We start from the raw sequence: 72089 nt of genomic DNA on the forward strand, positions 1-72089 counted from the left end.
TTGGTATTTAATCTGGACATCATTTAGAGTGGTAGGTGGCAGTTGTTTTACAGATGGGGAAATTGAATTTTATAGATCTGAAACTCACTAAGTTAGTAGTGAATTGAAAAACCACCACTTCCTGATGCAGCTTTCTTCTTAGTTTACCCCCTTAAGGCCAAGAATAAACTGGGCAAGATATACAACCATAATTACAAAAACCATTAAAGGGCTGACGTTGCAAAGAAACCTAAATGAGTTATTTGCAAGGAAAGTTGAAGCATTTGGCTGTATGCATCACTGGAACAACAGTGGGAGAGGGGAGAATCCATCATAAGTTGGGCGTAAGAAGAAACCAAGCTATTTGCCAAGAATTTTAATGACCTACAGGGGCTGGTATGATGGTGTCCTTAGTCACAGAACACGTCAGTAACATCTTCTAATTCTCTCATGGATCTTAGGAGAGCATGTTAAAGATGAGGACAGGCAGAAAAGCTGAGAAAAAATTCCACCTAGAATCATGGGGTTTTCCCTAAGTGAAAGGCAGGTTTATTCTCCAAATGCTATGTGGTGGATTCATGACAGCTGGGAGAGGGCAGGTGAGCTCAACAAATCCCCTGCTCAATGCACAGGGGTTCTTGACTGCAAGGACAGTCCTGCAAAGCATGGTATCATGACAGGAGACTTTTTGAAATCTAAGCCATACTGGCTTTTCACCAAATGCATTGACAGTGTTTCCTGAAGGCTAGGCGAGGAGCAAGAAAGATAGAGCCACTTCCTTCTAGATATTTCATGCTTATACTAAATCAATCCATTGCTGACGGCCTTCAAAAATTGAGGACAGCAAAGTAGGGTGAAGAGATTTCTCTTGAGGCACAAAATTTAAAAGAGAGGCTAGAAAATACAGGTCCCACCTCAGTGACCTGAAAGCTTGTGTTCAGGCTGCAAAGTAGAGATTTCTTTTGCTACAGTTGATCACTAGGATATGAAGCATAAAAAGATCTCCAGAGTATTCTTCATGCCACACTCCAAAAGCAATTGTTCTAATCCCACACCAAAATATTAAATATAATTGTAACCTAGATCTAATTAAAGCTTCAACAAATGCCAATTCCATAAAGATTAAATGGAAACATCTCCTTAGTGTAGTGACCTAGCAGAAGAAGGGTGTGCTGTTTTCTCAGTGTAAATATTAAAGTCCTATTTGCTTTTATACAGAGTGCATAGAATAGTAAATATGGGACAGGTAAAAAGGCAATAGCAATAAGTATTCAAGAAAAAATTTCAAGACCATAAAGTTAAGTGAAATAATTTTGTCTTAGTTACTTTTCTCATTTCTGAGACAAAATAACTGGCACCCACATTTAAAGGAGGAAAGGTCTTTTTGATTCATAGTTTGTAGAAGTTTCAGATCATCTTGGTCGACTCTAAGGCAGAGTGGCATGGCAGAGAGGCATCACAGAGGAGAAAGCTTGTGGTAGGCAGAAGATAGCAAGGCAGCCAAGCAGCAAACAGCAAGTGATAGCAGTAGCCCTCTTTTGTCCCTTGTATTCAATCTCGGCTACCTCCCTTGTGGTAGCACTTACACCCAGTGTGAGCTTTTCCATTGTCCACACTCAGAACTATGCCAAACCTAATTTAGTAATCACCTAACCTTGATCCCAGCATCACACACTATACCTCAGCATCACACACTCTAGATCCAACCGCCTTTGGGGGGGAGGGGAGAGATCTAGACACAAGCCATAATAAAATCAGGCACCCAAGCTTCAATATTATGCGATTCTCTTATATGAGAAACACAAAATATAAGTAAAGAGCAAAATAAGAGATAGATGACAGAGTAGGAGATAGATCCACTGAGCAGGGTATCAAGAGACAGATGGAAGGGGATGAAAAAGTAATTAGAATGTATCATGTATATATACCAACAGCCCATGAGGAATGTAATCTTTATGTACAACAAACATGGACCAAAAAAATAAAAATGGGAAAAAAAGAAAGTCAATAGAAACAGACTCTTATGTAGTCAAAATGTTGAAGTTATCAGACATTAAACTTTAAAATGACTGTGATAAATGTGTTAATGGATCTAGTGCAGAATTTATAAGTACATGGGGAATTTCACAAGGAAACAGAGTCTATAAAAATAACCGGTGCATATCGTGGAAATAAAAAGCAAGTAAAATATAAGAGATGAAGGGTCCATCCGGTGTTCCAGTTGCCCACAGCTGCATAATGAGGTGTCATAAACAGGGTTTCTAAAAAATAAGATGCTTTTCTCATTTCGGTATCTCGGCTGGACTCAACTGGGCAGTTGTGCTACCTGTGGTGTCTCCTGGTCAGAATACTTGCTTTGCTCACAGGTTTGGTGTGCAAAGTTGCACTACTTTTACTGGTACAATTTGCTAGAATTGGGGGCTGACTGGTCATCTTTCCCTGGACCTCCTGACATGACAGTCTCAGGATTACTGAGTTTTAGTATGTGTGTTTCATTTCCCGGAGGGACAAAGTAGAAGGTGCAAGTCTAAAGGCTCATAACCTTGGAACATAATTTCTGATGCATTCTATTCTATTCTATAAAGTAAATCACAGGTCTGGCCCAGATCCTGCCACTTTGTGTGTGAAATAGCTTTGGTACACAGGAGAGGGGGCTACTGAAGGGATTATCACACTTTTCCTTATGACCACAAAAATTCACTTCCCTCCTGTTACAATTTAGATTTAGAATGTTCCCAAAAGCTGTAGATTTTGTGTTCAGAGTGGGGCTTTTAGATTGTTATGGGGATACTATACTCTTCGTTGGGTCAATCAAGCAATAAATTCATAGCTGAAAGTTTTGTTAGGAGATGGGAACCTGTTACAGATCGTCACAGGCAGCACATTGAAGGGGTGACCTGGAAGGGTATATCCCTTGCTGACTCATCTTTTTCTCTTCTCTTCCTGGATGGAAAGACATGAACAGCTGTTTACTCATCACTAGAGAAGCCTTGGAGGTTTTATGTACTCTTTCTGTATATTTTATAAAATTTGATAAAAATATATATGGTGAACACATAAATTTTATTTATTTATTTATTTATTTTCCATTTTTTTTTATTTAAAGAAAGAAAAGAAAATTTAAAAAATAAAATAGAGAAAAAGAGAAAAAAGTAGAATAATACAGAATAAAAAATGAACATTATAAAACCACTAGTTGATATATTACATATTGTCATCTTAGCAATGGTTGTTAAAGTTACAAAATCAAAGCATAAAAAGTCACTAGACACTCAAACATTGACAGTGCAAACCCTTCTTTTCAGTGATCTAACAGCAATTTAGCAATATGATCATCTATCCTACACACTACGTATACCATTATATCCTTTAGAGCACCTTCCTTCCCTTTCACTTTTGCAATATCTATTATACTTTTTTGGGTCCTACTATTCTGTCAGTTCTTCTTTTTTTTAATATTTTTTATTCTAAAGAGATTAAGACAAAAGAAGACATAAAAAAGCAGATCAGAACAGAACAATTTAAGCAACAAGTATTTCACAAGACAACCCGATATAATAGTAGCTATCATAATGTCTCTTTCTTTGAAATAATTGAGTATACCTTCATATACAATAGTATCAAACATAACAAAATAGTATAAAACCATTCAGGAGAATGAAAGCATTACAGGACATTCAGAACCAAAGAAAAGAAAATGAATAATGCTTACTATATTATCTCATTTTCCATAGAAAATTTGTTTATACTATCACACATATTAAAATTCAATAAGATATAACATGATAGAACCAATAGTTCTTATTATTTTGTATACTAGAGAGACAATGTCATGTTTATTAATGTGAGTCTTGTTTATTTCACTAATGAGATATTCTCAAGTTGCCTCCATTATCTATAAAGACCTCAAGATCATCCTTTTTGATAGCTGAATAGTATTCTATTGCATAAAAATAATGCATTATTTTCATCCACTCTGCGATTGATGTGCATTTTGGTTGTTTCCAAGATTTATCTATCACGAACTGTGCAGCTATGAACATGGGTGCACTTATATCACTGTGACATGATATTTTCAACTTTTCTGGGAAAATACCCAGGAGAAGAATAGCTGGATTGAATGGAACTTCAAATCCTAGTTTTTTGGGGAATCTCTATACTGATTTGCACAGTGGTTGCACAGTCTGCACTCCCATCAACAGTGGAAAAATTAAAAAAAATTATTAAGTAAAAGACGCACTGACATCAATCTCCTCAAATACCCCCTCCCCTTGTTTCAAGAACTGTTATCTCATCATTCTTGGCATTTCTGAAGCAGTTCTGCAGGCTCTCTTTCATGAGTATCTTTAGTCACGCTGTCATGGCTGCTTCCATGTTCTGAACTGATTCAAAATATTATCCTTTCATAGTCATTTTGACTGTGGGGAGGAGCCAGAATCACCATAGTGCCAGATTTGCTGAATAATGTTTGCTGAGGACACACTATACTCTTTTTATTTGACAGAAATTGCCATAAATAGTTAATCAGAAAAGCATGATCAAAAAATGAATCATTTGAATCTTAAGGTTTTAAAAACTTATTATAGTAAATGACACGATATCATCAACCCCTCTCCAAATTCTTCCCCTGGCTTTGAGCCAACTTATCCCGTAATTCTTGGTAATATACCTATAATTGTAGTAAATTCTTACTAAGTTAAACATTAACTGTATCTTTTAGTTTTAACTTGTGGTGATTTTGAAGTTACTTTTAAAATGTTATGAATTTTTAAAAATGAATTTTAGGGGCCATTCACTCCATTTTGCATATGTAAATCTCTTTGAGACAGGTGTTTACTTTGAGTGCTTCCAGTTGTGGTACTTAAAACTTTTTCTTGTGTTTTCCTCAGAAAATTTGAGGGATTGTCATAAATATTTGTAAAGTCTTAACAAGAGATCTTAGAGCAACAACCTACTTGGTCTTTATCTTGAAGCCATAATGTGCTGGCAGTATCCTGGACTGAATCTTCACCCTTAGGCTATTGTTTCTGAAAGGATCTTTAACCAACTAAAGAAAATTTAAAGGGCGTAGCTGTTTATGGATCTCTTTCATTGAAATGGCTGAGAAGCACAAATATCCGGTACCTCTGAGCACCCCTACTACACAACCTGGGTACTTTAAATACTATTCACAACTCAGAGGAAACAGGGATGCTTAGATAAATGTTGATTTAAAGTTTATTGGAATAAGTAATACAAGATGACTTGAATGTTATGCCAGAAAACGGGAAAACTGAGAATAATGGGTCACATTGTCAAGAAGGCGGAGCCCTTTCACAATGCTAGTGAGAAGGTAAAAGTTTCAATTGCTGTGAAAAAGTTTAGTATGTCCTCAAAACATTAAACACAGAATTACTGTATGATCCAGCAGTTCTACTCCTAGATACATATACAGAAGGATCAAACATAGAAACCAAAACAGATACGTGTATACCATGCTCAAGGCAGTTTTAGGCAACAGGTAGAAATAACCAGTGTCCACGGACAGCAAAGAAAAAGGCAAAGTGTGGTATATGTAAATAGGAAATACTGTTTTGTCATAAGAACAAAAGTTATGGGGTATACACATTTAAATTTTAAAACTTATTACAGTGAAAAACATATTGCCATCAATCCTCCCTCAAAACGCTCTCCTTCACTTTGAACAAATATATCTCATAATTCTTGGCACTTTTTGAATCAGTTCTTGAAGTTCTTCTTTTAAAATTAGCTTCTTTATTAGTATGTTCTTGTGATGTATAATAACTAAATTTATCATAGGGAACTGGTACATACGTATATCACATCTAGATCTTTTCTCCTTCAGTTCCCCTAATCTCCGTATCTTTTTCCCATCTCCAGAGTCTTTCTGTTTCCTAACACCTACTTTTTACTTTGCTCTTTATTTTGCAAGTGTCTTTAGTTGCATTGCTATTGCTCCACTGATGGCCTGAATCGATTAAAAATGTTTACTTCTCAGGCCTGAAGTTGCTTGACTACATCTCCAGTGAAAAAGGAGGAAGAGGACACACCGTAATGCTTTTATGAGTTTGCTTTTCTGTTGGAAAGCACTTATGAGCAGCATTCACAATATTTTTGATCACACAGTGGAAAGACACTAGTGAAAGTGAATTTCTACAACTGCCTCAGAAGCGGCAGGAATGATTGGCAAGGGTGTTCCAAGGGTGGGGACATTATTATTATGTAATTTATACTGTAATACAAAACTTTAATTTCAATAATCACCATAAGTTTGATTACCCTTGTAGACTGGATATGCTACAATAGAGTAAACCTTGATAATATGAGCTAAGTAAATTTCAGCTACAAAGGTTTAATATAATATGATATTTATGTGAACTAGCTAAAAGAGACACATTCATAGCACATTAAGCACCTCAGGAGTTACCACAAGTTGGAGGAAGGGATGAGGAAATATAGTACCATTTAGTGAGTAGGGGATGCCATTTGCCCTATTTCCAAAAAATTTGGAAATAGTTAAAAGTGATGGACGTGTAATATTATGAATGTATTCGATCCCTTTGAATTGTGCACTTAAAGTGACAAAAATGGCAAAATTTACCTTCCATATGTGTTACCCGGATAAAAAAATATTAAAAAGTGATGACTGGGTCATGTCAAAGAACAATGAAGCCAACCTGAAGGGACTCTTACTTGCTTATCTCAAGATAAATTGATTAGTAAGGAACAAATTGATTATTAAAAAGATATAGTACGTTTCCATCCCATATATATATATATATAAATGGCAGAAAACACACTTAACTGATACATATCACATTATAAAAGAAAACATTAGTCACTACTGGGCATCTCTGTGGTTGACTTATAACTCTGACATTATGGGCTACGTGTGGATATCCCCCCAAAGTCTCATGTTCTCAGAGGTGTGGGGTTTGTGGAAGGTGAGTGAATTATGGAGCACTACAACTGGCTTGGTGTTGGGAGGTGGAGTATGAGCAGAAGAGGCAGCAGCTCACTAGGAGTGTCATTTGAAAGAGCAAATCTCCCTCTCCAGCTTCTTTCACTCTCCGCTTCCTGACTCCCTGAGGTGGGCTGCTTTCCTCCTCCAGAGGCTTCCACCTCACCACTTCTGTCTGAAGCTGTCTGACCATGGAAAGACTGAAACTTACCAAATGTGAGCTGAAATAAACTTTTCCTCTTTAAGTTGTGTTTTGTCCTAGTAATAGCAGAGTAACTAAAACATCTAAATGTTTGTAAATAATGAGAAAGAATTCAACAATGATCTTATCTTTCCTATAGGAATGCTATTCATGGAAATAAAGGGTTGATAATTGGTCCTTTTTTACATAATTTCAATTCATAGCTGATCTGGAGTTAGAAGATTTATTTAACAACCCCTGATGAGATAATGGATCATAAGCTGATTCACAATCTATCAGATGAATGCTTGCTGAAAACAGTTATAACAAAAGGACCTTTTTGATACTATTGATCCCACCGATCAATCTTAGCATCATTAAAAAATATGACACAAATATCGTGTTTCTCATAGTATTATGCAATAAGATGCAGATAGTGCTGTTTAAAAATAATTTCCACTTAATATTAATCTAATCAAACCTTCAGTTTTAACCAAAAATAATGTAGGGTCCTGATTTAGATCTTGAATAGACAGACAATTATAATTTGACACTTTGAAGACAATCAAAGAAATTTGAATATGTTCTCAGTATTTGATGGTAATAAACATGTACTAATTTTTGTTGGGTTTATAATGGCATAGTAATTATATATGAATAGATAAATAGTTAATGTAGTATTTTTATTAATTAGAATTAGGTGATTTTTTGGGATGTAGAACATCATAATATATTGATTTTGCTTTAAATATTCAAGGGAAAAAATAAAGAACCACAAATCTGGTAAGATAGTTGAAACCAGATTGGTAGAATGTTGATGGTTACTGAAAGAGAATGGTGAATTCATCAGGGCTCATTGTATTATTCACTCTGCCTTTGTGCATGTTTAAATAAATAAAAGTTCAAAACACTGTATTTGCTTTCTCAAATAAAAAAACACATGTCCCAAATAAAGAACAGGGCTATATTCCTGCTTTTCCTTGTTTTTATGACATACTAAAGGTGATTCAGGCATCAGCACAAGCCACAGTAAGAAGGAGCAGTGACACATAGAGACTCCACTTGGAGCACAGAAATATTTTGAGATTGAGTTGAATTAGAAGACATGGTTTGCATGAAAACAGTTGGATCAGATCAGGGAGGGACTTCATGTTCCCTTTGTGCTTCTGGCCTGTCTGTCCCTTCTTTGTGCCAACGGCTCTGCCTGTCATGAGCTTGAGGCTGATTCTTCATTCAGCGAGTTAATTTTAAATGAAATGAAAACCTAAGTCATAATGTTTGGTTCACTACTCAGACACCAGGCACTGTCTGCCTCATTAATGATTAACATGGCAGCTGGTAATGTCTTGCAGCTGGTTGACTGGTTTAATGATGCCAAAATCTGGCCACATTCCCCTCCTTCTTTGGACGGCGCAGGAATCAGTTTTCCTCACAGTGCCTTGAGTCTGCTGTTTGGTGGATAAGGACATATATTATCAAGAAAAAACAATAATCCTTCTTGTCCTGGGGCCAACTCAAGTGCAAAGACTATAATTACTTTGCTGGTCCCAACTCAAAGTGTGCCAGACCCGGAATGCATTTATCTGATGTCGGAAGCAGTAGAATGCTAGATACCCTGAGACAAGACTAAATTTTAGAGTGAAGATCCACCATTAAATGAGACTGGTCCCAATAAAAGATCTAGGAGGTTCTAGATGGCTAAGAAAAGAATTAAGAATCTGCGTATGCTTGAGATGCACACAAAGCCCACAGTTGAAGGATCACATGAACAGCAGGAGGCTACACCTCCATGCACACTCAGGAATACAAACCTAACCTCCTTACATTCCTGTAAAGTTAAAGATCTGAACACAAAAGTATGATTGGAGAAGGGTCTCATTTTTGTGCGTGTGTTTTTTGACTATGGTAAATCATAGTGGAAAGGATTGGCAGAATAGAGGAAAGATGAACAGGTGAACTTTGAACTTAATGACCTGAATTGAAATCTTAACCTGTTTTATATTCTCAAAGTGATTTTTAATTTTTTAGAAATTAAATGTTTTCACATAGAGAGAATTAAAAGGATCAAATAACTAATGACTGTAAAAATAGTAAAAATTTTTATTAGGAAAATCTCAAATATCAGCCTTACCTTTTCTTTGTCTGCTATAAAATATTTATGCATACCTTCATCTTTTACTTATGTGGGAAAACATCTCCATGACATAGGTATTGTTATTTTGATATTACAAGAGAAAACCTAGGCTCAAGATCTGCTCTGGCCATTGGCAAGAAGTTTCAGAGTTGAGACTAGGCCAGTTCTTTGGACTCTTGCATGTGTCTTATGAATCTTTCACTGCCTCACTTCTTCCTGGGCCACAGGTCACTGATTTTTGAGCCTCTCTTGCCCTTAGCTTACTGTTTTCTGGCATCTGTAGCCGTTTTCAGTACTCTCCTGGACAGCTTTGCAGAGCAGCTCACAATTTGCAGCAGCGCAGCATGGCTTGCTTGTCGAAGATACCAAGTAAGTAAAACAGAGCTCTAAAGTGGGGTCAGCTCTGTCCCGGCTGCCCAATGTCCCTGATGCCCCAATTAAGATGATGCTGTTGATATTTGAGACTGTGAAGTCTGATTTTAAGTGCTTATATATTTCATTTGCTTTTACTTGATGCATGCTGTGGCCATGCTGCTTGTGACCCTAGTTACTCATTTTTCAGCACCACAGACAGCAAGGACACCAGCAGAGTAGATTGTGGGACATCACGCCGCCCCCATGCAGCCCCAACTCTGTGCACACGGAGTGTAGATGCGTGCTCAGGCACATATGCGAGCCTCGATGCCCTCCCTCCCTCCTATTGGAATGCAGCCTCCCTTGGTGCCAGAACAACATGGAAGAAGTGTTCCGTTTCTACCCTTCTAAAACCTTGTCAGGATAAGAAAAGCAGAAGCTGTGACTTTTCAATGCCATCTGGTAAATTAGATTGAGCATCGGCACTGTGGTGCGTGTCTACTGTGGGGAAACAGACCACTCCAGGACTGGATAGCTGATGCCCCCAAGGGGCTCTCAGGGAAAAAGAAGGGAGGTGTTCCTGAGGTCTGTCTTGCTGAGAAATGCCTGGAATCAGCGAATCTTCCTCTAACCATCACTGTCCCCTTTCGGATGCACTCATTCTGTCTGAAACATTCACTAGTTCAGTATTGGAGACCACCTGCCCAGTCCTGGAAAAGCCCTAAATCAGTTAGTGAGGAGTTTAATAATCTCTGTGTGTGTGTGTGTGTGTGTGTGTGTGTGTGTGTGTGTGTGTGTGACAGAGAGAGAGAGAGAAAGAGAGAGACAGAGAGAGAGAGAGAGAGAGAGAGAGAGAGAGCGAGAGAGAGAGCATAACATCTGCCTCCTCTTTATTCAACCTCAGATATCTTCCTTTGTTTTCACAGTGACACTCCATGAGAGCAGCTAATGGTGATCATGCTGGTTAACTAAGTCAAAATAGGATGAAAAGAGCCTCCCTATTGCTCCCTCCCGCAGGACTGCAGCTCCCTTCTACAGTGGGCAGATGAAAGGATGAGATGAGCAAGACGCAGGCTAAGAGGAGGTGGCAACCACTGCTAGTGTATGTCACTGGGGAGGAAGGAGAGAGGAAACTGTGTCAGGCCAGGTCTCTCTGTCTTCTCTGGGCCTTGGCACCTTTGGGTGACTCTGTAAACTTTCACTCAATTGTGCTTTGCATCCTTCCTCTGGCTCTATTATGGCCCCAGACAAGAGCCTGGGCTTATGATGCCCTGTCACTTAGCCTGATGACTAAGCTGAGCCACAGGGCCCAATGCATCCCTGCCAGGAGAGAGGCTTTGCAATGTGTGAGCTTGGTCAGGTAGACTTGGGCACTTCCCAGAATTCCCTCCCCTGTGTATTTTCTCTTAGGGTAAACCATAGGTAAGTTTGTTGTAGGAGCTTTGGATAGCCAACAGGAAGCAGCATCCATTTAGTCCATATACATTGGTCCCGATCTGATGATTCACATTGTCAGTACAGAGCTGCAACCGGGCCAAGAGGTGCTCTGTTTTCTACTGATCCTTCCATTTTGTCTGTTAGGTCATTTCTCTCTCTCTCTCTCTCTCTCTCTCTCCCTCTCTCTGTAGCAACAAGAACCAAGAGACATTTAGACTGCAGTTATGGGTTGTGGATTCTTCCTTATTCTCACCTTCTTCCATCTCCCTGAGTGCTTGTCCTGTGGCCTTCAAGTTCCCTTGTCAGCTATACAGAGGCTTTTTAGCTAGATGTTACAATTGGATAAAATCAAGTACATGTCCATCTGTATGTCTGTCCAGATGTATGTCCATGCACCCATCCATCTGCCTGCCTGCCTGTCTGTGTGTATCTCTTCATCAAAATCTCCTGCTGTGTGACTCTGCTCTCCTTAACTGATACACACTGTGACAGGAGCCCCATGAATCCCATAAGGCTAAATCTTCTTAACGTTGCTGCCTGTAGAGCATTAGTGACAGATCTCTCTCAGAAATGTCTGTTCTGGGACACTGTCTCCTCTTTACTTATTCCACACACACACAAAGTCAGGTTTGCTATTTATTAGCATTGTGAAGTCCTCTCCCAGCTACTTATCAAGTGTCTCCCCTACGGTACACATTTCCTTCCTTTTCATCCTGCTCCTCCTTGAGCTCATATCTTTGGGGAATTTGAGCCTGACTGACCCTGAATCATCTTAAGCCTAATAGGCCAACTTCTCTATGGGAGTCAGGTGGTTGCAAGTCAGTACAGCAGCCCCTCCAGTGCTAGACAGAAAAAAGAGGGAGAATAGTTTGCTTTCTCTTATTGCAGTGTGGGAACATCACAGACCTGTCGCTCAGTTCAAGATCAGAGAAAGTTCTAAACAAGAAGCCAGCTTGGTTCAACGGTTGCACTCTGCAACCCTGCTGACTGCTGGGAGATATCTGGGAGATGAAGGTCAACACTCCCTTTTCCTATTCTGGGGAGCAGAAACTAGGTGCCTCTATTTCCTTCACCAAAGGTAGAATGTGGAAACGTTAGTACTTCTGGTTAATTTGCCTTAAGTTCCTGCCAGAGATGTATAGTATGCTTTGCCTTTTAAGGTTTGATGGGTGGCTGGATGCCTTCTGGTAATTTCTCAGCACAAAATGATGACATTTTGAATGCAATTCAATTATTATTTTTTCCTAATTCTTAGTTATTATTTTGCACTAGCTCATTAATTCCTTTGCCTAGAATTGGTAGCAAAAACAGAAAGGGTGAAATACCACCAAGGGGACTATTCTTTCAGTGTTCATTGCAGGTGTCTCTGTTAGGTTTCTCCTAAGAGCCACATCCAGGTGTATCAAATTAGTTAAGAGGGCCATGGGTTCATTTGCATTTGATCTGCATATAGTTTCTGAACACTTGGATAAACAGCGCTGGTGATTTTCAGGCAATTCCTATTTTAAATTTTATTGATCTCTATCAGAATTCACATAATCACTTACATGGAAGAAATTTTCATGAGAGTGGGTGTGACAGAGAGAGAAGTACATGAAAAAGGTGCCATGTAGTTACTCTCTAAGGTCTGATAAAGTAAAAGACTTGGGGAAGAAAGCAATGCTGTAAATATTAGGTGCCTATGTGTGAGGCTTTCCGCATCTAAAAGAGTATGAAAGCAATGTTGATGTTGCGGCTGCTGGTAACAATAATAATTATTTGGGTGTGACACGTTGGGAAGAACCTATGTGACCTCCCAGGCCCAAAATACACTCAGGATTCATCCATGTGACTTTGATAAATATCAAACTTGGTTCAATTCACTATTTTACAGTGTATGTAGGAAAAGGAGTTGAAGTCTGTCAGTGCAAAGTTTTGCTGAAAAAAAATTCTACATTCAAGGAATTCTTCTTACAGCCGTTAGGGAAAATCCAGTCATTCCACACCCTCTCTGGAAAATGAAAGCAAAACAGAAACACTCCACTCACCTGGGCTCCCTCTTCCCAGTCCTTTCTCCTTGCTGCCATCAGATTCAGAGCTGTTAGGAGATTTATTTTCCTTGCCAACAGCTTGCAGCCTTAAAAAACACAAGCTCATTCCTTCCTTTGGCTGAGTTAAAAGAACATCTCCATCTGATTTCCTGAGGGACGTGATACAGTTTTAACTTTTTGTCCTCTTCTCCCTGTCTCTGACTCTGTCTTTTCTTTACATCTGTCTCCCTTTCCCATTTCAGTCTCCCTTCCCCACTCCTTCTTCTGCATTCTGTGCAAAATGACACAAAACTCAATGCAAGCAGAAAGCCAATGACTGTGGCAGCAGTAGGAGACCTATACTGTGGGGAACACTTCCATGCAAGGTCAACAGGAGGTAACATATGTCATGCTAAGGAAGCTGGAGCCTGTAGGGACAGGCACAAAACTGTGATTATGCACTTCCTACAACCTTTACCACTGCAGCTGGATTGCATGCCAGGAGCATTAAGTGAGTTTTGTTAAGACTTTTAAGGAAACAGTGAGTGGTAGCAGCTACTGGGGTTGTAGCAGATTTGCTTGAGCAAAGCGAGACTGGACTGCCTGGCTTGGTAGGAAAGAGGAGAGGGCCAATTATCTGGATCTGCATGCAGTCCTGGGCACTAGAAGGACGTGGAAACTAGAATGCCAGGGTGCAGTGGGATTAATTGACCAGTCTTTTGGTACTAGAGTGAAACAGCTTTACAGCAGACCCCAGAAATCTACAAAACAACTGTTTTTGCATTTTTTCCGTTTGACTTGTGTTTATTGTTCTTCCACCTAGGAGCTCAAAGAGCTTTCTGCTCATCACACAGTATCTGACTGATCTTATGTTTTATCCTGCATCTCCAGCTGAGGATGGGTGTAGCAGGTGTCAGATTTTCTGGCGCAGCCTCTAAGAACACACAGTCAATCCCTGGGAGTTCATCTTATATCTAGGCAAATCTTTATATTTCCTCAGAGAGTAGAGAACTTTATTTATATTGATGGACAAACCAAGCAACAAGCAAAAGGCGGATATTCAACTTGTCTCTAGCACAAGCCCTTCCGAGGCTCTGATTAGCAATAAATAGCAATAAATTCTTCTGATTATATATTTTTGAATATCAAGTTTTATTTTTTCTATAATTAGGATCTTGTCTCTTTGAACGTTGAGTATGCCTCTCTGTTTCCTTGGGATGCTCACAGTATTTTGTTTGTTTGTTTGTTTGTTTTTGGATACTGGGGATTGAACTCATGACCTCGCGCTTCCCAGGCAGCCGCTTGCACCAGTGAGCTAAATCCCCAGCCCTGAGATGTTCACAACATTTTGGACCAGCTGGATATATTTAGTCTGCGCTTGGTGGATATCTTAGTGGAAGTTACCAGTATTCTGTGCTTCTTGTTTTTGATGACTTCTCCAGTTATAGGAATGGCTTCCAGGAATGTGTCTTCTACTCCCTGCCCTCTAGAGCAGTAGGTCTGGAAGTCATATCATATGAAGAAGTCCTGTGTTGCTTGGTACTGGTTATTACTCTCTGCTTAGTTAGTAGAAGCAAAGCAAAGAAACAAAGCAAAGCAAAACAAAACAAAACAAAACAAGGCTTGGTATGTACTGAGTGAGAAGTTAGTCTAAAAAAAATTCTTTTACGTCTTGTAACTTATCCATGAAGAAAACTTTGTAGAAGTTTTTTCAAGTTTGTCAACAATTCCAAAAGTTTACATCACATTGCTAATACAAATTGTGAAGCTAAAATGATCAGTAATAAAAAAACATCAGTTTTTGCTAGAGGAAAGACTAGATTATCTTTCTATTTTCTTTATAGAAACTGCTGTAAAATTGTTGCCATAGGAATGGTGATTGTGTGTTAAACATTGTAAGGAAAAGAAACAACATAGAGCTATGTTATACATTTTTAAAGGTATTATGTTATTTAAATTTTTTGAAATATGCGGTATTTGTCAATTCTAAACATGTATAATTAATTGAGACTTAACTTGATTCTAAGAAAATATTTTTATATCTAATTTTAAATTTATAGTTTTGTGCTCTTTTCTAAAAGACTAATTGTCTAATCATATAAGCACCAGGTTTCATAAATTCCTAATCTTCCCCAAGGTATTTGGGTTGTTTTAGGGCCTCCTGGTCCCTGGTGGCTCTATTATGTCCCAGGGCAAGACTTCACCTGACTGTAATTCTGGTGGTGCAAGAAGAACTAATGAATGAACTTTCTCCATCACTTATTTCAACGCTTCATGCCCAGAACTAAAACTCAGTGAGTATCTTATCATTCTAAGGCCTATCCACCCCATTCAACTTTAAAACAACATGAGATCCTTAGAATGATCTATAGTTAAAAATTGTTTATTACCTAATTGTTTGAATTCGAGCAAGTCAATGTATCTTCTTATGGCCCCAATTTCCTCATCTCTCTTCTGGGCATAATTACAATGGTCCAATCTCACTTACAGGGTTTTGGTGAGTAATCTCAGGATTAAAGAAGAGGTTAAAGTTCTCTGAAAAGTAGAGTACTTGGCAAATAGAAGGGATTATGTTTTATTTACAAAGTCAAAACAACCGTTTGCTAAATCTGAGAATTCAGGTGCTTGGACTAGAATTCTATGCAAGCTAGTATTTTCTACATTTGTCCTTCTGACAATCATAGCCTCTTTGTGATTTATAGGTCTGGTGAAAAAGCCAGGACACCTTGACTGTGGCATGAGTGATGGAGCAAGAAACCATGCTGCTTACATGTTGGAAATTCTTGGAGGATTTTGTGTGTAAGGAAGTCTTACTTCAATTCATATCCTCAGGGATTGTTTTTTTTGCGGCAGGTTCCTCCTTGTGCACTGAATCCTCTGATGTTTCTAATTGACTTGAAAGTATTTTGTCTCTCCTTAGAAATGTCACCTAGCCTTTCTCAAGTACACTGTCAGGCAACCAGAATCAATACATTACTTAGGTTAAGCATATTAGATAGTAAGTGATTGACAGCCAGAGTGAGAGTAGGCTGTAGCTTTAGTTCTGAGCTTAGGACCTGCTGAAATCCATTCACATTTATAAGAAGATATTAGTAACCTAGGAAGCAATGTCTCGAAAAGAGATATAGCCAGAGATTTACCACGGCTGGTCTTCAGGGTTAATCTGGTCATAGAGGTTGGAGTCCAAAGTAATTTCCAATTACATAGTTATTTGGCACCTGTTTTGTTTCAGGCACTGTGGGATTGCACATGATGGAATATGAAGACCAATCCCATCCTTGTAATTAGCCTACAGAATAATAGGATTTAGACACATACATAAGCTTCTCATGTCAGTTTGGTTAGTGACCACATATTAACAGTAGAAAAAATGCCCCTGAGATCTAAGGAGAGATATATAATATCCTATATATTTGGCCTTTAACTTTTAAAAATTTGAACACTGAGAAACTTGATTGGAAAGAAACCTAGATGGAGAAATTGCAAAGTTAACTCTTACCCAAACTCAGTCTCTGAATGACCCTGTCCTTCTCTTTAGCCAGCTGGCATTTATTTTCTATTACTGGCCTTGCTTAGATAGCAATATATATTCCCTAATTTCAAAGACAATATAATCTAATATTGTGGTCTTTATATGTGCAAACAGTACTACTCGCTCTCAGGGGTAGGATGTGTGGTGAAGATGGGATATTAAGTGATGTACATAGCCACTATTTCATTCAGTTCTTCTGAGGTCATTCAACAGTGCAACTATGCTAGGCATTGTGACTGTTGTCACAGACCACCAAGGCCTGACTTATATGGTGACTGAGTGGGTGCACAACCTTGGCTCCATTTGTTATGGCCCAGTCATCTAGCCCAAAGCCTCACACAGTACCTTACTATTACTGCCTTAGAAGATCGCAATAGAATGCATAAACACACATAAGAAGTTGTCTTACTTGTGGAAATAAAAAAAAATGGAACGGAATCACATAGGCTAGAGTAAGAAGACCTATCTTCTAATCTCACATCAGCCATGGTGAACTGTTTGTTTCTGCTAATCAATATAGGTCAGTCCTAGACTGTGCCCTCCTTAATTCTTCCTACCCATTCTCAGTCAGACTGGAGGTATGTGTGTGTGTGTGTGTGTGTGTGTGTGTGTGTGTGTGTGTGTGTTTCTGGGTTAAAGCCTAGACTCTTCCTGTTGAATTCAAGAACGTAATGGGGCAGGTTGCCTGGACAGGTTGCTCCACTTATTCCTAGTAACTAGCTTCATCTAGCTTCTTCCTGTATGACTTTTCCTTCCATTCTGATTTGTCTGTTCTCACCATGGCAGAGTGTCTGGCCTGCTCTGGTAGCTCTAGTAGCTCTCATGTTACTACTTGAATGAACCCTGTGCCCTACTAGGCTTCTGGTTTCCCTGATGCCTGGATTTTCTGTGAGTTTATGCTACACAGTTACTGTTCCCATGTGAATGATGGAACAGGTGATATCCAGAGATGGGAAATCCTGAATGTTACAGAGACAAAGTGACATTTGAATAAGACCTAGTTAAAGGAGCTAAAGAATGTTAAATCTTTAGCATGGTGCTTTCAAGTGGCACACATCCAATACATCCTATTGTTATCATTGATAGTAATAAATAATAATAGTTATTGCTGTTTATTATTATCATCATTTCACTGTTTAACACCTGTTATCCTGTACATGCAAGGGAAAGAGATCTAGAGCAATGCTCTTTGAATTTTAATGTCTTTATAAACTTTGCTAAGGTGACTTTTTTTCTTTGCCAGAAGCTCTGTACTTCTGAATTTTAAACAACCTTTCAAATGACGTTGACGTTCATGGTCTATGTACCGTATTTCGAACAACAAAGCCCTAGGGGACACAAAAAGGTAGAACACTAAGGCTATGGTCTTGAGGATGAAGATAAGGATTGGCAGTATTTGTTTCCTGAGCACTCGTGAAGTCAGTGACGTGTTATAGGACCAGTGTTGCTGGAGCCTTTGGGAGATCCCTAAGTTTACAATTTTGGTAAAATTGAAAACGCTGTTTTCAATACCTTTGAGTTCCTGCTTTCCCCTGTAGATTATAAACTTGTCAGAGATAATAGGTTACAAGCAGAAGTAATTTCTCTGTCTCTTATTGTTATCTGCATAACAATAGTGTGAAACCAATGTTGGGAGCTTATTTAGGACCAAACATTATTACACTTAATCCACATAACAGTTCTAAGTAGGTGCCTCTGTATATCAAGACACTTACTGTTACCTAACATACTTTATGCTTTGCTTGTTTGTTTATTGTCTCTCCCAAGTAGACTACAGGAACCAGGAAAATTTGTGCATTGCTTCCAAGCCCCCAGAATAGCTCTTTTTACATAGTACTTGCTCAATATATATTTGTCAAACACAGGAGTGGTTGGATAAGAAAATCAAGACAGGTTAAGTAATTTGTACAAGTTACATAGATGTAAATACTACAGCTAAAAATACGAATCCTGTGCACTTTGCTTTAAAACTTTTACTGTTCCACTGACCCTCATAAGTTGATTTCTTTATAACTTCCTTGGAATAAACTTAGGTTGTAAATCTTAATGTTTGCTCGCATCTTTGGCTGGTGAGTCCACAGAGCCTCTGGAACCCTATGGGCGCATAAGCATTACTTACAACCTCTGGGAGGTCATACTAGAGATGACTGATAAAGCCAGCCCCAGGCATTTCAGGTCATCTGTGCTCCCAGATAAGGAAGGACACACAGCATAGGGAGAGTTGTTTGCAGAGAATAAACATTGCATCACACACAGGTCAGTGGGCCCTCTCACAGTGATGATATATAGAAAGCCAGTATCTTCTTTTCTCTATCTAATAAAGATTTGTCATTTGACTGACCCACAGAGAATTCACTTATGCATTGTTCTGTTTGTCTTCAAAGAAAACCTTTCAAGGTGCATGTCTGAGTTGGAGAAACTGGTAGGGGTCAAGTGAGACTCCTAAGCCACTCAGTCTCAGAGGCAGGAAATGTCCTAGTTTCCCTACCAGAGACGGCAGTTGGTGCTGATGGTGGTACTTCTGTTGACCAAGTTGCACAACTTTAAAATATCATTAGAGCTTCAAGATGACAGCTTTGGCCCAAGAGTAGAAAACAAAATCAATAAGCTTCCTAAAGCTAAGGACTTCATTTAGAATTAGCCTCTTGATATCTCCTAACGTAAGATGGGTTGAATATACCTATCTAGCTGACTTCTACTGAACAGTCAGTCAAATCCTGGTATGGCACTAGGCCAAGGATGCAGAGGGTGAATATTATAGATGCCACCAAAGTAGGAATAATAAAAGTACAAGTGACTACACCTGCCATTTGACACCTTCCCCATTGCCTTTGGTTATAACCATACCCAGTAGGCATGAAGCTATAAAATGAGGTCATATGTAATGCGCTTGCTATGCTTTGAGGTAGTTGTTACTGGAAAGAAAAGGAGAAAGCAATGTTATTTTACACTAATAAACTGGAGCATCCTGCTTGGACAATTTAAAATATCTTATTCTGAGATGGAAGTCACAATTTATGAAAAGTCAACTTTGGAGGATTTCTAGATTTTTATCATACAGTCAAGACAGGATATCTTCTACTTACTTCATTGTATATCTGCAGTGGCCCCAAATGAAATGCTTAAATTTTAATTGGTTTGTCCAGTGAAAAAATAAAATCTATTTTTTCTGTTATGAATCTTAAAATAAAGGTCTTTCAAATTATTCTTATGAGAAATTTTTGCATTTAAATGGCTTTGCAGGTTTGAAAGAAAGGACTTTTAGATTAATGTGATCCACTGTAATGCAAATTTCCTGTGGCTTAAGGTATTACTGAAAGGGTTAATTTTCAGGATCTTTTTCCAAAGTATTTCACATATAGAAACAAGAGTAAGGAAAGAAACTAATTTTAAATTTAAGATGATGGGTAGCTCATACCTTACCTTCAGCTCATGTGTTCATTTTATAACAAAGGCTTGAGGAATTTTCTGCTGGAGGTACATACATCACAACAATCTCCAAACTCAAATGAGGGCTCAGCTCCATCAGGAATAATGAATGTCCAAGCTGTTTCAGACCATAATTTATTTCTGTTCCCAGAGTTCATCACATGATCCACCACCAGTGCTCATTTTTCTGAAAATAATTTCTCTAGATGTCCATGGGCTTCCAGTTCTCATCATCCAGAACAGTAAAGAATAGTCACAGCCCCTCCCATAATTTATCCCTGTGTCCACAAATCTCTCCAGGTCTCCACAAACAAAGCAGAATGCAAAACACAGAATACAGTTGTTCATCAGTGCATGGGCATGTCTCCAAGTGCATAATAGAAAATGTGAATAAAGGAGAAAATTGTGGGCTTGGGAATTTTAGTCGGTGGCTCTGATTTTACTCTTGCTTCATGCTAAACTAAATGGGGTTCTGGCTAGAGCTAGATCTCCCCTTGTTTCCAAATGATATCCCCATTGTTGCTTGTCTATTGTGGATTGCTTTTAAATTGATCTTTGATAGCCTGCATCAGTTGTCTTAGAAAATACCACAAGAGGAGGTAAAAAGAGCTAGTATCATGTTTTGGACCAGAAGTAGGAAGGAAAACATACTTTGAGAGAAGAGCACGTTCAACAGTTACCTCTATGTTTATTTTCTTCAGTCAGTAGTGTTTGTGTTCAACACAAAAATGATAGGAAAGAGCAAAAGGCCAGGCAGTTGGATACAGTGACTTGCATCAAGGTGATTACCTATTTCCTTGCGATTACTCTCAGATAAATACCATGCTAGGAAAAGCCAGACAGGGCAAATCATAGTGAAAAACTCACCATGAGAATCATCAAACTCAATAAAACAAGTCCCGTGGAAGAAACCAGTCTAATGCTACTCCTATGTTTTGGGGATGTAAATCAAATGCAGCTGCAGAAGACCAGACAAACACCTACACTAGTCACTTGAGAATTTGTTCAGCGTTATCCAGTTTCTCATGGAATTCCTGCCTGTTCAACTTCTCTCACTTGAGACTAGTTATATGGCATACCTGAACACTGACCATTTACTTTTGAGTGCTTTCCCACCCTTACAACACAATTCTATATTTGGTCTCTTCCCTCTGCACCAGCAAGATAATGTAATTGTTATTTTCCTCAGGGATTCTGTCTTGGCTTTAAGCCCCAAATACTTCATTATCTTGTAATTATTTATGTACCTTTTCTCCCATATTTGATTATACTATAGTGACCTTTGCAAATCTGCTCAACACATTACTAGCCATACAGTGAGGCTTCATGCAACTGTATTGAATGACAGATTTATAATTAAGAAGAAAATATCATTTACAACTAACCTGTGGGAAAAATATATGGGTGCTATGTGGATATGTATACAATTACATTCAGTTAATATCAGAGCTATCTTTTATGAGTTGAATTGTATAGGCTATTATTATCATACATAGGAAATTTGGGTTTGTTCTTGATAATAAGTTTCATGATTTTAGGCAAAATTTTAAAAGTTATTTTCTTCATGTCATATTTTAGTTGAAATATTAGCAATACATTAAATTTGAATTTAATTAAACTTAATTAAGAACAATTCTCTCCCTTGAGACAAATGTTTTTCCACTGAGTTGCACTGGCTGTGTCCAATGTATTCGGAGTATTTTATTGTGTCCTCATTGGACCACTTGTTAAATTAAGTGCTTTGCTGACAAATCATAACTTATTAGAAAAGTATCACATTACATTTCCTTTAGTAAGGTACTCCTGTGAAATTCTAAATGGAAAATGATCAGATTGGTCATATCTTTACTTATGAGGGTCAATAAGTACAGAACTGTATTATTGGAATAATTATTGTGCATAACCAAAGGAGGCAGAGATATTTGTCTTGCCCCTGATTGTCTGCTGGCTTCGCCCAGTGAGGTCATTTTTGCGTGATGCCCTGTCCTTGGTTATGTAGAGGTGTGGCAAGGTCCTGGACTCAGGAAGAACTCAAATCTTTTTTTCAGTAAAGCACAGCGGACTTTTTCATCAATTCTGCCTCTTCAGTGTTTCAAGGCATCTTTCTTCTTCCTCATTTTACTTCAGATACCCTGGAAGAAATGTGAAAAAAAAGCCTCCATCTTTCCTCTTTTGACAGAGTGATTCTGTTGCTTAGTTCTCTGAAATTAAAGGGTTATAAATGTACTTCAAAGCATCAGATACTGTGTGTTTTTATGATGAGTGGGAAATTAATTTCTCATCTGCAAGTGTTGGATTATCCATTGTCCCTCAGGCTAGGTTTCGGAAAGAATCTGTAATTCTCCCACACTGCTGTACTCCTAAATCATTTCTCTGTCTCCTTGTCTCTGTCTCTCTCCCAAATCTCCTCCTTCCCCACTTTCTCTTCTTTTTTCTCTGGTTTTGTGGTTAGTCTTGAAGAAAATGCTTTCTTGGTGGTATACTAGAGCTTATCGTATGGATTTCCAGTGGTCTTTGGAGGATGGGGGATCCTCAGATTTTATTCCATCTTTTCCCTGCTCTGTCTCATGTATATTAGTTCAGGGATTAGATTAGAGATGAGAATATAATATAAAATAAAGTCATATAATTATTATGAGAATATAATATAAAATTAGTTCAGGGATAAGAATAGTGTTCAGGGATGAATATATATATGTGTGTGTATATATATGATTTTTTAACAGGCTAAGGTTGGGAAAGGGTCTTAAGAATGGGAGGAGATACATTTTGCTAGCTTTGGTAAAATTACTTGTTATTGTTTCTGGGACTGGTCCTTTCTTACAGCTTTGGTGAGTAAGGACTTCATTACAGCCTCAGGAACTGCGGAGGAGGAGGAGGGAGAGGAGCAGGAGGAGGAGGCAGTGGTGGTACTGTACCAGGACAGAAGAGGCTATAAAACGATATCAGGTGTTTCCTCTTCCTGTTCCTTTTCCACAGAATATCCTAATACAGTGTAACACAGCAATTTTTAACTTTGGTAATACATCAGATCTCCCTCTTTTTGCCTGAAAAGAATAGAATAACTAATGCTGGCTTGATGCTTTGAGTTTTCAGAGTGCTTCTATGTATTCTATTTCATGTGATTTTCAAAACGATCCTGTAAAGTAGAAAAGGGTGGCAAAATTTATTATCATTCTCTATGTTCTTCCTTCATCCTGTTTTTGCTTTCTTCCTTATATGTTACATGCAACATCAAACTGAAGTGAACTTTTGGGCTACTTCTTTGCCATTCTACTCTGAAGATAGGAAAACTAATTGAACATGTAGTCTCATATGCATTTTTACAAACTAATATAGAGATCTATTTGTGTCTTTACCTAGTTCTTTCAATGCCACCTCCTGAACTTTAGGGCAATATGTTAACTGAGACTATTGACAGTCAAGATATAGGACATTCCTAGCAACAAAACGATTCAGTAGTTTGCTCTGTTTGTGTAATCTTGTCATTTTTGGCAGGTAATAGTAGAATGGATATGGATCCCCCCAATGTGCGAACTGGAGTACGTGTGAGACAAGAAGCCTAGTGGGAGGTGACAGTGATCAAATATATTATATGCATATACATGCATATAAATCTACCCAAATGAAATCAGTTAGCATATGATCAATAAAACAAAAGTGAAAAAAATCTCATTTGAAATTTGAATTTAACAAAAACTATAAAAACAGAACTTAATACATAAGTAAACATACAACGTAATTCTCTGAAGATTCACACAGGCTGTTGCATGTATTAATGGTTTGTTCCCTTTTATTACTGAGTGGCACTGCACGGGATGGGTATAGCACCACAGCTTAAGTATTCTGCCATTGAAGGACATCTGAGTTGTTTTGAGCTGTGGGTATTACAAATAAAGCTATCATAAACATTTATGTAGGTTTTCATATGAATGTATGTTTTCATTTCTCTGGGATCAATGCCCACAAGAACAATTTCTGGGTTGTATAACAGTAGCATGCTCAGTATTTTAAGAAAGTACCAAGCCATCTTCCAGACTGGCTGCATCATTTTATATTCCAAGTGACCCATTTCTCCACATCTTCACCAGCCTTTGGTGTTGATACTATTTTTCATGTTAGTTTCTGTTGAGAGATGTGTAATGAGCTCATGGTGGCTTTTGTATGCATTTCCGTCATGTTTAATGATATTGAACCTCTTTCCATGAGCTTATTTGCTATTTTTCTTCTTTCCTGAAACATCCCTTTATATCTGTGCTATTTAATTGCATTCTTTTTTCTTGTACTTTTGAGTTGAGAGTCCCTTGTATTTTAGATAGAATATGTTCTTTATATTGGACATGTGATTTTCATGTAGTTTTTTACATTATGTAGCATGTATTGTTATTCTCTTAGCAGAGACTTTTGGAGAGGTTGTTTTCAATTTTGAGGAAGTTCAATTTCTCAGCTTTGCCTTTTATATATTTACTGATATCAAGTCTAAGACCTCTTTCCTAGACCTAGATTTGGAAGATACTTGTATGTTGTTTTATAAAATTTATTTAAAAAATTTATAGTTTTACATTTCACATTTAATTTTACAACTTATTTTGTGTTTGTTTTTGTGTAAAGTGTGAGATTGTCATCAAAATTTTTTCATTGTCTTTGTTTACGTCAACTGGTGTCCAGTTGATCCAGCAGTATTGAAAAAACTGTTTTACCTCCATTGAATCACTTTTGCCCTTTTTGTCAAAAAAAATTGGAAGAATTTTGTAGGCACATATTTAGGTATTCTATGTTTCATTGGCCTCTTAGATTTTGCCTCAATACCACAGTTTTGATTAGTGTAGTTGTATATTTAATCTTAGAATCAGGTACAATGATTCTCCTACTTTATTCAAAATTGTTTTTACCTATTCTAGTTCCTTCACCTTCCATAAAAAGTTTTATAATGTATTTGTCTATAAAATGTTTTGCTGACATTTTGATTGGAATTTATTAAAATTGTGTTTGGGAAGAATTGGCATCTTTTTCATGTCTAATCTTTCAATTGAAGAACACAGTATATCTTTCTACATATTTAGACTTTTGACTTCTTTCATGAGTATTTTTCAGTTTCTAGGATACAAATCTAGCATGGTTTGTTAGTTTTTAAAATGACTGTAAATAGTAGTGTATTCTTAACTTTGATTTACATGTGTTTAATGCTAATGTATAGAAATATGATTTTTGTATGTTTTTATCTTCTGAGTTACTGAATCTACTTATCTCTAGGAGTAAAGAATTTTTCAAATACTCAGGAATTTTTATGTAGACAATCATATCATCTACAAATAGATAGAGACAGTTCTGATTCGTTTTCCACTCTGATTAGATTAAAGCTCAATTTTTAAAGTGAAAACTGTTCATAAATAATGCTGCATAGTTTTTGTTGCATCATATTATGAAACAGATGATGCCTGAGACCTCATATTTAGTAATGTTAAGGTTGATAAGTGGGGTCAGGAGGTCAGATGGATCCCTGCATTATAACAGTCCCCATTGATCTTTTATATAATGGACTGTGCATTTATTGACAATCCATTATCTCATTAGGGGTTGCCAAAAGGGGATTATCTAACTCCATTACCTCTGTAGCTATGAACTGGAATTCTACAAAGAAAGACCAATTTGTATTATGTATTTATTTTCTTGGATATAGTTCCTACAAAGAAAGACACAACAATTTGTTAATTCTTTTCCAGTGTTTACCAATCTTCAGAGTAATAAATTATGTACTAAGAGTGCCCAGTGGTGACCAATGTTTTTTTAGTATTGGTTGGAAGTCATGAGTTTTATATTTGATGTGTGAAACTAAATGTAGTTATTATTCTTGTTTAATGATCACTTTGTTCCAGTGTAATGCTGGTGGGATTTTCTTCAAATTTGTTTCACTGTTTTTCAACATGAGTCATTAATTAAAAAAAATCCTTGTTATAGTTATATATATGCATATATACATATATATGTATAATTTTTAACTAATTTAACTGTACAATTTGGTGGCATGCATTGTTTATACAATTTTGTGCAACTGTTACCACCATCTGTTTCCAAAGTTTATTCATTACTTCACACAGAAATTATGTACCCTTTAATTAATAATTCTCCTCCCCTTTACCCAATCTTTACTATATAAGGTAACTCGGTCTATGAACTTACCTACCCAACATGTCATTATGTGGTGTCATACAGTATTTGCCCTTTTATGTCTGACTTAGTTCACTTAGCATAATATTTTCAAAGTTCATCAGTGTGATAGCTGATACAACTTTATTCTTTTTTGGCTGAGTAATATTCCATCATACGTGTATATCATGTTTTGTTGACTTATCTGTTGATGGGCACAAGGGACACTTTTGCTATTATGAATAAAGTTGCTATGAACTTTGTCATTCAAATATCTGTGTCCCTGCTTAAGGTATTTTTGGATATATTCGTAGGAATGGAATTACTGAGTTATGTGATAATTCTGTATATATTTTAGGAACCACCAAACTGCTTCGTGTACTGGCCTCTCACTATTCCACATCCTCACAGGCAATGTTCAAGAGTTCCAATTTCTATGCCTTCTTGTGAACATTTGTTATTTTTAACTTTTCAAGAGTTAGGGTTATCCAGTAGATATAAAGTAATATTGTGATTTTAATTTGAATTTCCTTAATGACTAATAGTTTTGAACATCCTTTTATGTGTTTATTGACCTTTTAGTATGCATTTTTAAGAGAGATATTTGTTCAAATTCTTTGCCCATATTGAAATTGAGTTACACCGTCTTTTTGCTGTCGAATTGCAAGAGTTATTTATATGTTCTAGATATTGGACTCTTGTCAGACATGATTTGACAATACTTTCTTGAGTCTGTAAAAGTTTATTTTTAATAAACTTTATGAGAAGCAGAAGATTTATATGTATTGAAAACTACAGTACTCTGAAAATGGAAATTGAAGGAGACATTAGAAACTGGAAAGTATCTCTTGCTCATGGATTGGAGAACCAACATTGTAAAAATGGTCATGCTCTCAAAACTGTTATATAGATATAATGCAATCCAATCAAAATACCATTAGCATACCTCATAGAACTAGAGAAAACATTCATAAAATTCATTTGGAACCAGAAGAGAACTAGAACAGCAAAAACAATTCTGGACAACAAAGACAAGGCAGGAGGCATCACAATCTCTGACCTGAAGCTGTACTACAAACCACTGTGATAAAATCAGCACGGCATTGAAAAAAAATAGGTCTGAGGATAAGTGGAACAAATCAGAAGATGCCAAAAAAGCCTCCAAAATACTCAGCCACCTTATCCTCAACAGAAGTGTCAAATATTTTCACTGAAAGGAAGATAGTCTATTTAATAAACGGTGCTGGAAAAACTGACTTTCCACATGCCTAAGACTACGATTAAACCCATGCCTATCACCATGCACTAAAGTCAAAATGGATCAAAGATCTAAATATTAAAACAGGAACACTAGATCCACTGGAAGGCAAATTGGGTAAAAATCTTGAAGGCACAGGTATAGTCAGAGACTTCATGAGCAAAACCCATGCTAGCACAGGAAATACAACAAAGAATCAACAAATGGGATCTCACCTTCTTAAAATGGGATCTCACCTTCTTAAAATGGGATCTCACCCTCTTAAAAGGCTTTTGCACAACAGAAACAATTATAAAGTGAAAAGACAACCTGAAGAGTGGAAAAAAGTTATAGCCAGTTGTCCCTCAGATGCAAGACTTAGAACTAGAACATACAAAGAATTGAAAAAAGTCAGACCCCCAAATTCAAAAACCCAATCCAAAAATAGACATCTGAGATGAATATGCACTTCTCAGATGAAAAAACACAAATGACAAACAAATATATGAAAAAATGTTTATGTCAGTGATCACTCAACAGATACAAATTAAAACAACACTGAGCTACCATGTTCATTTCAGAAAGCATGGCCATCATCAAGAAAGCAACCAATAACAGATGGTGGGAATACAGGGGAAAAGGAACTTTGTTTTACTTTTAGTTGAGTGTAGATAGTTGCCACCATTGTGGAAATCAGTGTGAAGAGTCCTTGAAAAGCTAGGATTAGAGGTCATATTTGACCTAGGTATTTGCCTTCTGAGTGTCTTCCCAGAAGAATTAAAAGCATCATACCACAGCGATATATGTGTATCCATGTTTATAGCAGTACAATTTTCAATAGCTAAACCTTGGAAACAACCTAAGTGCCTATCAAGTGAAGAATGGACAAAAAAAGTTTTTTAAAAAAATGTAATGAATAGCAGAAAAAAGAATAGAAATAATACAGAATTTCAAAACAAGTAAAAATTAATACTAGTTAATATATTGCATATTGTTATCTTAGAAGTAGTTGTTCAGGTTGCAAGATCTGGGCATATCTAAAGGATACAACAGCAAGTGTGTTTAGGGGTGTTAAATAGCTGACCATATTAATGTTTTTGGTTGGATCATTGAACAGAACTGTTTGCAGTCTCACTGTTTGAATGTCCACTTTGTATGCCTTGATACTGTGATTTGAGCAACTATCTCTAAGATGATAATACGTAATCTATTAACTGGTGATTTCTTACTGTTTTTTTTTTTTTGTAGTTCTATATTGCTTGTACCCTTACACCGCTTTGTTTTGTTTTGTTTTTTCTCTTTTTCCTTTTAAATAAAATTTAAAAAAAAGATCTAGGCATAAAAAATGATAAATAATCAAAAAATGAAATGTATTTTGGAATCATTGACAAATCCAAATTCATGAAAATTTACCCCTCTTTTATCCTTTAAGAGTTTTATGATGTTATCTCTGATATTTAGTTTATTTATCTGTTTAAGTTTTTGCAGATGTTAAAGAATAATAAAAGGAAAATTTGAGAAGATAAAAAATTTTACATATGGTATGAGATAGAATGTCAAGACTTTTCCCCTTACATATGGAAATGAAATTGTCCCACCACCATTTGTTGAAGAGATTTCTTTTCCTTACTGTATTGTTCATATGTTTTTGCCAAAATAAATTGACTATAGATACTTTTATTTCTAGATTCTCAGTTCCATTGCTTTATATATCTATAATATCTATAATAATTTTGCACTGTTTTGGTCACTGAAGGTGTAATAAATTTTAAAACTAGAAGTCTAAGTACTTATAACATTTTTTGTTCCCTAGAATTCCACAAAAATCTGAGGAGAGGATTTTTCATTTCTGTTAAAAAACTATTGAAAATTTGGTAAAGTTTGCATTAAGTAATAATAAAGCTCTTACTATACGAGCATGAGATGTTTTTCTATGACTTTTGATTGTTGTTAAAAATTTTCAGCAATGTTTTTCAGTTTTCAGTGTACAAGTATTTCACTGCTTTGGTTAATTTATTCCTAAGTAGTTTATTTCTTGGCTATTACTGTTATACGGTTCATTTTTAAATTTCCTTTTATGATTACTTAGGCTGCTATACAGAAATAATGGATTTTTCTTTGTTGATCTTGAAATAAGAATGGAGAGTGTGTTTCTCAGTTTTTTATAATAGCATGCTCATGTATCCTGGAAACTTTATATGCTTTCATAAATGTTCATGAATAAATTATATTAATAAATTTAATTATGGGCATTTTATGCTGTCTTATACTCTGAAATTTTGTTCAATTTGTTTATTCGTTCTAGTAGTTTTCATTTAGATTATTATGTATTTTCTACAAGTGTGATTATGCATTATATGGAAATTATGGCCTTCTCTCTTCCTTTCTAGTTTGGATGCCTTTTACTTCTTACCTAATTTTTCTGGCAAAGCTTTTAGGACAGTGTTGATTTAGAGTGGTAAGTGCAGTGTTATCCCTGATCCTATTCCTGATGTTGAAGGTAAAGCTTTATCTTTTCTTAGTAAGTTTGCTAGCTTCATACCTTCTAAGTATTTTCTTATATTGAAGAAATTTATTTATATTACTAGTTTTGTGTGTGTGCTGCTTTGATCTGCCATATGCCTCCCACCATGATTTTCTGTCACACCGCAGATCCAGAAACAATGGTGCCAAGTGATATGGACTAAAAGCTTTGAAACCATGAGCCAAAACAAATATTTTCTTCATTATTATCTCAGAATTTTTGGCCTAGTGATGAAAAGCTAGCACAGCACTGATTAATTTTTTTTTTTTTATTTTGACCCAACTTTGCATTCCTAGGATAAATAGGTCTTATTATCTTAGTTATAGCGTGCTATTAGCCTCTTGGATCTGCATTTTTACATCTTTTGCATAATTCATGAAGTTTTAAGCCATTCTTTATCTTGATATTTTCCAGTGCTATCCTCTTTGTCTGTAACTTCTGGGTGTCTAATCACACAGACACTAGACTTTTTGTTGTGGCCTATAGTTCTGAGTCTGAGTCTCAGCCTATAGTTCTGAGGCCTGAGTCTTTCTCTCCTATTTTTTAGGCTTTTTTTTTTTTTTTTTTTTTGGCTATTCAGATTATGTCATTGCTACTGTTTTGTCTTGCAGTTTATCAAGGCTTTCTTTTGCCTCATCTATTATGTTGCTGAAATTGTAAATTTAGCTGTGTTCTAAAATTCCCACGTGATGGGTTTATCTTTTGTGTACTATTTTTTGATGGAGTTTCATTTTCTTCCATTTATTTTAGGCATGATCATATTTGTCAGCTGAAACATTTTTATAATGACTGCTTCAAAATTTTTGTCGGTGTGGAGATACTGGCTCAGTGGTAGAGCACTTCTCTGGAATATATGAGGCCCTAGGTTGGATTCCTAGCACTGCAATAAAAATTGAACACGTAAGTATAATCTTTGATAGATATTTCTACTATCATTGTAATTTCACTGATGACATCTATTAATTATCCTTTTTTTTTCTATTCAGTTTGAGATCTCCCTTGAGAGGAGTGACATTTTTCGATCTTAAACTTGGACTTTTGAGTATTACGTTAGTGTTAAGGTTAGGAACTCTAGATCTTATTTAAATCTTGGTTTTAATTGATTCCCTATAATACTCTTATGGAAGAAGAGGAAGAGTTCTCTGATTCATTGCTGCCAGGTAGGGGTAGAAGTTCAGGTTTCCCCCTCAAAACTATTGCTCTCTGATGAGGAAGCTCGTTGTTAATTCTAGGAAGGGGTAAGTGTTTTGACATTTCTGATATCTCCCCAACTATGAAAAATAGAAGTTTCCAGTCACTGCTCCACAGATGATCACTACTGCCCCCATGATGGAAATACCTTTTATTTTTTTAACCTCTGGGCACTGATGCAAGCCTGACATAACACTAAACCTCCTCTGATACTCCAGCAGAAAAGGAAGGAGACTCTATATTGTGGGTTGTGGGTGAAAATCCAGGCTTCTTATAATATCTCCACTGACACTGTGGTGTGGAAGGAACTCTCAGGTAAGGGAGGAACTCACTACCAACCTCTGGGATTGTAAGTCCCTGCTCCTACTCAGCTCTCTTGATATCGCTGCTTTGAATGAAGGGCTAGGATGCTTTGCTGTTTGGTGGGCTTCTTTTTTGTGCAACTTTGTCTGCTCTTGTAGAATTTCCAAATTTCTGACTTCTTCAGATCCAACTTTAACTCATAAGGGTCAAAAAGAAAAGCTGGAGAACTCAACAGCATATCATTCCCTGGTCCTTAAGCTTGCTAGATAGTCTGCCTTCTTAAAGCTTTTGGTATTTTCTTTTGTTTATTTTTCATGTAATTTCCAGGGGTTTTAGTTGTATTTATTGGGAAGAAGTTAAAGTGCATCTATGCTATCTCCCTAGACCTCCCCATATAATTGCAACAAACCGGAAGTCTTCCGTGTACTTTAAAGCATGTCCCCATTTGCTTCTTTTCCAGGCTGGTAGCTCCTTACTAAATACCTGGCTCAGTGTTTTTAAAACTATAGACTGTGACCCATTAGTGAGTCATAAAATCAATTGAGTAGGTCATGACCAATATTTAAAAGTGCAATTAAATATATTATAGGAAAATAAAGTATATTATGTAAAGTTAAGAGTTGTTGTCTTGTATATGTGTGTGTATTGACTATTAAAATAAGATGTATTTCCTAATTGTGGGTTATAACTGACAGATGTTTAAAGTTACTATCAAAAATATAATACCACAACTCTTAAATTTATATAATATACTTTGTTTTTCCTGTTCATTTCCATTCAATGGAATTATGTTGAATGATTCATCTTTGTCCTTCTCACCATCCTTTGCCATCTAAGTGTGTGAATACTGAGTTTTAAAATAAAATGTATTTCCCAATTTTGGATGTTATGGTTTGTGTCTGAATGTCCTCCCAAAGACTCATGCAGTCATGGAGGAAGGCTTCTAGACTTTGTGACTGATTCATGGTCCATTGCTGAGCTTATGGGTGTGAGTGCTACACCCACCCTAGTGTGGGTAGCCTATATGCAATATAAGGGACAAAAAGAGTCGTTTCTCATGCTCTTACCTTTTTGTTCTGTTGCTTTTGCTACCATGAACTGTTGCTCCTCTGCCATGTGCCATTCTGCCTTGGAGCCAGCTAAGTACAGACTAAAGCCTTCACAAACTATGAGCTAAATAAACCTTTTCTTCCTTAATTTTAGGTGTCAGACATTTTGTCTCAGCAACAAGAAAAAAGTAACAAATACTGTGGCTACCGTTGAAACAGTTTTAAAGTTACTCACTTAGATGCCAAAGGATGGTGAGAGGGAGAAAGATGAATTATTCACCCTGTTTGCAGCGAGACTCACTGATGTCCCACTTCCTACTCTATTAGTGCTAATTGTGTTGAGTGACTGTGTATGTGATGCAGATTAGAATGAAGGCTCCTGTTTCCCACTGAAAAGTGCTTTGTAGCCTAGAAAGGGGGGCTGAATAGAGGAGGAGTGAGTATGGCTCTGTCATTTAACCTTGAAACCCCGAGCAGGAGAGATGCCTTCTAGCTCCTGAACTTGGCATCCTTATACTCCAGACATGTGTTTTTCAAGGTAAGGTGTCTCAGAAAGGATCAGAGAAATTCTATCCTCACCTCCATCCCAGAAAGTTTCATCTGAGTTCAAATCAAGTCTCTGCTTCATATTTCTAGCGCTGTGTTAGCACTGAATGAGAAAGGAGGGATGGAGAAAGACAGGAAATACAGCTCCAATATGGAATCCATTGTTTCTTCTTTGATGCAAAGGGCATAAATAAAAGAAAAATTTTTTTTCAACACAATAACAAATTGAGTTTCTTATATGAAAGAAACATTTAAACTTGTGTGTCTGCCTTATTTCACTTAACATTATGTTCTCAAGTTGCATTCTTTCACTTTAGAAAAAAAAAAGGTAAAGCTAGGGATATAGCTTAGTGGACAAGTGCCTGCCTGGCAAGCACAAGGGCGTGAGTTTGATCTCTGATATAAAAAACAAACAAACAAGCAAAAACCAAATTGAACCACAAGACTTAGCAGTATATTACTGACATAAGGACTGGAGTAAGGTGTTAAGAGTAATGATATAAATTAGGTAAATCTTAAATGACTGGAACATTTGGCATCTTCTTCAGATCACTTCATCTTAGGAGACTGCATGTAGCTCATGAGCTCATGTGAGCTCATGCCTCATGCATTGTGCATGCCCTGAATATTTTAATTATGTATCCTGGTTGCCTAATTTGGGCCAGGGACAATGCTAGGCACTGCTACTTAGGTATGTTATTGATTCTTCAGAATAATCCTGTATTGTTAGTCCTGTTTCACAGGTAAGAATGACGAGGCTCAGAGGAGATAAGGACTTTGTCCAAAATTATATTCTCAAGTGGCAGTTAGGATTTAGCCTACGGCAAACTGAAGCCTATACAGCTATTCCTCCCATTCTACTGTAATTGCTTCTGTGAACCAAGACCATGAGAGAATGAACATAGCCTCTGTGAGAATTAAGAGGCTCAACTATTATTTAAAGGTCTGTAGGTCCCACTGTCAATACGTAGTCCTGGGAAAAGGCTTTATGATATACAGGGTTCTTTCCGCAGTCTATTTAAAGAAAAATATACCTTCTTCCCTGAAGCAAATTTTATTGGTTAGAAAGAGATCACCATGAAATCTACCAAAGCATAAAATAAAAATGTGAAATATGACAGGAGGCACAAGCTGTTTCATCCAACACTGAATAGTGTATTTTTAGAAACAGCTGTAAATTAAATAAAGGAGCACACATCTGAAACTGCTTAAGCCTTTAACAAATATTTGGGACAGTGATGCTGTTATGGAAACTTATTGCTAGGGATGAAAGAACCAGTGGAGATAAATTCTGTGTTAATAAACGCTGTCATTTTACCAATGGAGTAGAAAGTACTTTCCATAAGAAGTTCATGATGCAGGGCACCTTTTCTTCAATATCTGGACTAGGTGTGCTGGTGTAAGCCCATTCATCAGGTTTCCACTATCATTTCTGTTGTCTTCCTCCAATGTTAAACTATTGAACAAAATCTAACAGACACTTCAGCAATCCATAGCCCAACATCAAAAATAGCGAAGTGATTTCTGAGCAGATTAATAGGGGTAGTGCAAGGTAGAAAATAGAGACGGAGCAATACAGACAGAAACTGACCATATATGGGCTCTAATGGCTACAAAAGGTTCTTTGGGGACAGTATTTTATAATGCAACACAATTGCCTGAATCAGCTATGTTGACTTTCTTAGCTGATTTAGGTGGAGAGTCTCTCTAGAAGTTTAAGTTTTTAAGAAAATCCATACTTTAACCTTATAGAGAAAAAAATGCTTTTTAAAAAGCACCATTCTCATGCCACCTGGATCATTACAGGGAAGAATTTAGAATCTAATTATCTGCAGGGGGTTTACATATGTTATCACAGAAACTGGGGGAGCGAGTCAAGAGAGACCTATGCACTTTTTATTTAACCTGCAATCAGTCTTGTGTTTCCAGCTTCTTAGATGCACAAACAATATCATTATAGAAGAAACTCAATTTGCACAGATATGTTTCTGAAAAACCAGATGTGCTGTGTGAAAACCAAATTGTTGTGGATCAAATTATGTTTTATCTCCTAAGGCAACTTGTTATTTAAGCATCTGTGAAGCCTGGGATGACTTAAAAGATTGGCATTTATAGGCCAACTTGTTACCACTGTTAAGTCAAGGTATCTGTTTTGTCAGGGTTGTATTAGGCTATGCTCTAAGGAAAAATAATAGATGTCAGTGACAAATACAGCACAGATTTATTTCCTGTACTCATCAGAGCCTGATGCAGGTTGGAGGCCTTTCTGTGCAGATGCCTTTCAGGAACCAGGGCCTCAGAGATTCACAGTTTCTTTCTTGCAGTTCTAACAGTTGAGAATCATGTGATCTCAGTTTGATGTGCAGAGGTAGAAAGGGTAGTAACATGAGTGCTCAGAAAACAGAATGGTTTGGTGAACATGGCCTGCCACTTCAGAATTTATCACTACATGGTTGCCACTGTGTATTTTGGAAGCACTGATGAGATTTTATGGAGTAGATAATTGAATTTCAGAGTTCTTGGTACATTATATATTCATTCAATAATTTTTGTATACAAATATAACTCTTTGTTCAAATAATGATAAAGGCAATCAATCACAAAACCATCAAATTTAGGAACTAAAGGGAGGGAATATGTGATACTGAAATACAAGTTCTTAAAAGAAGGACTAAATGGCCTCTCTGCTGACCCATTGGGCCAGTATTTCCTGCTCTCATTTTCTTTGTTTTAACTTCATAGTATCTGTGATGGTTCCTTTTAGGTGACACCTTGACTGGGCCTGCGAGTAATTAGATGCCTGGTAAACATTAGATCCTGGAATGTCTATGAGGGATTTCAGAAAAAGACTGGCATTAGAATCAGCAATCTGAGTTAAAGAAGATCTGCCCTACCCAGTGTGGAAATGAATCATCCACCTGGCTGAAGTCCTGTGTAGAACAAATAGGAAAGAAAATGGTAATTTTTCTCTCTTTCTGGAGCAAGGACAAGCCCTTTTGCCTTCAGACATTACAAACCCAAGCTTTCAGATTTTTACTAATAGCCTCCCCTAGGTTCTCAGCCCTTTGATTTCAGATTAGGCCACACCCTGGCTTCCTGATTCTTTGGCTTTTAGATGCCATGTTGTGGGTCTTCTCGGTTTCCATAATTGCTTGAACCAGTTCCAATAGTAAATTTCCTCTTCTATGTCAGTATGCAGTCATTTATCCTTTGTAAGCAGAATCTGTCTGGGGAATGTGTCCTTTAGCTGACTTTGTTGTTGTGGGAACATCTCAGGACATATATACGGATGTGTATCCACAACATCATTAGGTGGTATAATCTTATGGAAATCACCAATGTATGTCAAGCCTGTTGTTTATTGAAATATGGTTGAGTGATACACGGCTGCACACTGTACTGGTTCACTTTCTCTGAGATCCCTGACTAACAGTATAACCTACCACATAATTCCCCTGACTTTTGTCTTCTTGATTTTTGGGTTTAACCCTTATATTCTTGACTTGCTTTCAAACCTCAGCCAAGACCTGATCCCTGCTTTTATTTTCTTACCCTGGGCTCAGTAATTTGCTTATGTCATTCCCAGTATCTGACTGTTGTCCAAATTCTGTCCATGTTACTGCTCCCAGATGGCTTTTGCAAACGTCGTCCCTAAAGCTTGCTCAAAGACATCATTCTAGCAATTCTCCCCCTTTTCCTACATTATCCATCTTTCCTTGTCTACTGAAAATTTCTTAAATATAAAATAATTCATTTTTCTAGCATCCTAAAAGGAAGAAAGTAAACTTCTCAACCACAGTACTATTACCTCCTTCCTATTACTGTAAAATGAATTAATTCTTAATTTCTTCCTTTTTAGTCTTACCTGAATACTTACACCCCAATCAGGTTTTTATCCTTTCTATTCTGCTGAAAATGTAGTTATAAAAGTCATCTTTGATTTCTATGTTGCTTAATAATAATTATTCTCCGTCTTAATCTTCCTTTCAAATCTCAATAGCACTTGACACATGGCTGATCACCACTTCCTCTGTGAAGCTCTTTCTTCTTGGCTTTTAAGATAGCACACTTGCCTGGATTTCCTCCTACCTACCTAAGTGCTTTTTCTAAGTCTTTTTTCTACATGGTTTCTCCTTTTTTCCTGTTTTCTAAATATTTGAGTACCCCAGGGCTTAGCCTTGGAACTTCTTTATTTCTATATGAAGTTATTAGATAGGTAATCTAATCCATATTTAAGACTTCAAATATAATGCTGTGACAGAAATTTTCCAAAGTCTAAAACTAACTGGCAGCCTAATACCACAGTGGGGCAAGATGTGCTTACCCCAAAATTGGCATCATTTTGTGCCACCATCAGCAGAAGATGTCAAATTTGTGCAAGAATTGAGTCCTCAATAGGCTCTAGACTGCCACCTGGACTCCAACACATGGGACTTTCACCTTTCAAAATTCTCCAAATAGATTTCACTGAGGTTAAGCTGTGTTGGGGCTGCAAATATTTAATGGCTTTTTATTTGCACTTATTCTGGGTGGCCAGAAGCATTCCCCACCAAAACTGAAAAGGCTTCTGAAGTACAAAGGGGATTACAGAGAGAAATTATTCCTAGATATGGGGCACCCCTGACCACAGACAGTGATAATGAACTGTCATTTGTAGCAGAAATTAATCAGAAGTTAGCCAAGGAGCTAAAGATCAAATTGAATCTCTGCACTGCCTATAGCCTCTAGAGTTATGGCAAAGTTGAATGGATGAGCAAAATCTTAAAGTCAATATTGACTAAATATTATCAGGAAACTCAGGCACTGTCAGTAGACTTGCTGCCTATGGCAGTCCTGAAAGTTAGGACATCACTGGGGCCCACTGCCTACACCCAGTTTGAAGTCTTACTTGGAAGATCCCCACCTCTAATTAAGGACCTCTAAGGGGAATCTCTGCCAGTTGGGACATATTACTTTACAAGGACAACTTGTTAAAGGAAGCATCTTATCCCGATATATAAAAATATTTCAGAAAGGGTACCCAGTCCCACTGGCACACCTGCTGTTACCCACAGTCCAGGTGATAGGATTTGGGTTAAACACTGGAAAAAAGATCCTCTGTCCTCAATTTAGAAAGGCCCCTATTTAATTATTTTAACTACTCCAACCACAGTGAAAGTGGCAGAGATCCAGCCCTGTATATCCAGCCCATCACTCCAAAATCAAGTGAACCCATCCCTACAATCGTTGAAAGGCATTTCCTGATGAGTCCAGTCCCCTAAGGACCACCTGGAAGAGATAATACACTCAAAAACTTGCTCTTGCCACTCTGGAGGCTGGTGAGTCCACACACAGATGAAGACTGAATGGACATTGTACATCAGGGTACCTGTCTTAATTGATTTATGTTCTGTTACCCAGTTTGGTTATTAGTGCCCCTTCTCTGTGTTGGTGCTTGCTGCAGGATTCTGGGCTGTATTCCCAAAGGACTGGAATAACTTATAAAATCACCTTCATTCTCTTCTATGTTAGTGCAACTATTGGGCTGGTTACCATGAACTGGTTTTCTAAATTTTAACTTCAGTGTACTGTCATTCTGCCTAGTTCCTAGTTCCTTATCTCCTGTTAATTTCAATTTTTGCTTTCATTCTTTGGATCACAACTCTGACAGACTGGTAATCCCATCAAAAGGCTGCTTTTTTTCCCTTCTTTACACAAATATAATTCTTGAGCTACTTACTTTTAGCTGCCTGAACCAAAATTAAAAATGACTCCCCTATGGATAATACGTTTAAACTGAGGAAGAAGGATCTTCCCTATTAAAAATGGGCGGCGTGTGTGTGTGTGTGTATGTGTGTGTGTGTGTGTGTGTGACAGATATTTTGAAATTTTAAAACTAACTAGCAACCTGATATCATATTGGGACAAAATATGCTCATCCTGCCCACTTGTAGCTAGACTGCTAAACTTGTTAGCCTTGACTGGTTGTACCCAGCTGTTTTTGATAGATAGCCTGACCCAGGTAATGCTGATCATCTCCAGCTACAGTGTCTGTGTTTTCACATCTAAACATATATCCTGTTTTTTAAAAAATATGTTTCAAGGACTTTCTACCCAGTAGCAGACAATGACCAACCTAACCCAATGAAAGTTAACCATGCTCTGAAACTTTTGTATTTCTTGCTTGCAAACCTACATAAACTAAGTCAAAAAGCTGACTTGGGGCTGGTGATTTGGAACAGATTTCCACTGCCTGAGCAAAATAAACATGTGCTTTTCTACTTGGAGCAGAACACCTTTCTTTCAGTTCAGTACTGGGTTCTGCAACAATACTATCTCTGTGCTGAGATCATCCAAATTTATATAGCCAGCCTGAATATCTGCCCTGATTCAATCAAATGTATACTACTTTTTTGAGGTCTTCACTTGAATCTCTAATAGAAATTACAGATTCAACACCTCTAAAACTAAGCCTTGGATCTTTCTACAAACTGGCTTTTCATTTTTTCTCCATTGCAGTTAATATAACTTCATTTTAAAAAATTTTCTAGGATACAAAAGGAAAACAAAACTTAATAACTGGCTTCAATGCTTTTCTCTTACAGTAATCATCTGCTATATCAGAGAGTCCTGAAAAATTCTTTAGAAAATTAATCACTTTTCACTACTCTCATAAGATCTTACCTGTGTTATTACAGTAACTTCCTAACTGAAGTCTTGATTCCTCTTTAGCCACCCAGCCCCTTATCTATTCATATCAGAACTACCAGAAAACACTGTGAAAATACACCCTAGATAACATTGCTCTTCTGATATCACTGTTACTGGCTTTCATCTTCTCAGATTAGAATCCAAAGTTATCATGCTCACATACAAGGATCTATTTAACCTGGCTTTTGTTCCTGTCTGTGTCATCTTTGCTCTTCTCACTTTAGCCATGCTATGGTGTCCCAGTGCCTTTCCTGAACACACAATCTTCCTCTTCTGGGTGTTGACATAACTGTTTCCTCTGCTTTGCATGATACTTTCACAACTATTTTTTTGTCTGATTCACTTGTTTCCTTTAAACTTTTACTGTACTGCATCATCTAAGTGAAGCCTTCTCAAATCATCTGATGTATAATCGCAATCATATCCTCTGACATTTCTATTCCCAATCTGAGTTTTTTCTTTTTATCATGATCATTTTTATACTATGTCTAATTTATTATCTTTACCACCAGAATATAAGCTCTTGGGGGCTAAGATATACAGATGATTTGCCTACTGTTGTATCTCCTGTGGTTAAACCAATGTCTGAAATATAGCAAGAGCTCAAGAAATACTTGTTGAAAGAGTGAATCAGTTACAGAATTTTGCCTCCAAAGTTAACTTGAAATTCTATTTAGATTTTTCACACTTTCTCAGAGAAATAATACTATGCAATATGGGTAAGTTTTCTATCACTTGATAAATATTCATAAGGCTGTATGTCTGTAACTGGGTGGGGGTAGTTACACAATGTCCCTTATCTACCTGTTGCAATAAGATACCCTTGGAAATAACTGATCATGATAACATTGTGATGACTTTAAAACAGCAATTACAGAATCCAGTGAGAAATTCAGAAGAGGTGATAATTTGGAATTGGAATAGATTTTACAGAAGAAGTAATATTTGCACTGGGTCCATAAAATGAATGCAACACACACACACACACACACACACACACACACACACACACACAGAGGGAAAGGGGGGGAGAGAGAGAGAGAGAGGGAGAGAGAGAGACAGACAGAGAGAGACAGAGATAGAGAGAGATAGAGAGAGAGAGATAGAGAGAGAGAGAGAGAGAGAGAGAGAGAGAGAGAGAGAGAGAGAGAGAGGCAGGCAAAAGTAATACAAAATCAGATAAAAGAATGGTACATTCATGCAAAGGAAGACAAATTTTCTGTGGCTGGTATACTGATGAGAGAAGCAGGTTGGTCATAGTGGTGAAAAGTGCTGAGAACTACATTTAGGATCTGCGATTTTTTTGTAGTTGGTATGAAGAGTTTGAATGGAGTAGAGCCCTGGATCTACAAAGAAGACACAAGGAAGGCAGTCAGGATGTTTGTTTTAGGGTCTTGGTTCTACTTAGAAAAGTTTACTTAGTATTTCATGATTTTTTAAATTGGGGTTTTCAAATTTTCTCTAGTTTTTATGTATTTCTAAAATTGGCTACCTCAAAGTTTAGTGACTAAAGCCTTATACACTACTCATTCCCTGTAATAAATTATATTCTTTTTTTAAAATTTGTTTTGTCTTTTTTCGTTTTTATCAGTACCAGGGATTGAACTCACGACTGCCTGCTTGAAAGGCAGGCGCTTATGCCTGTGAGCTAAATCCCCAGCCCCTAATAAGTTATATTCTTAATCATTTTTTGTTTTCACAATGTCTGACTTCTGTGGGTCCAAATTAAATTCACTAAATTTTATCCAAGTTATGTTTGTGATTTGCATATACAAGTGAGATAAATACTGCCATGTTATCCCTCTTGATATGGCCACTTGATAAAGTCAGATCTGGTCTTTGGAAAGAGCCTTGTGAACTAGGTGACAGTAGAGCAGGTTTGCTTCTCAAGAAGGCAGGTACCACATTCTCTCTGGGAAGGAGAGGTATAGCAATAGGAAAGATGAAGGAACCAAGATTCAGAATTATCTTGAGCTTGAATCTTGAGTGCCAGGCCCATACCAGGAAGAAAAGCACCATATCTAGAAAAGCTAAATGTCTTCAGTTTAGTTCCCACATTTAATTATGTGACCTATGATAGAGAAAATCTGCACTGGCAGATCTAATAGAGGTTTACATAGTTCTGGGTACTTTTCTAAGTCACACATATTTTTTAAAAGGTGGAAACCATTGAGTCTTTTTATGGAAGGTAATGAGGCCACACCCTATGCACTGAGTGTGATAGAGGCCACTCATGAAGTGGGCTTCTCAAATATGAAGCCACTCTTTTGTGGCACTAAGGAAGGACTGGTGTCCCACACATTAAGGATGAAATTTTCTTATTGCATCACAGTTCTGAGTATCATCTTAATTTGGAGACCACATTTTAACTGGGCTCTAAGTAGAGACAAGCAGGCAGTCAGGATGTTGTAGGTCTTGATATTGTTTATACAGAGAATAACTAAATTGATTAAAGCTGTACAGCTTGAAACAAGGACTTAATAAAGAAATTTAATAGTTGTTTTCAAATATGATGGACCATTACATCTAGGAAGCAAATGATCTGGGCTCAAAATAAAAAAAGGAGTGGCTAACAAGAGGATGTCAAAAAAGAGAGAAGACATTTTTTGAGGACATGTAATCACTGTCACCAGGTATATTGAGGCCAAGTTGCGAGCATCATTGGGATGCCATAGACAAGTTCCTACAGTGGTTGGAAGATTTGACTAGTTGGTTTATAGGCTTACTTAAACTCTAATAGTGTATTATTCTAACATGTTTTCAGTACCAAGGATAGCTTACTAAATCTTTACACTCCATTTGGTGTTACAAATACTCTTTTAGATTATATTCTTTATCCAAGGTCACCTACCATCACCCTTTATATAAATCAATAGATGATATAGTTTTAGATATTCTCAGCAGATCCAACAATACATCAATTCTAAACATAGAATATACATTAGATTTGGTTCACAGACCATAGAGTTTTAGAGCTAAGATTGAGGCAATTTTTCAGGATTGTCTTGTCAAATTCTATATTTGTACAGGTGGCAAAATTGAGGCTAAGAGGTATTATGTCTGTCCTACTTTACCTAGCTTCTTATAAAAGGATACTGTCTTTATATTTTTGACTCAGCCCTGTTCATTCTACAGACAATAGGAACGTAAGCAGGACATCTGTTCATTCTACAGACAATGGGAACACGAGCAGGACATCTGGTAGCAATCTTTAACTCACACATAGAGAGACTGAGAATTTGGTGAGTAATGTTAAGTACAATTAATTAAATCCCAAATCTGAACCAAGTAATATTTTGAATGTTTTTCAAACAATATAAAACTTAATAGTGTGAGCATGACTGTTTTGCTTAGGAAGTTTTCTTGTAGTTCTGCTTTAAGGTTTTTATTTGAATACATGTTGATTTTTTCCAAAGGCTTTCTTTGAATTTACTGAGGCAATCATGTGGCTTTTTGCTTTTAAATTGTTGTGTGGTGACTACATTATCACACAAAGGAAAGCTAAGAACATGTTTGTTGTCCTAAAATAAACACAATTTGGTAAACATACTATGAAATATAGAATAGTTTAAAAGTAAGTGTTAGTTGGCCTCATCCTCCCTACTTGCTCCATGGACCGAGGGGTTTGTGGAATCATTGGTCACTATCTCTCTCCCACTCAAAAGGCCACAGCAGCCCACAGACAATTAGCAACAACCCTTCAACCACCTGAAGAACCTTGGTGGACTTGTGGGAGCCTCAGCAACCCCTCACCAACCTAGAGGACCTCAGTGGGCTTGTGGCAGTGTGGTGAATTTCCTCCTCAAATAGAGGACCTGGCAAACAAGAGTAACAGTGAACTCCACCCCAGGTGTAGGATCTTGGTCAGTCTGGCAAGAGTGTAGGTGAGTTCTTCTTCCATAGAGAACACCAAATGTGTTGAAGAGAGTGCTGACAATGCCTCCCCCAACTTGGAGGCAATCAAAAGGGCCTATGAGACATGCAGTGATACATCAGGTTCCCAGCTGAGGTGCACACTATGGCCAGGTAGATCTGGCAGCCTGGAACAGCCTGAAGCCCTGGTAACAATAGGATCTAAGGGTGGACTTACATCAATAATCCTATGCTAGTTAGCCTAGGAAGAATATAGGACTCACCCAACAGGCCCTGCAGGAGGAATTCAGGCAACTAGCCCCTCCCCTTCATTGTGGGACCCAGTAATTGGACAAACATCAACCTCACAGTAGGACCCTAAGACGTACCATGACAGACAGCTGAGACTAGTGGGACTGAAAATAGCAAAATATTAACCCAAGATGTGGAAATGACAAAACAAAAAAGCAAAATGCAATCTCAAATGTCCCAGAACAAATCAGGAGATATCAAAATAGTGGACATTAGAAGTCATATAACTGAAATTTCTGAAAAAGTGGCAAGTGAAATCAACAATCAAATCCATGAGGCTATAGAGGAAATCAGATTAGAAGTAACCTCTTACATAAGTAAAGAAATGGACGCCTTAATAAAGGAGTTTCTCAGCATATCTAGAGAAGATACAGATACAAAAAAGTACAGGAGCATGGGAAGATGATGGGAATCTTTTTTTTTAAAAAAAATTTATTTAAGGATAAAAAGAAAAAGACAGAAAAAGGGTACAAGTTATACAGAATTTCAGAAAAAAATATATAGTAGGAAATCACTAGTTAATAGATTACATATTGTTATCTTAGAAATAGTTGTTCAAGTTAGAGGATTAAAGCATATAAAGTGGACTTTCAGACAGTGAGATTGCAAACAGTTTAGTTCAATGATCCAACAAAACTCAGTAATATGGTGATCTATCTTATACACTTAAATATATATGCAGTTATATCCTTTAGAGCACTTTCTTTTCCTTTCTTTTATACAATGACAATTACACATTTTGGGTTTTATTACTCTGCAGTTCTTATTACGTTTTTTTGAAGAGAGTAAAGCCAAATGTGACATAACAGAACAGAGTCAGTCAAATCAAGAGGATGGACATAATAGATAATGTAAAAACAAAATACTAGGTGATCAACAGTGGTTATCATACTGCCTCTTGCTATCTTAAAAAGAATTGTCTATATCATCAGTTATAATAAAATTGAACAAAACAGTAAAGAATAAAACCAAAACATTGGAGATATTACAGGACTTTAAAAGAAGATACTAGTCAAACCAGAATGGGCATGATAGTGAATCTTATTGTCTTCACAGTTGTTGCCTATACTTTTGAACTTGGTACTATCAAGCAAAGCAGAATAGAGGAAAATCAGTCAAAACAAGATGGTGAGGGCAATACAGGGTTTCAAATCAAGTTAATAGGAAATCAAAGTGGGTTACTATAATGTATCCTATTTTTAATTTTTACCTTAATTAAAAAGATAAACATAAAAAAGTAAATAATTAAAAAAACAGATTGAGATAAAAGAGGGCATAATAACAAAGCAGTGCAGGTCAAAGCATAACCATTTAAGCAAAATAGTGTTTCACCACAAGATATCTGACATAAAAGTAGTTACCATAGTGTCTCTTTCCTTCAAATCTTTGAGTATAACTTCATTTACTGTAGCACCAAACATAGCAAGACAATGTAAAACCATTCAAGAGAATGACAGTATTACAGGGTATTTAGAACCAACTATCAGAAAATGAACAATGGTTTCTGTATAATCTCCTTGTCTATGTAAGTTTTTGCTTATATTATCACATATAATAAAATCCAGTAAGATACAACGTGTTAAGACTGATGGAGACAGAAGAACAAAAGCTTGATGGGACTTCAAAACAAGATGATATTAAATCAGCAATAGCTATTATGATGTCTTGTTTTCTCCAAAATAGCTGTTCCTACCATCCAATCTTCTCTGCCTCATTTCTGGTGAGCTCTTTTTCTGTCATTTGTTGTCAGTTTGTCTTCTTCATTTTGCTTTCTGCTCCATTGATTGTGGCCTCTCTGCCACTGTTTCTGGAATCTTGGTATTTTTCTTTTTTAGAATATCCTGCAGTATTCTCTGTAGAGTTGAATTGGTGGTTGCAAATTCCCCTAGTTCCTCTTTATCCTGGAAGCACCTTGTTTTTCCATCAATTTCTAGGGACAGTTGTGCAGGATATATCAGTCTTGGCTGGAGGTTGTTATCTTTCAAAGCTTGAATTATTTCCCCCCACGCTCTTTGTGATTTGATGGTTTGTGCCAAGAAGTCTGCTGTAATTCTGATGGGTGTTCCCTTGAAAGTGATTTGTTTCTTGTCTCTGATGGCTTTTAATATTCTGTTCTTATATTGGATTTCTGGAATTTTGATTATTATATGCCTTGGTGTAGCTCTGTTTGGGTTGTAGGTGGCTGGGGTCCTGTATGCCTCATACATCTGAGTATCTTTACCTTTTGCTAAATTAGGGAAATTCTCTTGGATTATTTCTGTGAATAGCTTTTGTAGTCCATTTGTTTGTGTCCCTACTTCTTCTTTTATGTTCTTAATTCTGAAGTTATAGATCCTCTTATCATCTTCTAGCCTTTGTATTATTGCTGGTTGTTTTCTTGTTATTTTTAAGAAGTTTTTCATTTTATGCTTCCACATTACAAATCTGTCCTCCAGTTAAGATAACCTATCCTTAGTTTCTTTTAAGCTGTTATGCTAGCTTTCAAAAGAGTTTTTAGTTTCCTGGTAATCTCTTTGAACCTGCTTCATGTATTCTATGTTTTCTCTATTTTCTCCATCAAACAATTCTTCCCTTTTTTTTTCTCTTCTTCCATTCCACCATCTGTTTTTTCTTGGGTGGTGCTTAGCATTTCTCTAACTATTCTACTTATATCTTGCTTTATTTCATTAAATACTTCACTTCTAAACTCGTCTATGAGGCTCCAGACATATCACTTTATGTCTATTGGTGCTGTGTCTGATATTGCATGTTTTCTGTCCTCCTTTGCATTTCCCTTTCCTGGATCAGTGTTCTCAGGATTAGGGACTGAGGACTCTTTCTTGTTGCTTCCTCTTCCCATACTTTTTGTTCCTTCCATACAAACGAATATAGGAGGCCCAGTTTTTTTCTCTTTGTCTGTTACAGTTTGTTTGAATTGCTCCAGCTAGGTGTTCCCACCCACTGCAGTGTACTAGGGAGACGCAGACCTGGGCAGCCTCTGCTGGGCCCACCCATCCAGGTCAACCTACTGAAGGCTTCACTGCTAGGGTGCACCTCCAGGTGCTGGGACCTGGTTTGGGCTAGCCTACTGGGTCTTAGTCAGCAGTGTCACTCAGGCCAGGCACTCCCCACCAATTCTGCTTGAGAGGGGAATATGTGACTAAAGTCACTGCAGTGTCCTGTTTTGGCAAGTCTGCCCAGTCCCAGTATTTCCTTTGCTGGAGCCTCCTATTCTATGGAAGGGTCCCTGTTCCGCTCACTCGCCGCAGGTCAATGCAGGGCCCCCTGCCAGAACCGCTCTCAACTTTGTTTGCGGATTTTCATTCTCAGAGCTTTCACATGTCTCTCTCTCTGGCGTGCCGATTTGGATGCAGCAGCGGTAGCAGGAAATTCAAATTGCGGTTTCCAGTGGCACGGGTTCCAGCTTCTGCACTGAGATTTTATCTGTTCCTGTTATAGCACCAGGATTGCATTTCCAGTTGGTTTCTCTTAGCTTAGTTTATTCCTGGGTTGCCAGGGTATATCTCCCCTTGCTTAGGACTCCTTGTACCGCACCATTCCTAGATTCTAAGCTGGGTATCTCAGAGAGCCTCTGTGGCTGCTGCTATCTATCTGCCATGTTCTCCCAGAAGTGATGATGGGAATCTTGAATGAACAGTATAGAAAAGAGGTAGAGGGCTGGGGATTTAGCTCAGTGGCATAAGCACCTTCCTTGCAAGCAGGTGGTCGAGAGTTTGATCCCTGGTACTGATAAAAAAAAAAAAAGGAAAAGAGGTAGAATGCATGAAACAAATTAAAGGAGATATCCAGGAAATAAAAGATTCTATTGAAAGCTGGTGAAATCATTTAAATGAAGCTGAGGACAGAATTTTGGACCTTGAGGACAGAATCGCAGCTAGTTCTCATGAAAGGAGAGAACTTTTAAAAGTAACAAAATGGTATGGAATTTCAATTCAGCAACTTCAAGATGATGCAAAGAAAAGCCATACAAGCCCAATAGGCATCAATGAAGACACAGGAGTCAATGCAAATGTCATCGGTAAACTATTCACACAAGTAATAGCAGAAAATTTCCCAATTATGGGGAAAGAAAAAGATATACAGATAAGTAACACATACAAACATCAAACAGTCATAACCAGAATAAATCTATGCCCAGACATATAATAATTAAGATCCTATAAATGCAGCATAAAAATAGAACACTAAAAGCTGTTAGAAAAGAGGCACAACTCACCTATCAAGGAAAGCTCATTAGAATCATGGCAGACTTCTCAGCACAAACCTTCAAGATTAGCTTGGAGAGAGGCATTTAAAGCCACGAATGAAAGCAACTTTCAACCCAGATTGATGTATCCTGAAAAACTTTCTTTGAAATTTACTGGAGAAATAAGATACTTCCATGCCAAAGAACAACTGAAAAAATTTGTGTCCACTAAACTAACTCTAGAAAGAGTACTGAAAGACACACTAGATAGTGATACAAATGACCACAATTTCCAGAACAAAAACAGAAAGAAACCACCCAACAAGACAAGCAACTAAAAAAGAGAGAAAATCAGGAAACTAACAGCAAGAAACTAACATGATAAAGTTGAGCTAGTACATATCAGTTATATCCATCGATGTAAATAACCTCAATTAACCAATTAAAAGAAATAGGTTGACAGAATGGATCAATAAACAGTATCCAACAATATCCTGTATACAGGAAACACATCTGTCTCAAAAGCAAATTCATAAACTAAATGTGAAAGGATGAAAAACAATATTCCATACAACAGAAACCCAGAAAAAAGCAGGAGAACCCAGAAAAAAACAGGGGCGCTATTCGGTTTGTAGACAATGTAAACTTCAAACCAAAATGATCAAAAGAAATAAAAAAGTCATTATGTACTTGTTAAGAGAATAATTCAAGAGGAGGAGCTAACAATCATAAATACATATGCACCAAACACAGGAGCACCCAACTATATAAGACAAATACTAATAGACATGAAAAAGCAAATATGCAATAACATAATTGTAGTAGTGGATCTTAATACCCCATTGCCATAAGGAGATAGATCAACCAGACAAAAAGTCAACAAAGAAATAATAGAGCTAAATCAAACCTGTGAACAAATGGACTTAGTAGACATTTACAGAGTGTTCTACCCAACACTCAACTACATCAGAACACACATTCTTATCAGCTGTGCATAGGGTAGTCTCTAAAATAGGCCTTCTATTAGCGCATAGAACATTCTTAAGTAAATGCAAAGGGATTGAAATTATCCCACGCATATTATCTGACCATAGTGCACTCAAATTGCAGACTAATGGCAAAAGAACCTGTAAAACGTACATAAACAAATAGAAATTAAACTTCTTGAACAACCAATGGGCCACAGGTAAAATTAAAAAAGAAATTAAACAATACTGACAATTCAATGAAAATGGAGATACAACATACCAAAATCTGTGGGATGCAATGAAAGCAGTCCAAAGAAGGAAATATATGGCAAAGAACTGTCACATCAGAAAATCATAATGAGCATAAATAAACAATATAATGTTACATCTCAAGCTCCTAGAAAAAGAAGAGCAGGTCAAACCAGAGGCTCATAGAAAAGAAGAAATTATAAATAGTAGAGTATAAATTAATGCAATTGAGACTAATAAAGCCATACAAAAATTAATGAATTGAAGATATGGTTCTTTGAGAAAATAAACGAAGTTGATAAACTTTAGCCAACTTTGCCAAGAAAAATAAAGAAAAAAACCTCAAATTCATGCAATAAAGACTGAAAAGACTGAAATTACCGCAAATCCTACGGAAATTCAGAAGATCATGAATACTTACTTTGAAAATTCTTACTTACATATGGTGAAAAACACAGAGGAAATGGACATATTTCTAGAAGCATAAGAATTACCAAAGCTGAATCAAGAACATATAACAATTTTGAATGATCTAATATCAGAATATCAGCTACTGTACTTGAAAATGTGATTAGAAACTTAACAACAAAGAAGAAACAACAACAAAGTAATGATGGATTTACAGCTGAATTCTATAAGGAATTTAGAGAAGATTTAATGGCAATACTCCTCAACCCTTTCAAAGAAATTGAAGGGGAAGCAATTCTTCCTAACTCATTCCTGGAGGCAAGTATTACTCTGATACCAAAACCAGAGAAAGATGCAACTAAAAAGGTGAACTATAGGCCAATCTCCCTAATGAACATCAATGAAAAATTCTCAATAAAATACTAGCAAATAGAATGCAGCAAATCATCAAGAAGATTATACATCATGACCAAGTGGGATTTATCCCAGGAATGCAGGAAAGTTTAACATATGCAAATCAATAAATGTACTGCACCACATTAACAGAGTCAAAGACAAAAATCACATGATTATCTCAATAGATGCAGAAAAAGCTTTTGATAAAGTCCAATACTTGTTCATGATAAAAATCCTTCAGAAACTTGGAATAGATGGTATATATCTCAATCTGATAAAAACCATCTATGACAAACCAATAGTAAACATTACACTAAATTTTCACTCTAAAATCAGGAACAAGACAAGAATGTCCACTATCACCACTTCTATTCAGTATAGTTTTGTAATCATTAGCCAGATCAATTAGAGAAGAGTGATAGATACGAGGAATAAGGATAGGAAAGGAAGAAGTTAAATTATCACTATTTGTAGACAACACGATACTTTACATAGAACACCCCAAAGACTCTATCAAAAGACTGCTAGAGTTAACAAACAAATTCAGCAGTGTAGCTAGATACAAAGCCAACACTTAAAAATCAATAGCATTCTTGTACACAAACAACAAACTCACTGAGAGAGAAATTATGGAAATGATATGTTTCACAATAGCATCCACAACAATGAAATACTTAGGAATCAACCTAATAAAGGATGTAAATGACCTATATGCTGAAAACTATAGTACTGTAAAAAAGGAGATGGCAAAGGATGTCATAAAATGGAAAGATATCCCTTGCACTTGGTTAGGAAGCATCAAAGTTAAGAAAGTTGCCATACTCCCCCAACGATTATACAGATTAATTCAATTCTATTAAAATGCCAATAACATACCTTATAGACCTAGAGGAAATATTCCTAAAATTCATTTGGAAATATAAGAGATGTAGAATAGCAAAGGAAATCCTGGGGAACAAAGGCAAGGCAGGAGGCATCATAATCCCTGAGTTGAAATTATACTACAAAGCTACAGTGATAAAATCAGCAAGGTACTGGCAAAATGACAGAACTGAGGATCAATGGAACAGATTAGAAGATTCAGACACAACTACAAAGACACTCAACCACCTTATCTTTGACAAAGGGGCTAAACATGCTCACTGGAAGAATGGTAGCGTATTTAAGAAATGGTGCTGAAAAACTGGCTTTCCACATGCCAAAGACTGAAATTAGATCCACGTCTATCACACTGCACTAAACTAATGTCAAAATGGATCAAAGATCTAAATATTAAAACAGAAATGTTGAACTTACTGGAAGACAAGGTGGGTGGAAATCTTGAAGACATGGGTGTAGGTAAAGAGTTCATGAAGAAAACTCAAACTGCACAGAAGTACTTTCCAGAATCAACACCTGGGATCTCTTCTTATTAAAAATGCTTTGTACTTCAAAAGAGATTGCCAACAGAGTGAAGAGAAAACCCTCAGAATGGGAAAGAATTTTAGTAGTTGTCCCTCAGATAAAGGACTTCTATCTAGAACATATAAAAAACATCAAGCTCCCCAAATTCAAAGACCCAATGCAAACATGGGCATTTGAAATGAACACGCATTTATCAGATAAAGATATACAAATGGCAAATAAATACATGAATACATACTCAACATCATTGGTCATTTGAGAAATGCAAATTAAAACACTGCAGTTCCATCTCACTCCAGAAAGAATGGCTACTATCAAGAAATCAACTGATACCAAATGTTGACAGGGCTTTGGGGAAAAAGGAACACCTCCACTACTGGTAGGAGTGTAGGCTGGTACAACCACTGTGGAAATCAGAGTGATGTTTCCTCAAAAAGTTAGGATTAGAAGCTCCATTTAATTCTGCTATGCACCTTCTGAGTATTTTCCCAGAAGAATTCAAAATGTCATGCCACAGCGATATATGTGTGCCCATATTTATAGCAGCACAATTTGTAATAGCTGAATCTTGGAAACAGCCAACATGCCCATCAACCACAGAATAAATAAAAAAGATGTGATATTTTTATGCAGTAGAATATTACTCAGTCATAAAAAGGATAATCTTGAGGCTTTTATAGGTAAATAGAGGCAACTTGAGACCATTCTCATAAAGTGAGATAAATGAAACATATTTATAAGTATCGTATTGTCTCTCTATTGTAAAAACATTAAAACATAAAAATCTGAAAGAGTAATAAATCCAAAATATACAATAATTAGTGTGATAATGAAAGGGAAAAAAAGCGCTCAAAAGGACAGAACTGCTGGGATAGTGGAAAGAAAAAAGGCAGAAAAGAAAGGATTATATGTATTTTGGTAAACATAAAAATGTATGTACGCATATGTATGCTAGATAGATAATTATACTACTAATCTCTCTGAGTTCATCAAAACGAACAGTTTCTTCTGTCATTTTTGATTGATCACTTTTATGTCTAGATTTTGTAAGTTGAACAACTGGTTCTGAGTTTAAAATATGCAATATATTAACTAGTGTTAATTCCTTACTTTTTTGAAATCCTTTATCATTTCTATCCTTTTTTTCTGTTTTGCTTTTCAAAATAGAAAAAAGAAAAATACATGTCATTTTAATGTATAATACCTATACTTTTTTCTTACTAATTTTGCAAATGTATTTATCAATCAAATTATTCTTCAAGTTTTTTTCTTTTATATTGTTCATATGTTTTGGAATTAATTCCCAGAAAATAAGCTGAGAGTCTGGTGCATGCCTGAATATGCAGGGATTGTGAATACATCACAGAACAAAGCATATATGCTTATCTTGTTCTTAAAATGTTTGTTAGAATTTGTATGTAAAGCAGTTGGGAGTAATGTTTTCTCTGTGGACATTTAAAATTTGCAACCCTAAGGTGTTTTATAGTTCGTGTGATTTTAAAAATTCTTTTTAAATCCAATTCTGACAATGTATATTTATCTAGGAATTTTTCATTTGTCTCAACAGTTTAGAATATATCCAGAATAATCTATATTTTTACTCCACTTCTTACTACAAATTGTGTCTGTTTTTAATTTCAAATATTATGACTGTCTTTTTATAACTTCTTCCTTGTCTTGAATTTTGAAGTTTTATTTTGTGCATTTTTTGTATAGGAAACATATTTACATAGCTAAAATTCAGGAGGTAGAAAATATTATAAAGAAAAAAACTCTCAACCTTGTACTATTGTCTTCTAATAACTAATATTATAAATTTTCCTAGCTGTTTCTAGATAAAGGTGTATAATATATAGATAAATATAAGTATATGTAATTGGGTAGTTTTAAATTTTCCCAAATAATGGCAAGCCATGATAGTTTTATTTTCCTTGCCATTTATACTTAATAGTATCAAAGGTTTCTCTCTATCAGAAAATTATGAGTTTCATCATTTACTTTATGGATCAAAAATATATTCATTTTTATGGATGAAAAATATAATCCCATATATGAAAAATATAAGCCTGTATATATTTTGTTGTTACTAAAATTTTATTGGTGACCATGAGATTATATCTAATATTTTTGCTACTATAGACAATATTGCAACAAATAACTTGCCTGATCACTTTGCACATGTGCAGCAGTGAAATTATAGGATATTTTGGTGTAGAGAATCTACTCATTTTTATTCCCTTGGGGTATGTCAAATGTCCACATGCTATAAAACTCAAAAGAAATAAGGGAGTAAATTTGAAAAGAGAAAACATCAATTTTTCTTGTTGTTGTTTTTACCAAGTTCCTTTTCCCAGAAGCAACCATCTATATCTTTTCAGACATAGTGCATGTATATATAAAAATATATACTTATGCAGAATAATTTATTTTATATTTTGGACTAAGTTCTAATCTGTGAGTTTCAGAAAATTTCTGCTAATTTGTTGGTGAAAGAGAATCATGAAGCTTAGCAATTCTGCTTCTTTTACAATATATCTTTTCTTGCCACAGTTTTTAGACTTAACCTGCAAGTACCTTTGTAGCATTAGCACAAATACAATTTTTCTACTGAATTTTATTATGTCTCTGTATTTTCAAGGGGGAGAGTGGCTATTTTTATGTGATCTTGACCTTTTCTTTGTCCTAGTATTTTGAACAAGTCAATTTGAATAGTTTACCATTTACCCTGCCATGGAGAAATTATTCTGGAACCCCATTTTGCATTATTTTAGGCCTAGGGTAGCTTTCTTTTTTTTTTACTTTAAACTTTACTTTTTTGTGTGTTGTGCGTTTCTCTTTCATCTTACTTCCTAGTTTTGGTGGGACGTAGTCTTTTTTAGTTTTGTCAGAATATGTATATGGCGGGAAAATATTCTTAGATTATGAATATTTGAAAATACCTGTTATTTTTGTCACTAAATTGATATTTGGTTACTATATAAATCTAATTCATACAGTGTTTTCCCTACAAAATTGTAAAGTTGTTGCCTAATCATTTGTTAGCTTTTCATAGTAGGGTAGATATATTTGAAGCCAATATAATTCTTGATTTTATCTATGCCACCTGTTTTTTATTCTGGAGGTTTTAGGACCTATTTTTATGTTGAGTAGTTTTTAACTTCAAAACAGTATTCAATAGAATGTACTTGTACTTTAATCCTTTATGCAAAGCCCTTTTCAACTTGAAAAATCATGCTTTTCATTAGTGAGAAATACTTGAATTATTTTACTGATGATTTTCTTCTAATTTTTAAAATTCATCATCTCTTTTTGGATGCTAGACATATGGAAATGTTTCTGTAAATTGACTTCTTCTATTGTGATCAATTTATTACCATTTTACCTTATAAGAAGGTCCTATAGCATTATTTGGCAACTGTCTTTCTTGATATCTGGATTTCTATTGTACAATTAACTTTGTTCTCTATCTGTACATTTTATTCTAGCATTATGTTATCTTCCATCAAAGTTTGTGTCCTCTGAGGGGTGGAAGCCAGGGTTCCCCATAATGACTCTACCTCTTTTGGCTGTTGTCTTCATATTCCAAAGAATAAAAAAGTAAGACATTTATTGGAAAATGAGAGAGTCAAGATTCATATGATGCAAAGCAAAAAGTTTATTTAAAGTGATCATTTTACAATTGGGCAATGTTCTCTTTCTCTTTAGTGAAGCCTTTTGCTTCAGAGTCTAGTTTTGCATAATCTAGTTTTCTTTTGCTTAATGTTTGTTTCTTTTATAAGTTTTCTACATTTTTTATTCCCATCTTTCTGATTATGTTTTAGGTATATTTTTTGCATATGCCACATTTTACAAAATGATGCTTTACAAAATGATGACAATCTATGACTTTTAAGTAGTCTATTTTATCTATTCTAATTACTGATATATTTAGACTTACTTTGTCTTATGCTATTTCTTTGTCTTGCTTTGTGTATGCTCTTTTTTCTCCTTTATTATTTTTAGTTGAATTAGCTGAAGGTTTTTGGTTTTGGGTTTTTTTTTTTTTCCTAGACTGGTTTGGAAGATAGGATTTTTTTCTTTTGTGGCTCCGAAAATTTTATAATGTATACTTAATACAATATAAAGTTAATATTTTTATCTTCCCTCAAAATAATTTGAGAGCTTAGAATGGTTTAATTCTAGTCACCTTTAACTACCTTCTCAGTGTCTCCCCTTTTATCTCATTTTTATTAGGGTCATAAATTCAGCACTTCAGTATTGTTTTATGGAGTCTTTTATTTAATTTATCCACATGTTCATTTTTATTTCACTCATATCTTTCCTGTATGTCAGAGCTTTGTATTGCTATTTTCTTACTTCTTAAAACAAATCCTTAAAGTTTTCCTTTAGTACAAGCCTATTGTTCCCTCATTAGTTTAGAAATTCCTTCCTTTAATTCTTTAAACATGTCAAAAATAGTTAATTCACAATGTCTCTCTGATCGTTCCAATGTCTAGAGTCTCTTTGGTTGTTGTCACTAATATTTCTAGCTGACTTTCACTAATGGGGTCTTTTACCTCTGAATTTCATTGTGTTGTGAACTCATATTTACTGGAACACACTCTATGGGAGTTTTATGAAGCTTAAACTGAAGGATTATTTTTCCCTGTGACAGTTTACTTTTCTTCTCTGAATGGACCTAATTATTTTTATTTTTACAGTCATGCATTGGTTAATGACAGGATAAATTTTGAAAATGCATTGTTAGGCAACTTTGCCACAGTGGGAATGTTTTAAACTTGCACAGCCCTGGAGGCTGTAGATCAGTCACTGAACAGGGATAGCCTCTTATTGCAACTAAAGACAAGTTGTAGTTAAGACATGGTGTACAAGGCTGTGCTAGTGTAACATGGCATACTGTTCTACAGTAAATATTTTATTAAATAAATAAGAGTACAATCTAATGTAACAATAAAAATTACTATATGGAAAGCACATAAACCAATAATTATAGTTTTTTTTTTACATCAGTACCAAATATTATGTACTCTACATAATTTTGTGTGCTATGCTTTTATATGACTGTCCTGCAGGGTCTACATCAGCATCACCACAAACATGTGAGTAATGCATTGCACTACAATGTAATGAATACGACCTCATTTGGTGACAGGAATTCTTCAGCTCCATTAGAATGTAACGGGACCACTGTTGTATATGTGATCCATCACTAAGATGTTGTGAGGCAGTGCATCACTGTGTTTGACCAAAGAGAAAATGATCAGTTGTTTAGAAGTTCTTGAGGCCAAGGAGAAGGACCACTTACCTAACATTTCCTCTTTTTTTGGTTATTCTTTGAAAACATAATAGAATCATCCATCACAAGCCTTGCTCATGTTCCCTTATTTGGTTCTTTCCTTTGCTTTAGGAGTCTGTTACAGTCTGTGTCTAGATGTCCACCCCAAAGCCTCATGTAGTCATGGGGGTGGCTGAATCTAGAGTTTTTGATTGATTCATTGTCTAGTGCTAGGATTATGGGTATTACAGGATATGGGTATTATAGTGCTAGGATTGTGAGTATTATATCCTCCCTAGGGTGGGTAGCCTACATACAACATAAGGGACAGAAAAAGTGCTTTCTCTAGCACTCCTCCCCGTTTTCTGTTGTTGATTTTACTATCTTCTGCCACCTTGAACTGTTGCTCCTCTGCCACATGTGTCACTCTGCTTTGGAGCCAGATGATTATGGACCAAAATCTCCACAAACTGTGAGCTAATTAAACCTTTCTTTCCTTAATTTTGAGTGTTGGGTATTTTGTCCAGCAATGAGAGAAAAATGTAACCAACACAGAGTCATACTAATTAAAATTTTCAGCATTTCAGATATTAGTTTAGCTTTTAGCATAAGGTCTCAGAAAATCTATGACTTCTGCAAATTTGTGATCTGGCTATCATGGTGCTATTTTGTTTCATTTTGCTTTATTTTCTGTTTCACAACCAGTCATCTTCTTGTCTTGGAGGGAAGGAGGAAGGCAAGGAAGATGAGGAGTTAGTGTTACTGTTTCTTTAAGTGTTTCTCCATCTAAATATTATAGTGTTTGTCCCTATCTCCAAACTTTTGCTAACCAATGGTTTATTAACCAGCATTTTGTAGCTAATTGCTTTTAAGGACTTTATTTGAGAATAGAGGAGCTATATCAGCTCTTAGACTCCTTCATTTTAGCTTAGATTTTGTATTACAATATGTCTGATTGTTTAGAACTGTTTGTTTATCTATAAACAAAATTTTTAAAAATTATTGAAGACACTTTTTGTGAGTTTAGAAGGACCATTATGGAATAAAATTACCCTTATTCGTTAGCTTTATGTGGAAATCCCTGTGTAATATTTAATAGCTTAAAATTAGTCAAAATGAAGCAACCAGTTTGGAACAGGAAGTAGTTAGATATTTTTTATTTTGTTCTCTGTTTTATTTCTTCCCATGAGCCACCTCTCTTCTTTTCATTAAATGCACATAGCAGCTGATAGCTGATAGCTGCTGATAGCCACCCATAGTTAGAGCATCCTGGTCTGTTTCAATATGTATTACTGTGGGAAATGTAGCAAAAACTTAAACCAAAATGCATCCTGTCCGTCTATATGATTGAGTCGTGATTGTAAAGGAGCTCTACACCAGATTTTATTTCCCTGTCTCTGTGTATCTATGGAGGCCATGTTCTTACCAATGGAGTGAAAACAAAATTGATGTCACTTCAAGGCCAGGAATCTTAAAAAGGGATGTGACTTATTTTTCCATTTGCTGAAGTAGTACAAAAGATTGTTAGGCTCTAGAAGGGTTTTTTAAAAGTTATAAAATGCAAGGAGTCTGAGTCTTTCAATCTTCAAATGGAGAAAAGCACCATACCTACCAGAAATACCTACATTGGTATTTAAGTGAGATATTCAAATTTGTAAGGCTGTTGAAATTCAGAACTGGTATGTTATAGCTGCGTACCCCACCCTCCTTTACATAAGATAGGTGTTCCTTTTGAAAAGGTCTGTTTTCTTTTTTTACTTGGTACTCTGAGACGCTAGAAGATTATATTAGTTGTTTCATATTTAATGTGTATTCCATTCTGAATCCTTAATTAAAGTCATCTTCAGGTACATGGCTTTATATAGTGGCATGTACCTCTTTAAGGTTTTATTTTATTTTATTTCATTTTATTTTTTGTCCATTGTCTAGGACATGGTTCCCTAATTACCAAGATGCAATCTTATGTGGTCTACAATTCTATGTAAGGTAAGAATATTATTATTTTATATTCTTAAGACATTTTAAAAAGTACTTTTTAATTTTTTTATTTAGAAAAAAGCAGGAAAAGGGTATAAATAATACAGAATTTCAAAAAAGTAAGAAATCACTAGTTGACAAAGTATATATTGTTATCTTAGAAGTAGTTGTTCAAGTTACAAATCAAAGCATAAAAAGTGGACAATGACAGCACAAATTATTCTGCTTGATGAACTAATAAAAACTAAAAAGTACTTTTTTGTAAAAAAAAATCCAGACTTCTAGATATTTTATATATGTTATATTTTCCTGCACCAAAAGTTCCTTTTATTTAATTTCTTCTCAGACTTGATACATGGCTGAGTGCTATGGCTCTGAACCTGCAGTATTTTTCTCTGAGGATTAAGTGCGATGTTCCCTAGCACTTTCTTCCTAGTCCTGAAATGTGAAGCCAGTAGATGCCTGGCAGAGATTTCTCTATCCATACAGAAATAGTTTTTCATGACAACTTCAGGCAAAGGCCATCTAACTGTATTAGTCTGTAGTGGACTTTAGCTGTCATTGAATATGAACTAAAGGCTTTGAGGGATCTCACAGAGTCTAGGTTTGAAAGTTAGTATGAGTTGGGAGTAAGTCAAGCTGGAAACCATACCCCATGGTGTGTTGCAATGGCGGGAGAATGAGCACCTTCTTTCTCTGACATTCAGATTTCTCCCCGCAGTCACTACTCACACCAGGCTGTGTAGCTAAAGATGAACGGGAGAAGGAATTAGATAGTAGCAGCCAGGAATTTTCCATGCCTTTCCAGAGAGGCTGAGTAGGTCTGGATTACTGTTCCTGGCACTGAGGTATAGCAGGTGCAAACAGAAGAAAGTGGGAGGTTTGTTCTGAGAATGACACAGAGTTCTGGCATAAACAGATTTAGAAAGCTGGTGGCTCTGATGGGCCCTGGCATTTGTCTTGCCAGGTCTCCCTGCAGCTGCTAAAATAACGTGCACACACCCTAGAACTGGCACAGAGGGAATATGCACTCTTTTCTGCTTTTGAAGGGATCACTCTTCCATTTTAAAAGTTCACATGCTTGACTCATGAATCTCTCTTATTGAAGCATTTTCCATCAGTCTGACAATACACAGGAGGTAGTGACAGCTACAGAAGGAGGCAGACTGGTTGACTCTTACTTGGACTTGTACTGGGAAGCCACAGTCAGGCCCATTTGAACACGAATTTGGAAAATCTTCCAACTGGAATGGGCTCAAAGGCTTCTGTAGTTTCCAGTTTGTTTACTTTTGGCATTATTCAACATTTCTGGTCCCTTGATTGTTACAGATGCAAGAGGCTCTGAATGGCCCTGACCCAGAGTTAGGTTTAGTCCTGGGAGGAATTAAGTACAAGTGAGATCAGCAACATCCTGATTGTTTTCCCTGAAATACACTCAGGGGCTGAGGGCTGGCCCAGCTGTCTGAAATACGCCTTGAAATCCCTGGTGCAGCTGGATTTTCTCCTGCTTTGTGGCAACCCAGCCTATCATTATTAGATCACACTGCTCCAGGCCATGTGACAACCATACTGTGGGGCAAATAATACAGTAAAGAAGAATGGAAAAGCAACTGCATTTTCTTTTCTTTCATTCTCTTTACAAAAAGCTTGCAAGTGTTATGCTAAAATCTGACTACTAATTTGGGTATAAATAGCCCACTTTTTCTAAATCAGATGCAGCCATGCACCCCTCTGTATAGGGTTGGTGATTCTCTGTTGTGTCTTGGGAGTAATAAGAAGATTCTATGGCAAAGAATGCAAGCAAATCAGCCCAGCTGAGAATTACATAAAGGAGAAAGAAAATTGGAGAAAGTATGTAATAAACCTCAATATCTAGTTGAGTGTGATTTTTAACAAAAGACTCTTGCATTTAGCTCAATGACTTCAGATATTCAGATAGTAGCTAAATGCATTTTATTCAGACTTTTCTAGCCTTGGGCAGAAGCCATTTCAGTCAGCAAGGTAATTCTTCTGGAAAGGCATAAGCTGCTAAAATCAGAGGCTTATGAGAGGATTTCAGCTCCTTGGTGATTTGTAGTTAGAACTTCAGAGGCTTGGGTCCTACTAATGAGTGGCTGGGGTATCTTATGGGGGAGCTCTACTTCCTAGATCTAGGAGAGAGGCCTCTTATCTTGAAAGATCTGGTGAATTTTTTATTCATTTTTACATTTTTACTATGGCACAGTTCCTCTATTCTTGGACTCCATGGCCTGCCAATTTATTTTGTATTTATCTTAACCCTTGCTTTGCTTTTCCAATGCTACCTACAACTCTTTTTTCTTGCTCTTATATATTTTTGACCTCGTTCAGAGGCATTTCTCAAACATGCTCTCATCAGATCTATAATATGCTATGTGATAAAAGACTTTGTGGTCAATTTAGATGGACAAACAATGCATTCCGCACCTCTCTTGAAAATTTGTAAGGCACTTTTTAATAAGCACTGAAGGGAAGTCATTTATGTTAATTTAAATGATTACATGTGTGATTATTTGTCTAATACCAAGGTGTCTGTTAATCTTGTAAGAATTACTGGGTTTTAGAATTTACCTTGGACATTTCTACTATAATGTTACAAACCACAAAATCTGTCTAGCCCACTATATCTGCAAGCTATTGAGAAATGGCCTTGGATCATCAAGCCCTCTGAGAATACTTAATTGGAAGGCAAATGACAAACACTGGTTAATGACATAAATATAAAGGAATGGAATAAAATGTTCAGTAAGGCACTGACAAGACAGAAAAAGCAGAACCGGCTGCTGTCCACTATGAAGAGTGCTGAAACAGGATACCATTGAAGCTGTTAAAGATGAATCCCTGAAGCAGTTCTTAATAACTGTTCAGAGAGTGTTGCACAGATGCCTAATGCAATCCCTTTGCAGTACATCTGCCCAAGAGAAAACATAGAAAAGAAACATACTGGACAATAAATGAACAGAAACAGAGTCTGATATCATTATTCCCATTAACTGGATGTGTGAACCTGCACTAGGCATTTAATCTCCCCTTGCTTATTTGTCAGATAAGATAATTGGAAAGGATGCAAGTTCACTCCAAGTTCTAAAAGTCATATTCCATGATTGCTTTTCAAGTGTATCTGCGTGTTAACATAGGAAAAATCAAACTGATGCATATTTGCCCCAGGATCTTGGGCTTCTCTGGTTCTTTTAATGCATGGGAGATGATGTTTCAGAACCATATGTATAGACTAATAGGTCAGAGTGCTGTTTCCTATGTTGGTAAGAAACTGAAAGTTTGAGAAAGGAGAGTCCTAGAGATAGAAATGTTAATGTATCTTGGAAATTTCCATTACTTTTATTTAAAAGAAGTTTCTCTTTCCAAGGAGGCAGTTTTTTATATGTTAAGAAAACCTTTAATTAATAAGTATCTGTATGTCTTAGGCTGGGTCTTAAGCATTTAGGAAGGGGTTCTTAAGGATGGGAGACTAAAAAGACACAATTTCTTACTATAATGGAGCTCATATTTTGGTGAAGGAAGGCAGACAACAAACAATAAGACTAGTAGATAAGTAAAGTATATAGCAACAAGCAAATTATACAATATGTTAGATGCTAAATACTATGGATAAGGGCAAGGGGCACAGAACAGTGTTATAATAAATAGCATGCCTCAATGGGAAAGGGACCTTTGAGCAAATATCTAAAGGAGATGAAGGAGAGAACCACATGCTTATCTGGAAGGAGAAGGATGCAGGCAGAGGAAACATCCAAAGCAGAGGAAGCATGTATCTGGCAGATTCATGAACACCCAGGAGGCTTGTGAAGCTAGAATGGTATGAGTAAGCAGGCATGGTGCAAAAAGGGAGTCAGGGATGCTTTGCCCAGATAGAACAAAGACCATCAAACCTACTTAGAGCAGCTTTGCTGCCCAGCCATAGAAAAACCTGGCTTTAGACCTCTTTTCCTTGTGAAGACCCTTCTATAAGGCTTTCTGCCTGGCCTGAGATATCCAGTTAGCACCTGCAAATCAGAATACCTTCTCCCCCACCAAGAAGGCATTCAGCCTTTGCATCTGTAACAGCTTCCCCTATAATTTATGCATTCTATGGTGAGTTTAAATGCTGACTCTATCATTATCTAAGTTTATTACCATTGCCATTTGCATATGTTTGATGGGTTGGGGGTGGCAGGAAACCTCTGGACAGATTCCAGCTTGGAAGTCTACGTGTTTCTCCTTGCCCTCAGTTCCTCCCATCCCTCTGCCTCCTTAGGACTGCCTCCCCTCTCTCCCCATAGGCCTTGGGACAAGGTTAACAGCACGTATGAAATAGCTAATGAGTAGCCTCATTGCCTCCTCTGTGTCTGTCCACTTCCTTGTCCCTACCATGCATCTCTCATAGTCTCCTTCCCCAGCCCCCGAACTGGCTTTCAATCAGGAACTGATAGATTTGCTCACATCAGTATAAGCCTGGTAGTCACCTCCCAAAGGACTGGGTTCTGCTTTTTAATATGGGTTATGGGAGATTTTTAGGAGAATTATCAGCATTCTGGAATCCTGAGAAGTATTCATGATCATACGTATACTCCTTCAGAGAGTCAACTTTGGATGCTGCTGGCCACTTATTCCTCAACTTAGCTATACTTGCTTTCTGTAAATCACTTTTCTGCACAGAATTGCACTGCATTTTATTGGGGAAACCTTCTGTAGACAGTAAAATACACAGTTAAATGTTTGTACAGGCCTCTTTATTGCAACTGGGAGTCAGGAAGCAGACAAAGCTACAGTGGAAGGTATCAAGAATTGTTGCCCAACGCCAGGAACTTGGTTTATTTCAGAAACCTGTACTTTGCAGGTTCCTTGAATTCTGAAATAGTATACACAGGTGCCTCTTTTTGGTTAAATTTCAACCCTCATGATGATTTATTGTCCTACCTGATACCATTCAGACACTTTGCCGTGTGCCCCTGTCTGCCAAGCTGCAGACTATTACTGGGGAGACACAGTTAGGTATTTTAAGAATTCAGAGTGAACAAACATGTGTATCTATAATTTTTTCCCCAAATTTAATACAAGCAGCAATGATCTTAACTTACATTTTTTAAAAGAAGAAACATGGAATAGTAAATTGAATGAAGAAATCACGATAATTAGAGGTGCAAAACCCTTGAATGAGCTAAACTAAGAGGAAATTTTATGACCCATTTATGATCTTGTGCCTACATTATATTTGCACTATCCATCACCATAAGTTAATACAAATACAACTAGTTATCAAATATTTATTATTTAGTCAGTTACTCTGTCAGATATTTTATTAGAATAGACTCTATCCCATCTACTATTAGAAGGCAGTTATCTCTATGTTACAGATTTAAAAACACAGATTTTGAGAGATTTAGTAATTTATCCAACGTCCAAGCCAACCAAAGCCAAAAGTCTATATAATTAAAAAAGATAGATGGTCAAGATTAGTGTGTATAATGAAGGTAGATTTCTAGGTAGTAATTTATCTTAAACAAGATTTTAAAGTCCTCCTTACTAGTAGAACAGGGCATTGGCTATCAATGCCAAGGTAGGACTCTAGCTATATGGAGGATGGAAATGATGATCTATGTCAGTCCAGGAACACAAGGTCAAGGACATTGACCTTGAAACATGAAAGAGTCACGCACTGGATGGAACACATTTTTCCACATGACAAAGACTGTAAAATCATCTCTAATAGTGTCTGGTTAGTATCTCCCTGGGTAACAGATACAGGACAATTAGGTCGTGTACATCTGTTCTGGACCACAATAGAAAGACATGACCATTACCTTGTGCTGTCTAAAATACACTGAAAAAAGGGGTGAACCTAAAGGCCAGTGACTCACATCCTTAAGTGGAACAAAGAAAAATTCACTGAAGTTGAAACAGGGAAAGATAGCCCCGTATCAGGTCGTAAACTCCTTTAGTCTGTTTAGGCTCTTTATCTTTTTTGGAGAAAGGCTTTCAGCTCCAAGTCCTGTTCTTATTCAGCCCCATGGGAGGTAAGAGATTGCCTGCAGAAGACTGTCCTTCACAGTACTCATTTAAGCACCTAGCTTTCCTGGGGCCTAAAGATAGGGTTCTGTCACATGTTAACTCTTCAAGAATGTGTCTGCTGCTCAAATAAGACATGTCTACATCACCTTTAGTTTGACCTACTCTCTGTCTTTGTTGGGATTTTTTCTCTGTCTTTTGTATTCAACAGTGACATTTGCCTGGCTGCTAGGTAGATGCCTATGAACAAAGGATGCAAAAACTTCTTTGAAATGACTCCACGTCTCCTCTGGGAGGCCACTTTGTCACTAAGAACAGTGTTCCTCCCTAGATGCCTGCAATGTACATTGTTTCTAATTCTATTAATAATACTAGAACAATAATATTTAACCCTCAACCCTTTGATCTAAGCCTTTAACATTTACTGAGCCATTTAATATTTCCAGTAACCCCACATAGTAGGTACATTACTTTCCCCATTATACAGATGAAGAACAGAGGCATAGAGATATCAGTAGCTTGCTCAAGGTCATCCAGCTAGTAGGTGGCAGAGCCTTGATTATGCACCAGGCACTTTGCTGCCAGCGTCCCCTCATGATGGTTGACCTTACCTATTCACACAGTGCTTACTAATTAGGTATAAACTCAAAGGTATGCTATGAATCTTTTATATGTTTTTGTCCTTTGCTCTGGGCATATTATCTGGCACCCAGCAGGCACTCAGAATTATTTGGCAAGGGAACAGGTGACCACTGGGGAACATCTGAGAGGCGGTGTGGGCAGGCCACCCAGGTTTGCCTCTTTGCTTTAGGAATGTGAAGGAGGGAGGCAAGGAGGGATTGTGGAACAGTCTCATCTAACCCATTTTATCCTAATGGGTTGGTTTGTGTCTTCTTTGACACCATGACGGCTTTCTGGAGATGAAGGGATTTGTGAGCTTCTAAACCCCCATTCTTTAGACTTCAGGAAACTGGCCCAGGGTTTTCTGCAATTGAGCTACACGTGCTTCATTCTCCTCTGTCCTCTTTGTTAGTGTCTCTGCTGTGGCACCTGTCATCCTTCATCACAAAAGATTGCTTGTTTCTGTCTCTTCCCCCTCCCTCTACCTTGACTGTGGGCTTCTTTAGAGAATGGCCTTGTGTCAATCAGTTTGTACTCAATACCTACCTAGCATAGGGTCTGGCCCACTTGGTCTTGCTTTGGACATGAAAGAGATGCTTGGCCTTTGCCAGATCTGTGGTTCGGACAGGCAAAAAATCAAAAACAACAACGACAACAACAACTAAAAAAGTACAGGAATGAAGCAATTGGCATTAAAACAACAACAACAAAAACCATAGGTTGGCCCAAAAGGCCAAAACTTCTTTTGAACTTATTTCATCCTCTTTTTTCTCATTTTTCTTCCAGCCCTTGTCACTTGGCAAATGATACAGACAAATGCTTCTCTCAGGATTGGCTAAGAGAGGCTGAAAATATGGCTGGGCTGGGTTGGGGGTAGGGAATTGGAGGAAACATAAAACAATAAAGATGATTTAATTTATATCTGATTGCAGCAACCAGCTGGCTGTGCCATCAATTATTATACTCTAGGAGTTATTAAAGAACACCTCTGTCATAGGCACCTTATTAGCTAGGGATTTATGGAGCACGAGCCACAGGAGGGAATATTGATATTTCACTCACAGCATCACCCATGGACGTCTGGCCTGTCTGTCTCACAGCTCTATCTCTTGTCTTATTTCCTCATTTGTAGGCATTATAGGTTCGAGGTTCAATCCCAAGAGTTCTTTGCTTCTAATGCATGCATGAGGATAAATGATTTTATACACTTGTGTTTTGATCTGGTTGGTGTTTGACTTAACATCTGTGGGCATAATATTCTTGCTATCCTGGAAGACAGTATTCTTGGTTAGTTCAAATATTTCTAGAGTTTTCTGTGATATAAACTATCTCATTTGATAATACCTCTCATTCAGTCAAAGTTTTAAATAAAAAGCTTGACATTGGCTCTCATGTTAGCTAAGGTCTCCTATTGCAGCATGAGCCCTGGAAGCTTGAGTCTTTGGTTTGTTTGGTCTATACTCCATGCTACCTCCTTTGAGGTCCCATTGCAGCTGGATCTCAGATCTCCCATAAGAAATCTCCCAGCATCCTTATCCTGATCTCTGGACTTAATGCAAATGGGTAAGTTTTTTTTTTTTTTTGGATGACTTGACATTAAAAGCACATTTCTTTTTAACACAATTGGATGCTTTACACATGCCTTGAAGCAATTTATTCCTAATTATAACCAATTATTATGTGTGATGCCAGGAAATAAAAAACAAATTGCAATTTTAAATTTAAAACCTTTGCAGAGGAAAGTAATGATACAGAGCAATCATGTCAATTTTTCCTTTGAAGATAACATTTTTAAAGAACTAAAAGAACTTCCACATTTTGATCTCTTGAAGTCCCAAAGTGACAACACAGCCATGAAAAAATGACACAAGAAAAGTAGCAATTTAGTTATTTACTCAGAAATGCAGAGTTAGGTGTTATTAATGAGCTGGTAGATCACACCTGACATTTTACAAAGTGAATTACAATCACCTATGCACGCGCGCCTGCACGCGTGTGTAGAAAAACCACATGGGGAAGAGAATGAAGGAAAAGGACAGAACTGGGTTTCTTCCTGTGGGGCAGATTCTACTGTAAGTACTGCCTTGTGAGGATGGAATAAGAAAAGTATGAACATGAAATGGGGGAGGAGATCAAGAATTAAATCCAGAAATTCTCACAAATAGCCAGAATAGGTTTATATGCATTCATATAAATGGAATCAGTTTCATTTCAATCAGCAAAGTCATTCATATCTTTTTACAGCTCCTGGATGAGTCTAGATTACCACTGTGGCTTGACCTTAAGGTTGAGGGGTTCAGCCTGTGCATGGGAATAGTATCCAAAGCATTATTGCATGTTGGAGCATTAAATTTTAACCCCATCAGTTGGTTACTCAGCTTCATAGTAGCTCAAACAGCAGTAAGCCATACCAAGTGGGTGGAAGATGTGGCTCTGTATTAATGATTCTGGAGAGTCTGGGTGTGATCCTTTCATGAAACACATGTCAAACTCTATTAAAGTTGAAAGGAACTTATATACTTTAAAGCAACATCTTCTTTCAAAAGGGCACCTGGATCAGAGAGGGGCCAGATCTGCTATAGGTTCCTAACTTCTCAGTGCCTGAAGTCACACTTGCCCTCCCAGAGATCTGCATCCCCCTGGATGACACTTGCTGAGCTCGCAGGGGTATCCTTGGGCAGTGCAAATACTGTACTGGCATAGAGGTGATGATGAGTGAGGATCCTCTATCAATTACTCCTCATTGGAAGTGGCTGGAAGTGCCCTGTGGTTGAGATTGAGATCCCTGTGGATTCTCCCCTGATTTCAGAACAATCAGAGGTCCCACTCTTCTCTAGGAAGATCAGAAGCTTTGCTGCTGGACATTTGCAAAACACGATATACAGCTCTCAAAGTGTAAGTGTCATTCATTCAGGAAATACTCACTGAGTGTCTGGAAGGAGCCTGGCTCCATTTGTGCACTGGAAATGCATCAGAAAATAAAACCAAGCCCCCACCCTTGGTGACCTTCTTTTCTCTCAGAGTTTGAATCCACAGCCACCACAGGTTGGAGATAAGGTGCAGATTCTCCACTTAGGAGGTGTTGGCCCCTCTGGTTGGTTCACTTTGACTCCTGGCATCCACTCCAGATGTGGTGCATCTCTCATTCCAGTTCTTTCCTGGCCTCTGTCAGATTCTGTGTTTGTGCCTCTTCAGCTTCTAATTTACCATCTAACAGTAAGAACCTAGGGCTTTCAAGAGTGACAACAAGCATGAATTCAGGCTTCTCACCCCATGCAGCCAGCTAGAGCTACTGGTGCTTAGCAGATAAAATAAATTGGGTTTCATGATGAGGACAGAAGTGTGAGGAGATAGATTCAGACTAAGCAGGAAATATTGCAGGGAACAACAGAGGGACATCAGAGATGGGGAAGGTGGAGGAGGAAGAAGGGCAAGTTTAATCTGAGAGAGTGATTATGGAATCTAATTAGCTTCTCATTTTCATTTGCAGAAAGAACATTCAATTCACTTAATGCCACTCCACAGGTCTTTCTACTCCCATCTGTGCAGAGGGGAAGACAAATTGTGGTGTATTAGGGCATTTGGACAGCATCATGTCACAGTAGAGAGAGCATGTGCTGTAAGTGAGGGCACCTAGATCCCAGGTGTGGCTCTGTCTCTAGGAGACCTGTGACCCTGGGCACATTGCCTCATCCCTTTAGAGACCTTGGGATCATTTTCTAAAATGTAAAAACTAAACAGTACTTTAAAGTCTTCCTTAACTCTAAAATACTGGGTTTGTTTTTAATGTATATCTATATTATGACTGAATAAAGTGTTCAGCTACAATTTTAGAATTATCATAGTTCTGGCAAATAAGACTTTGAAGTTTACAGTTGGACAATCCTAAATTCTAGTGATGATTCTATCCACTTATCTTTGGGTCATTTACTTAATCTTTCTAATCTTCAATTCATAAAACCAAGATAATGATAGTATTTTTTTACACAATTGCTTTGAATTAAATGGGCTAATGTATTCAAAGTTCTTGGCATAGCATTTGGGATGTAGTATGACTCAATAAATATTTGGCATTATTTTGTGGTAGTGTCATCTAATATAAAGTTTTAAAGTAAGTTAGACATTTTATCTAAGTTTTTTGTATGTATGATTGGGTGTGCATGGGTGACATGCCAGGAGAAGTTTAATGATGAGAAGTTAAGTAATGAAGTGAGACTGAAATAGCTCCATGGAAATAAAGCATTTAATGTGGGAATAAATGAAGTTGCCACCCAGACCTAACAGCCAAAGTCCTGACTGGGCTGTAATTAATGGATACGATGGTCAAGATTTATAAGGATATTTTAAGGAGTAACAACGCTGCACAAAATCCTGGGCTTTGCACTTGGGCTGATGTAAGTAAGATCAATGGGAAAAATATTAGGGCAAGATTTAATGGGTGGGAATGAGGCTTCCTCAGCACTAGGGTTTTGTTCATGTGCCCACCAGGGATGGTTTCTCTAGGTGAGGCTGTCAAGACATGGACAAAGTTGTTAAGCACTTGGGTACCGAGAAGAAGGATGGGCCACATTTCTTTCCCTTTGTCAGAAAATACAGAAAAGCTATGGTAAGCGTGACTGTTTCCAGGGTGCCTCCTAGGAGCACAGGCTAGCAGGCAGGAAGAGGTGTCCGTCTCAAGCAAGTCTTTGGCCAGAACTCACTGATCATGTACCCACCTCAATGCCAGGACCTTCGTCACCTTTGAGGATGCATGTACTAGATAATAAAGCTGGTAGATGGGCAAACTGCAGGACTCTGCAGGTGGCTTAATTATAGACTGTGACATCCAGTATTTGTCCAATGTGCGTTCCAGGTAGCATATTTGCAGCCTGAGCCTTGCTGGGATTTGCTTTGTGACTTGCCTTGTTTTCATCATCAGAGAAAGGTGGCTCATTCTGTTTTCCCAAAAGCTTTGCTATACAGTCAGATTTGGGGGATAATAATGTCATATATGCATTCATTTCCCTCTTTGCTTTGTATTTAAGGAGCACGGAAGGACCAGATTATGGCTGTCTCCACTGTACTTCTGAGTAGAGTCAGCAGGGAGATGTCTAACTCGGCTCACTTGTGGGGAAGGTCATTATTCACCTTCCCTTGTTCATGTTTAATGCTTTTATTTTTAACCATACCACACTTGTTCACATTATTCCTTTCACTTGGATATCCTTCTCCCAGCAGCCCAGTTTAGTGGCCTTACAGGCCTATTCCTGGTCCAGCAGTAACCGTAATTTCATATAAACCTAGTGCAGTTTGTTCTCATTATTCAGACATTTAATACCTACCTGCATCATACCTTTCCCTTGATTGTACTTTTGTAGACATTAAACCATTTGTTTTTCCTGATTTACTTATTCTTTTCTATTCTTTTAATTACTTTGTTAACCATTTATGCTTTACCTTCAAATTTCAACTATACATCTTTACCTTCAAATTTCAACTATATATGAACTATACATCTGGATGTGATTATAGTTTTTCTTCTCAATGATGGCTCACTTTAAGGGCAGAGCACATGGTGAAGATTTTTCTATCTTACATTCCTAAGCATTTTAATAGAATTTTACACATTTTATTAATAATTATGGAGTAGTTATTGAGGGCTTACTTTGTATCAGGTACAAATCTCAACACACTGGACACATTTTTTTTTCTATTTTATGCACACTCATACTCTTAATAGACAAGCTAAGGCTCAGAGTTGTTGTAGCCCTTAAGATTACATGATTAGTAGGGAGATCCATATCTATCAGACTCTAACACCTATCTTTCAATCACCACACCACACTTAAGATTCAAGCTCTAATTTGATCCCCTCAGCAATATGATAAAGTATCCTTTATCCTTATTTTACATCATTATCCTTACTTTACAAATGAAGAATAATAGAAACAGAAGCTCAAAAAAGTTAGGTGACTTGCCTAAGGCAATCCAATTAGGAAATAGAACATTAAGACCTGAATACTGATATTTTGATTCTATGTTCAGTTATTAATCCACTGAATCATGGACTCATTAGAAATATTGAGGCTCTGTATGTTTTCTTACTTTGGTGACCTGTGATCTCCAATATTAAGTCAGTGCTTCTCTGTCCTCTTTCTCTTGCCAACACTCTACAGCACAGGGCTGCAGGGAATTTGCCCTTCGCATGAAAAGTCTTGAAGAAGTTGTTGGCCTGGACTAGAGACAGAACATCTGAATGGAGTTTATTTCAACCAAGGTTAGGGCTAAGGGTGAGGTCATGAGGAACCAAACAGAGTTCACTGTTTGGTGCCAAGAAGACAACTGAGTGGATTTATTTGGCAAGTTCAAGGAACAGATAATCCTTGAAAAATCAAGTTATCTACTGTGTGAAAAATTGGGGAATTAACTCTGCAAGGAACTAGAAATTTACGTTGAATAAATGAGTATTTATTGCATATTCACTGAACACCTAAACTTTAGGTATTATAGGACAAGTGCACAAAGAAATAATAACACAATAAGTAACTGCTGAGACTTAGAAATAACCAGTCTTGTCTTATCAAACCATGGTCAATGATGGATAGAAGAGGGATTGAGTGGTATGGATGTGCTAAATGTGACTTTTTATTACATAATATGTGTAATATAGTATGTGTAATACATAATATGTGTAATATTAAGTGTATCTAAAGGGCAAATCTTTCTATTATCCAC

This window comes from Cavia porcellus, unplaced genomic scaffold (genome assembly GCF_034190915.1).
Source record: "Cavia porcellus strain 051 isolate PalLab524CR breed Dunkin Hartley unplaced genomic scaffold, mCavPor4.1 scaffold_29, whole genome shotgun sequence".
Classification (NCBI taxonomy): domain Eukaryota; kingdom Metazoa; phylum Chordata; class Mammalia; order Rodentia; family Caviidae; genus Cavia; species Cavia porcellus.